The 72,089-nt window shown below is 36.0% G+C and overlaps 4 protein-coding genes across 11 annotated transcripts in view; 3 read left to right on the top strand and 1 right to left on the bottom strand.

Annotated features, from left to right (window-relative positions):
* LOC109820481 (methylesterase 17) overlaps positions 1 to 727 on the top strand; it is a 26,937-nt gene extending 26,210 nt beyond the window's left edge. For both annotated transcript variants that reach the window (XM_020386631.1, XM_020386630.1), the window contains one exon: positions 260 to 727. In XM_020386631.1, the coding sequence (XP_020242220.1) occupies positions 260 to 523 (264 nt within the window). In that variant the 3' untranslated portion in view covers positions 524 to 727. The remainder of the gene's footprint in view (positions 1 to 259) is intronic.
* Positions 1,288 to 9,142, top strand: LOC109822116 (serine/threonine-protein kinase STN8, chloroplastic). 2 transcript variants are annotated; one of them, XM_020388282.1, is made up of 5 exons: positions 1,288 to 1,857; positions 2,728 to 2,901; positions 7,834 to 8,238; positions 8,414 to 8,805; positions 8,900 to 9,142. In XM_020388282.1, exons 1-4 carry the CDS (start codon positions 1,327 to 1,329, stop codon positions 8,759 to 8,761), a joined length of 1,458 nt encoding a protein of 485 aa, XP_020243871.1. In that variant the 5' UTR covers positions 1,288 to 1,326; the 3' UTR covers positions 8,762 to 8,805; positions 8,900 to 9,142. The 2 variants fall into 2 exon arrangements, with proteins under 2 accessions (XP_020243871.1, XP_020243870.1); XM_020388281.1 differs by having other exon boundaries at positions 8,414 to 8,973.
* LOC109822667 (thioredoxin H4-1-like) lies at positions 23,971 to 27,734 on the bottom strand. 4 transcript variants are annotated; one of them, XM_020388898.1, is made up of 6 exons: positions 27,566 to 27,733; positions 27,174 to 27,231; positions 25,799 to 25,865; positions 25,309 to 25,428; positions 25,028 to 25,150; positions 23,971 to 24,352 (listed from the first exon to the last, which is right to left on the bottom strand). In XM_020388898.1, exons 3-6 carry the CDS (start codon positions 25,817 to 25,819, stop codon positions 24,218 to 24,220), a joined length of 399 nt encoding a protein of 132 aa, XP_020244487.1. In that variant the 5' UTR covers positions 25,820 to 25,865; positions 27,174 to 27,231; positions 27,566 to 27,733; the 3' UTR covers positions 23,971 to 24,217. The 4 variants fall into 4 exon arrangements, with proteins under 4 accessions (XP_020244487.1, XP_020244488.1, XP_020244489.1 ...); XM_020388899.1 differs by lacking the exon at positions 27,566 to 27,733 and adding an exon at positions 27,455 to 27,556; XM_020388900.1 differs by lacking the exon at positions 27,174 to 27,231 and having other exon boundaries at positions 27,566 to 27,734.
* On the top strand, positions 37,522 to 71,431 carry LOC109819714 (cysteine desulfurase 1, chloroplastic-like). 3 transcript variants are annotated; one of them, XM_020385548.1, is made up of 11 exons: positions 37,522 to 37,752; positions 37,840 to 37,973; positions 40,061 to 40,220; positions 40,381 to 40,567; positions 43,865 to 44,010; positions 44,092 to 44,164; positions 44,318 to 44,381; positions 64,098 to 64,197; positions 64,612 to 64,770; positions 65,735 to 65,901; positions 71,172 to 71,431. In XM_020385548.1, the coding sequence occupies exons 1-10, from the start codon at positions 37,525 to 37,527 to the stop codon at positions 65,897 to 65,899; spliced, it is 1,416 nt and encodes a 471-aa protein (XP_020241137.1). In that variant the 5' UTR covers positions 37,522 to 37,524; the 3' UTR covers positions 65,900 to 65,901; positions 71,172 to 71,431. The 3 variants fall into 3 exon arrangements, with proteins under 3 accessions (XP_020241137.1, XP_020241138.1, XP_020241136.1); XM_020385549.1 differs by lacking the exon at positions 71,172 to 71,431 and adding an exon at positions 69,075 to 69,486; XM_020385547.1 differs by lacking the exon at positions 71,172 to 71,431 and having other exon boundaries at positions 65,735 to 66,126.

Below are 72,089 nucleotides of genomic sequence, written 5' to 3'. Positions count from 1 at the left end.
CTACCATGAATGGAGAGGACTAAGTTAATCTACTTGGGCGTAATTGATTGAAAACGATTAGCTCTATTTGAGTCATGAGAGGATAATTAACAATCTAACTGTATTGTTAACGTCGTCAGGGTTTTTTTTAATCTTCCTGTTCTCAAATTTTGTGCTAGTTTTCTGTATATAACTGTTTCCTGTAAAACTCAAAATAGTTTGTGGTAATTTTATATGAGTTCACCTTAAGTTTCTTACAATAAGCTTGTTTGTGGGTCAGTACTCAACTTTAGCTTCAATGCTGCTTCGGCCATGGCCAGCCCAAGTATTCAGCAGTGTAAGCTTCAGAGAAGAAGAGGATGTAAACAAAATAAGAAGGGTGTATATAAAGACAGCTAGAGATAATATGGTGAAGCCTGAGCAGCAGGACGCAATGATTCAGAGATGGCCTCCAAGTGAAGTTTTTGTCATGGACGCTGACCACAGCCCCTTTTTCTCAGCACCTGAAGAGCTCTGCAAGCTAATATTTCAGGCTTCTATCTGAATAAAGAATGATAATTTCAGTGTGTTTGTTCTTAATTTGAAGATGGACATTTCAACAGCCTGTAATAATTTTATTTAGAGTCGAACCTGTAATATCGTTGTTTTGGACTTACTACTCCTCGATTTTATCTAGTTTTCAACAAAAAACTGGGTCAAGATCCTTATTCTTCAAAAAGAATACTAGTGTTTGGAAATTTGAGACGGAGATATGCGTAGTTTCCTTCACTCTAGTTGTTATGATGCATGAAATCTGCAGGGACTAGAAATTCAGTGGACATTTTTTTTTCCTCTTCCTTTTATCGAAATTGAGTTAACAATGAGCACAGCTCAAGCTAGAAGCTCCTGTAAATTACTTACCAAGGATCAATTGTATGGACTAGATAATGAAACTACCTTTATGCATCTTTTAAGATAAAACCTTATCCTATAGAGGAGAACTATCTAATGAATCTTGTTCACTAACTTGTTGGTAGTTTTAAGAAAGAAAGAAAAAAAATCGATACAGGTATATAAATTTCCAAATTCTACCCACGTTGATCTAAAGTTGCACAATAAGTAGATTACCAGCTATCTAGTGGAATATTAGTCTGAAAACACCAATAGGTTTTAAAATTCAGTGATATGGGACTAATCAAATCAAATATTTCATAGATCAGATGATTAAATTATCTGGTGGGAGCCTGCCCTTTTATCCAATCCTTATAACCAACCCTCAGGCTGCCACGTGGCAAAAGTGCAGCCTCTTGCTGACACTCCTATTTGAATTCAGAACAGAAACCTGCAAACCTTATACCAAAATCTTCAATGGCTTCTCTCCTTCCTCCAACCTCAACCCCACTTCAAAAATCCCACCCATTCCCACTCCTCCCCTCTCCAAAACCTACAAGCCCAATTCAAATCTACCCGCCAAGAAAAACCCAACAAAAGTGCAACGCAATCTTTGGCCAAATCCCGGAGGATTTCCTATCACCAAGCTCTCTAGTCCCCATTCTCAATAAGTTAAATACCCAATTACCCGGTACCGAGAACTGGGGAGTTCTGTTCTTCATTGGGTTGGGTTGGGTGTATTTGACTGCGAGGCCCGGGGTGCTAATGGGTGCCATTGATGCTTATTTCTTAGCTCCATTGCAGTTTGGGCTTGACGCGTTGATTGGTAGGAGGAACTTGAAGATGGAGGATTTTGTTGTGGGGGAGAGACTGGGGGAGGGGTCTTTTGGGGTTGTGTATTCGGGGGCGATCGTGCCGAAGAATATGAAGGTTGAGGAGAGGATTGGGAGGAATAAGAAGAGGTTGGAGATGGATGAGAGGTTTAAGGACAGAGTTATTCTTAAGAAGGCAAGTAGTAGTTATTCATTTTTTTTTCGATTTTTTGTTGTTAATTTCACGTTTATTGTATTAGATATAAGCTTGTTATTTAGAATTTTTTTTACTTTTTTTAAAGAGTAGGTCTGAGCCTGAAAGTTATAAGCCTAATCCTAACTAAGGTTTCAGTGTTAAAACCTTGGTCCTAACCCAATTAGTCAGTAACGCTTGCAATAACTCTAACTGTAACCTTAATCTTAGTCCTAACAGTAAACAATATCTACTAAGAACTGCAAGTCAACAAAAAACGAAAAACATTGATCTGCCATGAGACTCGAAGGTCGCCCATGTAACTATAATCAGTGATCTCATGGTTACCCGTGTAGATACACAGACGCCAAGATCAGATGTGCAATCACCATATATCAGGGTATCAGAATGTAATTAATCTCATATTTAATGCTATGCCCAAATAATAACAGAAAAATGTACACATATAGTCCATAGTGAAATAGTAAGAGGAAAGAAGATCACGAGACGACGCACTTGCTTCTATCTATGTTAAATCGATCATCTGTGTAGCTTGTAAAACACATGAAAAAAAATATGATGAAAATACAGTTGGTGCTGTCATGACTAGGGATGAGCAACATCCAAAACGTTAAATGTTATTCATCGACTCTAATAACTTTCTAAAAACTAACAAGGGTGAGTTTCATATTCTCTATGATCCAAATAGGACTATGATAACAGAGCAAAGAGATAGTGACCATAGCCCATGAAAGACCTTGACCTTGCATTTAGCAACAAATGGCTTATTCAACCCTCATATACTCTTTGAATGTAATGAACAATTTTAGCATAACAATAGGAATGACATAAGCTTCTCTTAGATCCCCTCAGGTTAAGGTTGGAACTAAAGGAGCTGAGGAATGTGGTGATTTTGAGGAGTGGTTCAATTACAGGGTCTCAAGAGCAGCTCCCGAATCATGTGCAGAGTTCCTTGGAACTTTTGTTGCTGAGAAGACGATCTCAGAGTTCACCAAAGGGGGGAAATGGCTTGTATGGAAATTTGAGGTACAATGAAATACAAATTACTTGAAGAAAATAATATGTACGAATAACATACTATATCTAATCTTAACTCATGTTGCTACTGCAGAATAGTTTTCCTTTGGATTGTAGTACAGTAATAAATGCAATAGGATGACACGTGTGTCGATTTGTTGGCCAAGATTTCTAAACCTTCTACTTTCATCTTATAAGCAATTTGTGTCCATTTTAAAGTCGTAGATTTGTATATAATTTGTTGAGATGACTTTTCATGGCTGGATATATACCTGTTCGGATATTTTCTTCTATGTTCTCGCTTCAAGTTTTGCTATTATCGATTGAAAATCAATGTCAACCTGTTTTTTTTTTTTTTGTTCTTTGCGGTGATTTGTTGCTAATTCATCTCATTGCATTCACTTCATCAAGCATTCAGATTCTCATGGCATTTCCTGCTTGTTACGTTCAAATTTTGTTTGGTTAGTAACTTTTCATTAGAGCTTGAAACCATATGTATATAAACATTATAAGCTATTTTATGTTGCAGGTTTCAAATTTTGTTAGGTTAGTAAATTATTGTTAGGTTAGTAAAATTTCAATATGTTAGGTTGGGGGTGGATACCAACCTCCGCCGGCGGAGGAGCTCCGACGAGCTCCAGGATGACGCAGGCGACAGTGGCGGAGTCGACGGCGAACTCCCCTCAGGCGAACGCGATGGTCGTTTTTGTGCTGACGCGACCCTCGGTGTTGACGCGACCCTCGGTGTTTTTGGCACCGACCTCGGCGTCCAGGCCTCCCATGCTCGCGTCCGAGCAGATCGCTGGTGACAGGCTGTCGCCAGCCTGTCATCCCCCTTTATAAATAAGCAACCCCGATCCTTTTGTTGCTTTTTTTTTCCCCTTTGTTCTTCCTTGGCGGCGGATCCCATTTAACGCAGGAGCGTTCCTTTCTCAAATCGCAGCAGCGATTTTAATCCCAGCTTTTCAACAGTGTTTTGAAAGGGGATTTAAGAAGAGAGAGAAAAGAGAAGGGGGGATTTTATTGTGGGTATTAACACTGTAGCTACAGTGTTCATCTTTGAGAAATCTCAGTTTAGAGATTTGCTCTTGACTTGTAATTTCTTGTTAGATTAAATAAGAAATTGACTGTGTGGCTCCCGAGGACGTAGGCAGTTGCCGAACCTCGTAAATCTTGGTGTACTGTTCTCTATACTGCGTTTCTGTTGTATTAGGGGTTTCAGCGTTAGATTCCCAACAACTGGTATCAGAGCGTGAAACGATCTAGAGGAAGTCAGATTCAAGTGGGAGTCATGGCCGCAGATGAAGGAAAGCTGAGACTTGAGAAATTTGATGGAACAGATTTCGGATTCTGGAAAATACAGATAGAGAATTATCTGTATCAGAAAAATCTGTATCAACCTCTCTCGGGGAAGAAGCCGGAGGGTATGAAGGAAGAAGATTGGAATCTTCTAGACAGAAAAGCCCTCGGGGTTATTCGTTTGACGTTAACCCGCAATGTTGCTTTTAACATTGCAAAGGAGAAGACCACGGCAGATCTTATGGCAGCACTCTCCAATATGTATGAGAAGCCATCAGCCTCAAATAAAGTCCATTTGATGAGGCGGTTGTTCAATCTGCGAATGGCGGAAGGTGCACCGGTAGCACATCATCTCAATGAACTCAATACAGTCACGACCCAATTGAGTTCAGTTGATATTGAGTTTGATGAGGAAGTTCGAGCGTTGATCCTTTTGTCTTCCCTACCAGAGAGTTGGAACGTTACGGTCACAGCTGTGAGTAGCTCATCGGGAAAGAAAAAGTTAAAGTTTGACGACGTTCGTGATCTGGTTCTCAGTGAGGAGATCCGACGGAGAGAGTCGGGTGAAGCTACAACCTCTTCAGTATTGCATACAGAGTCAAGAGGTAAAAGTTCAACCAGAGGAAATGGATCAGATGATAGGAGATCCAAATCCAGAAATCCCAACAGTTCGAAGGCTATCGAGTGTTGGAAGTGCGGGAAAACCGGGCACTACAAGAATCAGTGCAGGAGTGCACGGGAGGAGTGGGAGGCAAATGCAGATGTGAACGTTGCCTCCACCTCAGGAGGAGATGATGCGCTGATATGCTCTTTGGAGAGCAAGGAGGAGTCTTGGGTGTTGGACTCGGGAGCATCATTCCATGCTACTTCTCAGAAAGAATTCCTCGAGAAGTATATCCCCGGAAACCTTGGAAATGTATATCTTGGTGACGATCAAGCATGTGCCATTATTGGCAAAGGTGTAGTGAAGATTAAGCTGAATGGGTCAGTATGGGAGCTGAAGGATGTCAGGTATATTCCCGACCTGAAGAGGAACTTAATCTCAGTAAGCCAGCTGGCTAGTGAATGCTACACGATGACTTTCCATGGCGATGACTGGAGGATTTCGAAGGGCGCAATGACGATTGCCAGAGGCAGGAAGACCGGTACCCTGTATATGATAGCAGGTGCACGTTGTTCGATCTCAGTTGCAGCAGGCAATGAGACTTCAAAGCTGTAGCACCAGAGACTCGGTCATATGAGTGAGAAGGGGATGAAGATTATGCACACAAAGAGAAAACTCCCAGGTTTACAATCAGTAGAGATTGATGTGTGTGAAGAATGCATACTTGGAAAGCAGAAGAGAGTTAGCTTTCAGACAAGTGGCAGACCCCCTAGGAAGCAGAAGCTAGAGCTCGTTCACTCGGATGTTTGGGGACCAACAACCACCGCGTCGATTGGTGGGAAACACTACTTCATGACTTTTATTGATGATCACTCTCGGAAAGTATGGGTCTACTTTCTGAAGAAAAAGTCAGAAGTGCTTGAGGCTTTCAGAAGATGGAAAGTCATGGTCGAGAATGAGACCGGTTTGAGGGTAAAGAAACTCAGAACAGACAATGGTGGTGAGTATGAAGACACCAGATTCAAGAAGTTCTGCTATGAGCACGGAATCAGAATGGAGAGAACCGTGTCCGGCACGCTTCAGCACAATGGTGTGGCTGAGCGCATGAATAGAACGTTGACAGAGAGAGCCAGAAGCATTCGGATGCAGTCAGGTCTACCGAAGCAGTTCTGGGCAGAAGCAGTCAACACAGCAGCTTACTTGATCAACCGAGGTCCATCGGTTCCATTGGAGCACAGAATACCAGAAGAGGTATGGTGCGGAAAGGGGGTAACCCTCTCACATCTCAAAGTTTTCGGTTGTGTAGCTTATGTGCATATAAGTGATCAAGGCAGGAATGAGCCTGATCCCAAGTCTAAGAAATGCACATTCATCGGGTATGGTGAAGACGAGTTCGGCTACCGCATTGGGACAACGAAAACAAGAAGGTGATCAAGTGCAGAGATGTGACATTCAACGAGAAGGTGATGTATAAGGACATGCACAAGACAGATTTCAGTGACTCAGAGAGCGAGTCAACATTTGTAGATGCAGATGATGTCCCAAATAACCTCTCTGAAGAACCCAATGCAGAAGGTCCTCAGCCAGAAGAGCCTGTTGGACAGAACGGTGCGCAGGAGCCCGACGCACCAGCTCCGATATTGAGGAGAACTACTCGTCCTCCTGTGCCTAACAGCAGATACATGAATTATATGTTGCTGACAAATGGAGGAGAGTCTGAAAGCTTTGATGAAGCTTGTCAGAGTGGAGATGCGAGCAAGTGGGAGTTTGCTGCGAAAGAAGAGAAGAAATCTCTGATCTCCAACCATACATGGGGACTAGCTGAGTTGCCCATAGGGAAGAAGGCACGTCACAACAAGTGGGTGTATCGAGTGAAAAAGGAGCAGAATGGTTCCAGAAAATACAGAGCCCGACGAGTTGTCAAAGGATTTCAACAGAATATCAAAGGAAGAAAGGATCCAGCGGATATGTTGACAAAGGCAGCGACCTTTCAGAAACTGAAGTTGTGCGCAACTTCAGTTGGCCTTCATGCATAGATGATGAGGGCGGAGCCACACAGGGGAAGGATATTGATGGGATAGCCTGTTGGCGTCGGTTTGGTTTCTAAGTGGGAGATTGTTAGGTTGGGGGTGGATACCAACCTCCGCCGGCGGAGGAGCTCCGACGAGCTCCAGGATGACGCAGACGACAGTGACGGAGTCGACGGCGAACTCCCCTCAGGCGAACGCGATGGTTGTTTTTGTGCTGACGCGACCCTCGGTGTTGACGCGACCCTCGGTGTTTTTGGCACCGACCTCGGCGTCCAGGCCTCCCATGCTCGCGTCCGAGCAGATCGCTGGCGACAGGCTGTCGCCAGCCTGTCATCCCCCTCTATAAATAAGCAACCCCGATCCTAGGGTTTGTTGCTTTTTTTTCCCCTTTGTTCTTCCTTGGCGGCAGATCCCATTTAACGCAGGAGCGTTCCTTTCTCAAATCGCAGCAGCGATTTTAATCCCAGCTTTTCAACAGTGTTTTGAAAGGGGATTTAAGAAGAGAGAGAAAAGAGAAGGGGGGATTTTATTGTGGGTATTAACACTGTAGCTACAGTGTTCATCTTTGAGAAATCTCAGTTTAGAGATTTGCTCTTGACTTGTAATTTCTTGTTAGATTAAATAAGAAATTGACTGTGTGGCTCCCGAGGACGTAGGCAGTTGCCGTTAGATTAAATAAGAAATTGACTGTGTGGCTCCCGAGGACGTAGGCAGTTGCCGAACCTCGTAAATCTTGGTGTACTGTTCTCTATACTGCGTTTCTGTTGCATTAGGGGTTTCAGCGTTAGATTCCCAACACAATAGAGCTTGAAGCCAAGTATATTAGAGCTTGAAACCAAGTATATAAACATAGGAAACCTGCAATATGAAACAGCTTATCACAGAGTTACATATTGTATATTCATACCAAAAGTGTTAAAAATTCTTCTACATCTCAGTTTTCTATGTTTCTTATTCAAACATTTCCTTTTCTTTCTCACTATTACTAAACGGTACTAAACTTTACAGGGAGACAGAAATCTGTCTGATTACATGAACGAGCGAAGCTTCCCCTTAAACTTAGAATCCATCATGTTTGGCCGCGTCCTCCAAGGCCTAGACTCAATAAAACGAAACGCGCTGATTATTAAACAGATAATGCGACAGATAATAACATCTCTCAAAAAAATCCATGACACTGGAATTGTTCACCGAGATATCAAGCCAGCAAATTTAGTGGTAACAAGAAAAGGGAAGATCAAGCTCATAGATTTCGGTGCAGCTACTGATCTTCGTATTGGTAAGAATTATGTACCTGATCGTGGATTGCTTGATCCAGATTATTGCCCTCCAGAGATGTATGTGATGCCTGAGGAGACACCAGAGCCTCCACCTGAACCAATCGCAGCTATTCTTTCTCCAATTCTTTGGCAGGTTAGTTTTATGCCGTGCTACTTCGTTTTATGTGTTTCAACTTACATAACCCCAGATCTTATATCTTTTTATGAAAGGATTGAAAACTTAATATAAAAATATGCAAAAATTTCTTAAGCCATACACGCATACTTCTCATCTTTATAAAGCTTAACACAATTGTCTGTTCCTGCAGCTTAATAGTCCTGATCTGTTCGACATGTACTCAGCCGGTATCATACTAATGCAAATGGCAGTTCCAAGTTTAAGGTCAAGTGCGGGTCTTAAGAACTTCAACTCAGAGATAAAATATGCTGGTTATGATCTAAATAAATGGAGAGAGAGAACTCGGTCAAGGCCAGATTTGCGCTTACTGGATCTTGACTCTGGTAGAGGGTGGGATTTGGCTACAAAGCTTGTTTCAGAGAGAGGATCTCTCAGAAGAGGAAGATTGTCTGCTGCTTCTGCTCTCAGGCATCCTTATTTTTTGTTAGGGGGAGATCAGGCAGCAGCTGTGTTATCGAAACTGAGCTTGACTAAGTGATGTTAGTAGCTTAGTTTCCCTGAATTATCTCTCTCTTATTCTTTGTAAGTGAAAATTTAGATTATCTTGATTTTATAGGCATACTGTTCTTTTTTGTATCGCTTTTCTCTCTAATATAAGTTTGTCACATTTATGAAGTTGAAAGAAAAGTCGAAGAATCCAGGAAGACTATGAGAGATCACCTGTGCTATGGCCATTATTTTTTATCTGCATTTGGAGTTGGTCATGAATATAGAGTCATTTTCACCATTTTTCTTTCCCTTGAATATCCAAGGTATAAAGAGTCTCCTTTTATTTCATTTTGTACAATAAATCTTCTGATATATATATTTTTAAGAATACACACTGTAAGAACAGATTTTTGTGTAAGACCAAACTAACCCCAAAAAGAAATACAATGATCGGGTTATTAACGACTTTCAATTGGTTGTGATTTGGCTTGCTAAATTCATGAATATGCTAAAGGTTACTACATTACTTTTCTTTACTATTGTTTGATTTCTTATGTGACCAAGAGAATTGCCAAAATGTAATCTCATCTTTAGGTACTCTATTGTAAAGATAACACCGATAGTGCTTAGCACTAGCCCAAGACCGTAATACCCGAGAAACCCGAAAGAAACCAAGAGAATAAACCGCTAAGTATGAAGAAGAATATGAAGAACACTTAGAGAACACTTGAAAGATTTTTAGAGAAATGTAGAAGAACTTATGAAGAGGAAGACCTCTTTATTTGAGGCTTAGCTTTATTCACTTGTTCAACTTTTCTTCTTGCTTCAGCCAATGAGAGAGGTGAGGAGTGTAGGCGTCTAAAAATGCCTATAGGTATCCACACCAGCCTCGAGACAAGAGAGAAGACGACGGACATATGTTTATCCGAGTCTAAGAGGATTTATCTGACGCCGCAAGCGCTGAAGCAAAACGTGCGAATCAAGTGACCTGCGCGCTTGACAGTCACTCGCCGCTGCCGGCCCAATCAGCTCGCATGCGTCAATACAACACGAGCCGTCAATCAACTCAAAGCATTATAATCAACGAAACGAACCACAGAAACACTTGACGAAGGACAAGGAGTCTCAAAGAAAGAGAACGGAAAAGAAGAAAAAATCAAACAAACCTGCGCGAGCGCATGAAAACAACTGACTGCGCAGAGCGGCGGCGACGGAACAAACCCGACCCGCGCGGTCGAGCGCGGTCGGATGGTTCCGACCCGCGCAAGCGCGGTCGGATTGGTCCGACCGCGCAACGCATAGCCGCGGGTCGCGAAGTTTGTTCCGACCCGTCTCAAGTGGCGGGTCGGACTGGTCGCGACCGCGCGCAAAGCGCGGGTCAAGCCAGATCTGTCCCGCCATCTGTTTGACCCCCTGATGTGTTATTTCGACGGTTTTAAACGGTTTTTCTCGCAGATCTTTTCAGGTTCCAGAGGTTCTTAACTAGCTTGAAGATTCATCCCAACCGTGGTTAGGCTGTTTCACTGAAGATAGAGCCAAATCACTTGTTCTCATACAAATAAACGCTTCTTGAAGCGCCTGTATAATAGCAAGCCTAGCGGCCTCCTTTCAGCGAGGCGCGATGATTATCAGACGAGGAGGTGCTGCCCGGATGCTGGAGTCAAAGAGATCACGAATTTCAGCGAGGTTGACAGATCAATCTTGGCGAGTTCTTTCGCCATAAACGAAGGAGAGTATCCAGAGATCCGAGCCCATATCCCATCCTTCCCTTGAGTATTTTTGGCTTGGTTTAATCTCGAGAAGAGCCCTGATTTCGCGCTTGGTCGATCTCAGCGCTTCACAATCAAATACTTTGCCTCGACGCGAAGGCCGAAGGCTCTGCGCATTTTCCATTCAACCGGATCCAGATCTTAAAGCGGTCCACGGATAACACCCCGGCAACAGCAAAGATCCCACACAGCAGAGACTCGATAAACGATCTCTGCGTTTTGTTTTTTGACGAGCCAAGTTGTAACTTTTGTGTTTTCATTGTGTAAAGATCTTATAAAAAGCATTGATCTTTTTGTTTTCTCATTGTTAACGGACCGGAAGTTGTAATGCAATACGCACAATGATACATACATTTTCAGCAAACAAACCTGCGACCACAAGTGGGAGCAACAGCTTCGCTGCCGGAGCTGTCGTGTCGCAACCTCGCGATCTGCATCCCGGTTGAAGTAAGTGGTCGAGTACGAGTCGACAAGCTGAAGTTCGCAGGAATATCTGTCGTCCTCTCCCCAGATCGCTCCGCAATCTCGCAAGCGAAGGAAGATCAACGCCCCCGTTGTTGGCGGTAGCTGAGCCTCTACAACGCCGCGCCTTCCGGCCTCCAATGCGTCCCGGATCTGGCATATCTGAACTCCTCCTCAATGCAAGGAGTTGAGTTACAGAAGGGCGCGCTATTTTAATCAAGAGAACTCGTCAAAGGCAGCGGCCAACGCTGTGCGCGCCAACATCGCAAAGGCCTTGAGGTCAATTGACGGATCCGTTACGAGGCCGGATCTGAAAATTAGGCAACGCCAAGCGCACCCCAAACAGGCGGACAGATGTCTCCCCTCCCAAACATATAGCAAATGAATGGCATCCAAATCAAAAGAATCCGCCCGTTTCCCAACTCTTGGAGAGCGAATTCGAAAAGCGTCGCGCGCCTTGCCTGCGCACGGCGAATTCTTGTGCAAAAGCACAAAAGATACAGAAGAAGGACATAGCTAAGAAACAACCAAGACTGCATCCAAACTTGGGAGGCCAAATCCAAAACGCGGCCGAACAAGATCCGCGAGAATCGCGGGTTCACTTGAATCCGCACCCTGCCGGCAACGGCGCGCGTCACTTCAATCCGACCCGCCAATTCGCAGGTCCTTGAACCTGGACTTCCCAAATCGCGCAGGTCCACTTGGATCGCGACCTTACCACTTTTGCAAGTCGTTTGGACGCCGACCTTTTCAAATCGCGAGGTCACTCGCGATCGGACCCTTCCACTTTGCATGGTCGTTTGGATCCGACCTTTAAATCGGCAGGTCACTTGAATCCGACCCTCCAAACCCGGTCGCGTCACTAAATTGACCCGCGCCAGAGTCAACGGCAGAAGATGTTCTGCCACCTGTTCTGTCGATCCTATGAGTTCCGGCACACTCGATGGCAGCACCGGACAGTGCGGACTTGGTTCTCCATTTCAAGGTGAGGCATAGTCGATCGCCACTGGGTCCTTTGCACTAGGCATCGAGGCAAAGTTCTGATCGAGACATGCTTTGGGCTTCCAGTGACTGAACCCGGAGCGAATTCGTCGAGCTGGGGGTCGCACACTCCCTCATAACAATTTCAAAGCGCTTGCTCATGAAGGGAAAACTCCCAATTTCTACCCGCGCCTTGCTGGGGTGTTTATCCAAAACCAAGAGCCCTTGGTTGAGATCCTAGCCGCTCCCAAAAAGCGTAGTTGCTAACACACGGTGACTCGAGAATCTAATAAAGCCGGAGCAACTCCCTTTGAAAGAAACGTTATTCATTGACGATGACAACGTTATTACAGGGGAGTCATGTCACAGCCGATTAAAGGTGCTCCGGTCATGCTGATCATGAGCTTGTACTATCGGCTGGGGGTTATGAACGAGTCTCAGAGAGCATATGCCCAGAGAAACCAAATACTCACTGCCCGCGCACCAGACTATATCAGGGCAGTATATTATCAGCGTGCAGTTGTGCCCAAGACCGCTCCGCCAGAGGGTCTCCGTATCGAGAGGATCTCCAACGGAATGACTAAGGTCCAAACGGCAAACGTCTCCGTTTAAGAAGCGATCGATGCTTCATTTTGATACACGAACTTCCAAAAGTCAGCAATTATAATGACGATAAGGGAAAGTCGATTCGACCTTCTAGTTCTGACCCTCTCGTATCGCACCGTGCTAACCGCCGTTGCGATCAGGAACTATTAGACAAAGCGGATAATCAGAGAAATGCAGAGCAGGGTTATCCTCGGAATGATGAAGCATCGGGACGGCTTAACTCGGCAATCGCCTTCTCGATAATACGGTATCCAGTCGCGAGACTAATCCACGTGAATTGTTTCCATTGCATCAATACCGAGCGCAAGTAGCAAATGGTTGAGATGCCTTTGGCCGAAACAGAAAGCAGGCATTCAAGATCGAAATGGAAATGTGCTAATGCCTAGCGGATGAAGGGGGAAAAGCACGCGCGACAGATTCGCCGGCTTCTTTACAATCAAAATGGGCGAATCCAGCCGTTCGCATGAACGCTGCTAACCAAGTAGGCTAGCCGATTTCAGAGTGATGGATGAACGCCTTTAAATGCTGATAACCCTCTCGTTGACCAAAACGCTGGGGGTGGCCCACTAAAGACGACAACCGCTGGGGGTGGCTCCGTGTAATTCCTTTAAGAATCGTCCAAAGCCCGCGATACGAGCTGCAGGATGAGAAAATGAAAGATCTCGAGAGTAAAATCAACGCTCTAATGTCTGCTCGAGAGGTCTGAAAAGGACGCGGCATTCTCATGTCCCTATCCAAGAGAATGCGAATTCGATCCCGTATCCGGCAAAGTTCAACCTAATTAAGCTTCCCGCCGTTTGATCCAGGGAAGGGTTCCCCATCAACATCTGATCTACTTCAAGTCCCAACTTGCGTATGATCTCCGTAATGGAAGCCTGATGGCTTCGGTCATTCGTTGGCACCCCGTTCGCGGCGGGCCCGGCTTCGATCTTGGTACCGCCGTCTTGCAAAGCCCGGAAGTAAACAACTGGACGCATATGGAGAACTCATTCTTGGTAACTTCTTTGATGACGACGACGAGGCTATCACATCCAGCGACACTTTTCGATGAGAAGCAAGAAATGATGAGACGAAGTCGACGACTTCGTCAAGCCGCTTTCGCGGAATAAAGCAATTGAATTGCTAGATCCCGCATCACGCGAGACTTCATCCTTCCAGACATGTCATTAACAACCTATCTATTGAGAATATTAGAAGTTATTGGTGAGTCGCACCGTCCCAACACTTGGAAAGAGTTGAAGACGTCGGAGAGCAAGCCGAACGCTTCTTCCGAAGGAAGAAGGCGAGAGGCAGCCAACCGACGGCCAATCCTCCGAACTCGAACTTTTGCTTCCCGTGGCTAAGGGCAAGGCACCTGCATGCTGCTTGCTTGGCTGCTAATTCAATGTCACAACAACAATCCGAAGGCAGCAAAAGACTTCGGATCCGAGACTTCCAAAAAGAGTACTCTTTCAAGGAACGAAGATGTTTCCAGCTATTTTCAGAAAGAGTTCCCTCCTTGAATAATAACAAGATCAAGCTACCACCTATCCCAGATCAGCGAGGAAGCCTTGATAATACTACGGATCCGAAGATACTGCGCGTACCACCAGAGCCGATCCTTCATCCTACCAAGGCTTGCTTTCGCAATCTTGAGAATAGCATTCAAACCTTGCGTTGAAGCCAGGCGTTATATCGCCTCAATTGAGCGAATGAAAGACTCCAAGAGTATACGAGTATAAAAACTGTTTCTCAATCCTCCAAACCGGTAAAGAGGTTAAAAACTACTCCCTGATACTCAATAGGTATATGCAGTTCCTAAACTGGCTTTCCCCACTTTTGACGGGAAGTTCCTGTGAGAATATTAAGCTAATATCCTTAAGGATAACCCGGTTAGGGTAACCTGATAATAATTTCCCGCAACCAGTTCCGCAGAGGAAACTGAGAGCGTGGACGATTTAATGTAACGGGAAAGTTCCAAACCAGCAGCAATTGTATGAACTCTCGATTCAAATTCTCACCGTGTCTAATGCACTCAAACACTCCTCTGCTTTAGAGTCCGCGACGTAAAGTTCCCAATTAGCTGTTCAAACCTTGCTTACATTTTAGCGACCACACACAAAATCCCCCTCTTCGTATTCGCCCACATGACGAGGCAGGTCGCACAATCTGAGCGATCAAAACCTTTCCTACAGTTAGGATCGCTCTTAAACCCGGCCATTGCCGTCAAACTCTTCTTACAGTCTTAGGACCACGGTTCAAAATCCCTCCGATCTCCTCCAATGCAACGAGAGGTTCCATCTTTCAAATCGAGCTCGTGAATCAAACCTTCCTACACGTTTAGGGTCACCTCAAACCTCGCTGTTGCGCCAAAACCATTCCTACAGTTAGGGTCAAAACCATAAGTTTACTTCTCTGATAAACGAGAACTTCACCGTTAGTTCGTATTCAAACCTCTGACAGTTAGGATCATCGAAGTTTTCGATTTCTCGGAGTTGGAGGTTCCCACTCCTAGTCTTCATCGCTTTTCGCGGATTTTTCGGGGGGGGTTGCGAGATCCCACCCGAGTCTCCTTTTCCAGCTGAAGATAGAATATAAATTCTTCTTCTTCAGTGTCAGGGAGTAGAATATAAAATTTCTTTCTCTCCCATCTTCGGGTTCGTCTTTGCCCCAAGAGAAGACACCACCTTTCTTCAACTCCCAAAATCTGTGCCTCACAGGTACAGGAAGTCATCCTGAATCCTAAGTTAGGATGCAGTCAACGGCCTAATACGCGTTGCCGGATTGCCATATTCCCGTAAGAAAATGCGCAAGTCTTATGTTTATTCAAAGTTAGCATCAAGTCTCAAGAGAAAGCAATTCTCTTTGCACAACTGTTACATTGTGAAACGGGTTTTTAATAATTTCACATGCTAGCCCGATTTCAAACGGCAATCGGTTAAAGCGCACCGTCAAACCCGTTGATGGCTGGGCGGGTTTGCCAAAAATCCCAAAGTTCTTATGTCTAACACGCATCGCCGGTTAGTCTTTTTGACCGCCTAAAAGGACAAAAGCCCACATATTCGATATTGTGGCAGCGTTGGTTATTAATAACGCCAATAAATCCGGGCTTTCACACGCACGGGGAAGTTTATCGCGAAGGCCTTAAGCAGGGATAGTTCAACGCCTTAACACGCGTTGCACCGGTTTATTTCTTTTACCGATTGAAAAGACACCAGAATCCGACGTCTGTGGGGAATTTCTATCCCGAAAATCCTAAGCATGGATAAGTTTTCAACGTCTAACTACGCGTTGCCGCGTTAGTCTTTTGCCCGTGTGAAAAGCGGACAAAAGTCCACATATTCGACGTTGTGGCAGGTCGTTATTTCATAAACTGACCAAAATCCGTTGCCTCACACGCGCGCGGATTTTATCCGAATCCTGATAGGGATACAGTCAACACCTAAACACGCGTTGCCGGTTTAGTCTTTCACCGACTTGGAAAAACGTACACCAGAGTATAATTCTGGGCGACTGTTCATCCCGAAAATCCTAAGTAGGGATGAGTCACGCCTAATACGCGCTTGCCGGTTTAGTCTTTCACCGCATTTGAAATAATGACACCAGAGTACAATTCTGAGGACTTTCATCCTGAATTTCCTAATAGGATTGACGTCAAACGCCTAATACCGCTCGTTACCGGATGCCATATCCCGCATAAGAAATGCCGCGAAGTTCTATTGATTTCAAAAATCATAGCATTAAGTCTAAGGCGAGTTCATTCCTTTAGACAACGTCTCACGTGCGCCGAACTGACTTAAACAATCCGCATGCAAAGCCCGATTCAAACGGTAATCGGTAAAGGCCCACGCCAAATTTCCTGTTTGAAGGCTGAGGGTTTGCCAAAAAACCTTAAATCTAACGTCTTGGGATACACGTCGCTGTTCCGTGTTAGTCTTTTCACAGTCTGCGGCTCTCGAGAATAGACGAAGTCTACGTATTCAATTATCGTAGCACTAAAGAGTTACTCTTTTTAGATAACCGTTACCATGCCGGAACGGACTTAACAATTCTTGCATGCTAGTCCGCATTCAAAACGTTGTTAGTCGGCTTAAAGGCTTATCAAACCGTTGATGGCGAGAATTTGCCAAATTCTATAAATTGCGAGTCATTGACGTATCAGGTCTTCATTAGTGGCTCTTCATGAACTTATGAGCATCAACAAACTTCAGGATAAGATCCACACGTGCAGATGAATCAGCTTTAATAGTTGGTCCTGCATGCCCAAACATTCGGGACCATCACGCTCCAATGCCTTAAGAGCTTAAACTGTTGTAGACTCTAGCAAACGTACGATATAACTGTCTGTTATACGCCGCGTCAACGCGTTAACAGTAAGATCGATGCCGGCCGTCAACGCATCAGCCAATTTCGCCAAAATAAGGCAAAAGATGGACTCCAAGGGATTTTCAGCTTTACAATCAGCGCATATGACATTTCTGACGGAGAGGTATTAGTTCAAAGTCAACTCATGGCCACGAGCTAGACTCAGAAACTTACACACCAATCTCAGTTTCAAGATTTCGACAACGGTCAGACGATAAACGGCAGCGCCGGAAGAACTTTCATCTATTCGAATGGAAAACAATGAATAGATTGAAGGCCTGAATAAGTTTAAGAATTGAGGTAGCTTAAGGTCTTCTCTACGAATAGAGGCGAAGATAGGCCCTATCTTATCCAAAGCCATTTCAGCACTCCTCTATAAAGAATGGAGTTCTGGAATACTTTGCGAGGCGGGTATCTTGTAGGCGTCTAAAAATGCCTTATAGCGTATTCCACACACAGCATCGAGACAAGAGAGACGACGGACATTGTTATCCGAGTCTAAGAGGATTATCTTGACGCCGGACAAGCGCCTGAAGCAAAACGCGCGAATCAAGTGACCTGCCGCTATGACAGTCACGCTGCAGCCTCGCTGCGCGCCCAATCAGCCTCGCATGCGCTCAATCAACACGCACGCGTCAATCAACTCAAAGCCATATAAATTTCAACGAAGCCGAACCAAACACGACCGAAAGCGACCAAGGTCTCAAAGACAACGAGAACGGCAAAAGAAGCAAAAAATCAACAAACCTGCGGCGAGCCGCATGACAGAACAAAACTGACCTGCGCGACCGAGCGTGGCCGACGGAACAAACGACCCGCGCTCGAGCGCGGGTCGGGCAGTTGTCCGAGCCCCGCCCGCAAGTGCGGGTCGGACTGATCCGACCCGCGCATCAAGCCGCGGGTCGCGCACTGGTCCGCACCCGCTGCAGCGCGGGCGTCAGACCAGTCTCCCGCCGCTGTTTTGACCCCCTTGTCATTGATATTTCGACGGTTTTTAACGGTTTTCTCGAATCTTTTCAGTTCCAGAGGTTTCTTAACTCAGCTGAGATCTCATCCCCAAACGTGGCTTAGGCTTGTTTGTCAACTTGAAGATAGAGCCAAATCACTTGTTCTTCATCCAAATAACCGCTTCTGAAGCCCTATAAATACAAGCCCTAGGGCCTCCTTTCAGCGAGGGGCGAATTGATTATCAAGACGCAGGAAGGTGCGTGCCGGGATTGTGGAGTACAAAGGAGGCCTACGAATTTCAGCGAGCGCGTTGACAGATCTTGGCGAGTTCTTCTGGCCATAAACAAGGAGATGTTCGAGCAGATCTGACGCCCGTTTCCGTCCGGGCTCCCTTGAGACATTTAGGCTTGCGTCTTTAATCTCCGAGAAGCAGCCCTGGATTTCGCCTTGGTCGATCTCCAGCGCTCTCTAATATCAATATGACTTCCCTCGACGAAGGCAGAAAACGCTCTGCGAATTTTTCCATCAACGGGATCCAGAAATGCTAAGAGGCGGCGCTTCCAACGGAAAATAAACCCGCGGCCACAGGCCATGAACGATCCTTCACACAAGCAGAGACCGATAACACGATTCTCTCTGCAGTCTGATCCCTTTGAACGGAGAGTTGTAATAACTTGTTTTCATTGTGTCTGAACAGATCTTATAGAAAAAGATTATCTTTTTTTTTGCTTTTCATTGTTAACGACCGCAAGTTGTAATGAAATACCACAATGCAATACAACAATTTTTTCGAACGCAAACAAGGAGTCTATTTATAACCTCCAAAAGATAGTCTATAAGCTTCAAAATCGGACTACATATGATTTCTAATCTAATTATCAAACCTCGCATAGTTTCCTAGATATTTTTCTAATCTCTAGAAATTTCTACATAATATCTAAATATTTTTATCACAAATTATCTAGATATTTCTATACTATTATCTAGATATTTAGCTTAAAGATTTCTCTAGAACAATTTAAGGAGGTGATCAACCTTCTAGAGTGTTTCTAGAAAACCTCTAAAATTTGGACCTAATTTTGGGTTTGGTCAAACTTAGAATAATTCCATCATAAACCCAAAATTAAGCTTGATCCAAAATCAAGTTTAATTTCAATACTCCCCCTTAAACTTGATTTTGTCAACCATCCCGAGCTTCGAGCGAAGTAACTCAAATTGGCCCTTTGGTAGTGACTTGGTGAAGATATCTGCAACGTTGTCTTCGCTTCGAACCTCCAAAGCTTCAATTGTTCCATCAAGCACCTTCTCCCGTATGAAATGATGTTCTAACTCGATATGCTTCGTCCTTGCATGAAACACCGGATTATTTGCCAACTTGATAGCACTTTGATTATCTCCATAAATTGCAACCGGCTTATTTATTGGCTCCAACAAATCTTCAAAGAGTCTTTGAAGCCATATACACTCTTGAGCTGCGAGTGTTGAAGCTTTATACTCCGCTTCAGTGGTAGACAATGACACTGTTGCTTGCTTCTTGCTGCACCACGAAACACTTGTGTCTCCGCATAAGAACACATACCCTGAAGTTGATTTTCGATCATCTAGATCTCCACCAAAGTCAGCATCCGTGAAACCATGAAGAGAAACCTTGGCATTGTACTTGTACATCAGACCCATGCCAAGAGTTGTCTTTACATACTTCAAAATCTTCTTTGCCGCTTCTAGATGTGGCTTCCTTGGTTCTTGCATAAACCGACTTACGAGACCCACCGCGAAGGCAAGGTCAGGTCTTGTAATGGTTAAGTATAGAAGACTTCCTACAAGAGAGCGATAAGGTCGAGGATCAGGTAGCAAGGACCCTTCATCGCGTTTAAGCTTTATGTTCACGTCTATCGGAGTAGTACGTGTCTTCCCTTCGTGTACTCCGAACCTTTCAACAATCCTTCTTGCGTAGCTTTGTTGGCCGACAAATATTCCATCATTTACCCTTTCGACCTCCAAACCAAGAATAATTGTTCAACTCACCCAACTTCTTCATCTCAAACTTCACCGACATATCCTCTTGTAGACGAGCAATTTCAGCATCATTATTCCCGGTGATGATCATATCATCCACATAAAGAAGAACCACCACGTGGACTCCTCCATTCTTCTTGGAGAATAAACTCGGATCAGAATTTGATGGCACATACCCGCAAAACTGAAGGAATTGAGCAAGCTTTCCATACCAAGCTCGAGGAGCTTGTTTTATCCCGTACAAAGCCTTTTTAAGCTTGCAGACATAATCAGGATGCTCTCGTGACTCGAAACCAAGCGGTTGCTCCATGAAGATTTCCTTATCAAGCTCTCCGTATAGAAAAGCATTCTTCACATATAGTTGCCATAACTTCCAACCAAAGCTTGTGGCTAAAGATAAAAGTGAGTGTACCGTAGTCATCTTTGCCACTGGACTAAAAGTTTCATCATAGTCTTCTCAATATTTTTGAGAGAACCCTCGAGCAACCAACCTTGCCTTAAATCTGTCAATGCTCCCATCCGTTTTTCGCTTAATTCGGTACACCCATTTACAAGAAACGGGTTGGACATCCTTGGGTTTTGGAACCAAATCCCAAGTTTCGTTCTTCATGAGAGCATTCATCTCCTCCTTCATTGCGGCCTCCCACTCTTGAACTCCTTTTGCTTCATCATACGATGATGGCTCCTCTTCATCTAATGGAGTTGCAAAGTAGCATGAATAAGTAGTGACAAACCTTTCATCTCTGAACCGCGCAGGCTTAACAATGTTCCTTTTTGGCCGTTGATTAGCCATGGAACTACGATCTTCTTCCTCATCTTCCTCTTGATCAGTGCTCCCCCTTTCACCTTGCGTCTCTTCTTCAAGACTTCTGCTTTCACTTGGCATTTGAACAACTGATTCATCGATCTTGGAGGAACCCCCACCTTCTTGTTCGACCAAGACTTGAGGTGGCCCATAAAATGAGGAAACTTCATCAAAGACAACATCACGAGACACGGTGTACCTGTGTGTCTCTGGATCCATACACCTCCAGCCCTTCCTTTGTTCATCATAGCCGACAAAGATGCATTTCTTCGCCTTTGCCTCCAACTTGGTTCTTTGAGAGTCAAACACGTGGACGTAGCAGATTGATCCAAATATCCTGAGATGTTTCACCGTTGGCTTCTTCCCATGAACCATCTCATAAGAAGACTTCATATTGTTCGGACTAAGTGGCATCCGGTTGATGACATACGCTGCACATCTCATGCCTTTCGCCCATAAGGCCTTAGGCAAATTTTTGTCATGTAACCAGCTTCTATATGTCTCGCTTAGATGTCTTATCTTCCTTTCCGCTACTCCATTTTGCTAAGGTGTATATGGACATATAAATTCTCTCTTGATACCATGTTTTTGGCAAAAAGAGAGAAACTCCCTTGACATGAACTCCCCTCCATTATCCGTCCTTAAAGTCTTGATCTTCTGACCTAATTCTCCCTCCACGGTAGCCTTGAATTCTTGAAACTTGGAGAATACTTCTGATTTTTCCTTCACAAAGTATATCCAAGTGTACCATGGGAAGTCATCAACAAACAGTAGCATGTACCGAAACCCAGAATAGGAGGATGTTCTCGTCGGACCCATCAAATCACTATGGACCCTCTCCAACGGAGCGCTGCATCGTGAAGTGGAGTTGTCAAATGGAAGCCTATGTGACTTTCCATATTGACAGCCTTCACAAAGCTTTCCTTCATCTTGATTCTTCAACTTCGGAAGCCCGTTAACCAAATCCTTATTCACCATAACCTTTAGCTTAGTCATATTTATATGACCAAGCCTAGCATGCCATATAAAGGCATTATCATTCGTACTCATCTTCTCAACATAAGAATTTGAGGCCGATAAAACATATAAATCCTTAACCCGTGCTCCGGTGTGAACCACGTCCGTCTTTAATTCTTTAATATTCTTTAAAAATTTAACGTCTCTTGGGCCAAATAAAACGTAGTTACCTGAGTCAACCGCATTCACCACAGAGAGAAGATTCTTCCTTACTCCAGGAACATGATATACGTTCTTGAGAGTGATTGGGCTTCCATCATCTCCTTCAATAACTATTGTCCCTTCCTTCTCAACGCGGTGGATTGAATTATCCGCAGTAATGTTGGCTTTTTTTCCGTCATGACGCTGAAGACTAGAAAATAACTTCTCGTCTCCGGTAATATGATGGCTACAACCAGAATCCACAATCCAATTATTTCCAAGATTTTTAGTTGTGGATGTACCTGAAGATGCAGCCTCCATCGTGAAACATTTTCCCCATTCTTCGTCTTCAGTATGACCCTTTGATTCCGCCATATTTGTTTCCTTCAGCTTGACTCGACAATCCTTTTTGAAATGCCCAAGTTTTCCACACCGATAACACTTGAATCGCTTCTTGTCTCCCGTAGAAGATCCTTCTCGTCCATCATTATTCTTCGCTCCGCCATCTTTGGGTTTGGCTCTGAAGCTTTGTTGCCTCCGCGCTACAAAAGCGCTCCCCGAGTCATCATGGACTTTAACTCCCGCCATTTGCATGGCTAGTGATTCTTACGAAGCTAGTAGATTTTCGAACTCCTCCAAAGAAGGTTGTGTAGCCCATCCTTGAATGGAAGCAACAAACGGTGTATATTTGGGTCGTAGACCACGAATAATAGACCGTTTCAATCGTGCTTCCGAAATTGACTCTTCCGGGTTTAGAGTATTAATCTCAGAGCAAAGATTTTTTACCTTGATGAAAAACTCTGAGATTGAAGACTCCCTCTGCTTCGCATTCGCCAACTCGTTTTCTAACAATTGTAGATGAGCCTCGTTCTTCTTGTTGAACAATTGATCTAGCGCCTGCCAAATAGCACTTGCGGATGTACACCTTGAGACATGCTCAAATACTCCCGCAGATATTGACCTCTTCAAAGCAAACTCCGCCTTGGCATTCTTTCGTGTCCACTCCTTTGTCGCTTCCGTTGTTGCAGCATCTCCCCTTGGTGGTGTTGTGCTACTACCGCCGACGACATCCCATAAGTCCTCACTCACCAAGTATGACTCCATACATGACTTCCATAACCGGTAGTTAGATTGGTTTAAGATCTCCATTCTCAATCCAACGACACGACCCATTGATTCCATACTTAGAGTAAACCCGAGTTCTCTTTAAACCCCGATCTTGAAGAGCACAAGATTAGAATGGCTCTGATACCATGTAAAGAAATCACCGATAGTGCTTAGCACTAGCCCAAGACCGTAATACCCGAGAAACCCGAAAGAAACCAAGAGAATAAACCTCTAAGTATGAAGAAGAATATGAAGAACACTTAGAGAACACTTGAAAGACTTTTAGAGAAATGTAGAGAACTTATGAAGATGAAGACTCTTTATTTGAGCTTGCTTTATTCACTTGTTCAACTTTTTCTTCTTGCTTACAAATGAGAGAGGTGAGGAGGTATTTATAACCTCCCAAAGATATGTTACAAAGGATCTAGATTCTTCTAATATCACCTCCATAGTTCCTAGATATTTTTCTAATCTCTAGAAATTTCTACATAATATCTAAATATTTTTATCACAAATTATCTAGATGTTTCTATACTATTATCTAGATATTTAGCTTAAAGATTTCTCTAGAACACTTTAAGGAGGTGATCAACCTTCTAGAGTGTTTCTAGAAAACCTCTAGAATTTGGACCTAATTTTGGGTTTGGTCAAACTTAGAATAATTCCATCATAAACCCAAAATTAAGCTTGATCCAAAATCAAGTTTAATTTCAATATCTATGGCCTGCATATACTCAGGTTACTGCTCTTTATGTCAATTTTCCATGAAAATTATTGGATATAATATGAAGGGTGTCCAGTATGATTATACAAGATTCATTCCTCATATCATAAACAATTTTAACCATCATATGATACATTTCTACACTGCATCTCTGGAGATCAATATTACATTCGAAATCCTTGAATTGAAATGAAATGTTCAAATTATGACAGAAACCCTAAGATTGAACATAAGCGGATAAAATGAACGACAAATGTAAAAGGTTTGTAACATTCACTTTGTTATTTCGTGCGAGGATAATCTATTGATTAGTGAAACAAAGGAAGACTCTACATATGCATTCAAAAGAGCTTTCATTTTTCAAATACACTTAGCCAACACAAAATAAAGTACTTCCATCACCAAGGAATAAATCTTATGTAACTAAATACTTGTGTTAATTATGCGAGATACATGACCAATGGCACAACCCTGCACCAATGCTTAGAACATGAACAATGAGTAGAATCGAGACTGCAGAATACTAGCAAAACTTTTGAATCTTTAATGTCATCACAAGCCATCATCACAACGTCATTTGAAAAACTAAGTTCTTGAAAAAATCGCAAGCTTCTTTTCAAGCTCAGATTTGTTGGCTCCGAAAACTTTATCAAGTTGATTGCCACCTTTCAAGAAAAAGAAGGTTGGAACTGCACGAATATCCATTGATGTACTAAGCTCCTGCAGTGAAAAGTAGCATGACTATAATCGTGCATAAAAAGGCATAACTTTAGTGAAGCAAAGTGACTCAAGTAAATCCCAAAAATTTTCAATAATCAAAACTTCTGTGATCTTCAGATGATTTATTATTATTATTATTATTACAGTTTTATTGTTTTGATTCATTTCTTGGTGAATCCAGTTGTGTTCTTGGATTGACCGATGGTCTTTAACGTGCTTAACTGTTAACTTTCTGCTAACCATTGAGAAAATAATGCCTATATCATTCTCTTAATTATATTAAGACAACTCTTGCATCCCAAATGAAATACGCAGTTAGAAAAATAAGTGCACCAGTTTATGGAAACTAAATTGCGTAAATTGCAGTTTGTTATGCTAAGCCAAACAGAAAATAATCACCAGAAACACATCCAATATTTCTTTTTCAAAGCGGTACTGTGTATTTTGACTCTTATTTCTATATTTTCGAAAGTCATCTCTGACTCTAGATATCTGCTTATGTTCTGTTTTAATAAATTTTATTTCCTCGTATATTTTTACTTTCTCCATTTCAGCATACTTTTATTTTTGTTTCCTTAAACTCTGAGTAATAAAACAACGGGGAATATATGTACACAGACTGTATTTTCTCCACACAAAAATGGAGCAGAACAAGAAAGAATAGGTGGTACTTACTGACAATTCATCAACATCTACTGTAAGAAAAGTGAGTGATGGGTACTTGATAGATTGATCAGCATACCAAGAAGATATAATTTTGCAAGGAGCACACCAATCTGCACTAAAGTTTGCCAGAACCTGAAGTAGCCAAGAAATTTGTAAATAAAAAAACAGAGAATAGCAATATAGGAAAAATTAAGTAAAAGGAAGCATCAGGCTCACACATTATACAAAAAATGAATAAGGATAAAACTCTGCTTCTTGAGATAAAATAAGCAAACATAAGTGATACTTACTACATTTCCATCCTTGTTTGCTTCTGATATCTTCTCAGCCCAGCTTTCCATATCAGATATATACCATACATTTCCACCACAGAGATGTAATTTTTCGTCGAAATCTGAAGGACCAGTATCCTAATGAAAGAATTCATACGCTTGTCACTCGTAATAATGAAAGTAGAAAAGAAGGATAAATTCAATTTTCATCAAGCAAATGCTTGCAAAAACATGCACTTTCCTTTTTTCTTGAATAATAGATATACCTTTATGCTAAATTGGATAATGTGAGAAGAAAGATTGTCACTTTTAGATGATTAACACAGTGAATGTGGAATTGTCAAATGCAAAAGGAAGAAAGAAACAATTAAGTAGATAAATAGAAGTTGCGTTATGAGAGATGAGAACTTATAATACAGTACGTTCAGAGCAAAGTACTAAACCAAAGCATGTCATGATATAAATACAAAAGTTGCATATTATGAAAATTTTGTTTAACGAAACAAACCTTTCCAGTGCAGTTTCCCATAAATGATTAAAATCTGCACTCTAGATTAAAGGATCCTTGGTTTACCCTGAGAAAATAAGAAGCTCAATTAATCATTAAGAAGAAATTTTTTATCACAATTTACAGGTGACACGCCAAACATGGAAGTAAGAGTAGAAGGTAAAAGGTTTTAATATCAGAACCCAACACCCCACCCCCAACCAAAAAAAATAAAAAAATAAAAAATAAAAAAAAACACCAACTTTGGATAACCTCACAAGACTTTCAAAATAACAGAAAATCCTTCTTAACTTTAGGGGTTATCAGATACAACCCTGCCCCCTTCTAATTTTAAGATTTTATCAGAAAACCCCCCTTAAAATTTTAAAACGCAATTTTCATTGGAAAAAACACCCCATGTGTAACCACCCTCGTGAAATTTCGGTTAATGTTGTCAGGCGGGTTTTTTGGTAAAACCTTAAAGGAAATTTTTTTATAACTCCAAAACTAAAGGGGCTTTTCTGATATTAAGTTATGGGAGGTTATCTGATAATTGTCCAAAGTTAAGGGGGACCTTTTGATGTTTAGCCAAGAAAAAACACTATCATGCGCACCAACGCAAGAAAGTCGCTGCTGAGGAGGAGTGTTAAAGTCAGCAGCTCCTCCCCCACCTAACTTGCAACAGTAATCAACAACCCATGTTATAAATAACCCGCCAAGTGTTTGTGTTAGATCCATCACAGTAGCAAAGAGAGAAAGAAAGAGTGAGAGAGAGTGTGTGTATTTGTATTTGAGAGTGTAGTGTGTTTGTACCACTAAAGAAATAATAACAAAATATTTCTTGATGTTCACCACTCCTCTCAACTCAACAAGTAATAATAATAATAATAATAATAATAATAATAAACCCTATTTTCTTGCATAATTAAAAAAATGGGGAACTACATGATAAAAAGATTTGCCTCCCAGTTCCATCACTATAGGTTACTTATTCTTGCATAAAAATGCAATCTGAATGTGTGCATAATGGACCAAAATACATCGCTTGAATTCAAAATTAACTTTTCTCAAAAAATTCAATGCTATAACCAAATTCGAAAATGATAGAAATATCTATAATTTGCACACATATGATTTGAAAAGTTGGAAAGCAAAATTTCCCCCTTAGGAGCAACATGCACCATCATTGTTTTATACTTTTCTATCGAAATGGTGTAAGCTATCGATCACAACATAAAACCAATAAATCTAATGAAGTTTTGAAGATTACAATATCAACTTCTTTCTTTTAATCCCGCATTTCCACCAAATTCTTTCTTATTCCATGTTCATCAAACTCAACCACTTTAGAAAAAATAAATAAAGTTTGCCTTCAGAATTGTTCAAATAAACCTACCAAAAATCTAGTCTTTGACATTTGATCGAAAACCTCGTGTGCATGTGTTTGATGCCTCCTGTAGAATTCAAGAGAACATTTCAAGATACAGCATCAACAAGAACAATGCGCATCAACCTATTTAATGTTTTAACAAAATTGATTCATTTGAATGTTTCAAGATACAGCATCAGCAAGAACAATGCGCATCAAACTATTTATCAATGTTTAATATTTCATATTAATTTCAACAAAATAGTAGAATTGCAAAATCCTACAGCAAATCATAGGTGAAGAGTTACCTAGAACAAACCTAGCTTCTCCCTTTGGTAAAAAAAAAAGTGGGCGAAAATTTCCGACGAAGAAGGTAGAGAAATTAACATAAAAGCCGAATAAAGAAATAGAAAATTTACCTTACAGACCACCGGATAATTTCCTATTTCTAGTATCATCATATATTCAATGGCTGAGTTTAGGGTAGGAATTGACGATAATAGCCTTTCATGCTCATTTTACACCGGTGTGCCTCCAAATTAGTGGGGTTTTTTTTTTGCATCTATTGTTTTTCAACGAGCTGGAATATCATGATGTTGCCAGTTGTTCCGGTCTGTTTCCAACCGAACATAGAATAAAATTATTTCTTTATCCAATTTTTTAAAATCCCTCTAATCATTAGTGAGATTTTGAATCTCGGTTGCACTGATATATATCATCTTAAATTAAGTTTTTCTTATCATTACATCAAAACTCTAAAGTTTTATAACAAAAATTAAGGATTATAATTTTATATTAGTTCTAACAAAATTTATAACAATTTATTTTTATATTAAGTTTCAAGAGTATGTTACCGACTTCTTTTTGATTTAAAGGATGTGCGACAGGGATGTCAAATGGGTGGTTTTGATTGGGTCTTGGTTGGGTCATAAATGGGTGGGCACATTTATGACCACTTGACCATTTATGATCCATTTAGCATATGCTAAATGAGTCACTTCTCAACCACCCATTTATTAAATGGATGGTTCATGGGTGACCCAATAACTCATTCAGTTATAATTATGATGCTTCTATATATATGTAAGTTTCAAGGATCTACTTGCAAACTTCAGGGGGTTTTGGCAAACTTTCAGGGGGTTTTCTGTAAAGTTTTAGGGGGTTTTTTGCAAACTTTCAGGGAGGTTTTGCAAACTTTCATGGGGTTTTCTGTGAACTTTCTGGGGGTTTTCTGTAAACTTTCAGGGGGTTTTCTGTAAACTTTCAGGGGATTTTCTGTAAAATTTCAGGGGTCTTTCTGCAAACTTTCAGGGGGTTTTCTAAAAACTTTCAGGGGTTTTATGTAAACTTTTAAGGGGTTTTCTGTAAACTTTCAGAGGGTTTTCTGTAAACTTTCAGGGGGTTTTTTTCAAACTTTTTGGGGATTTTTTATAAACTTTAAGAGGGTTTTCTCTAAACATTTCTTTCTCAATTGAATCGACTACTTGGGAAAATTAGGACAGAATTGTGAGCAAAAGAAGCAAATGATGACGGGGCTGAGCAAAAGAAGAGATGGACTCGTAACAAGTCTAGTCTACTGTCTGCTCGGTTATTTAAAAAAAGCCCATACTTTGGTCATGTGTTAAAATTTTCAGAATACCGGAGTACCCTCAACATTTAATTCAGTTCTTCTTCATCTTAGGGTCAAATTAGGACAGAGCAAAGAAATGACAAAATATCTTCAGAAAACCCCACCCTGCACGGTTTATAGGGGTGCATTCGGCCCGGATACGGCTCGGATATGATGCTTATCATATCCATATCCGCTTACCCATCTCGGATACGGATACATATACGAAAATAGCTCGGTAAGAAAAATTTATAACCATATCCGCTAAAATCGGATACGGTTACGGATATACATGCGGATATATAAGCGGATACGCATGCAGATACAAAACAGATATGAGAAAACTAGATAGTATTGAGAAAAACATAGTTCATGTGATACAAAAGAGTTTATTAATATGTCCATTATAATTGAAAAGTTAAGATTAGACATCTTGATTATCAAAATTAACCACAAATTAATAATCTAAGAATCAAAACTATCGTAAGAGTATGACTAATATGTATTCGGATATTTCGGATACGGATACGGATATTTCACTACAAAACCATATCCGTAACCATATCCTATCGGTTATACATTTGAGTAACCATATTCGTATCCTAACGGATACGGTTACAGATATTTTCTCGGATACGGATACAACTCTATTTGATAAAAACATCCTAACTAAATTTGGCTCTAAAAACCCACGCACCACACATTCCATAAAAAATCCTAACTAAATCTTTTTGTTGTCTAAATTTGTCAACAAAATATGGTAAAAATATCACGTCCCACTCCGAGGATCTTAAAAATCCTACACCTCCTTTGCCTTGCGTGAACTGCTTTGAGAGAGATGGTGTTTTTCTTTCCTTTGTTCAAAATCCATGAGCTATGAGCGTAATTGTTCATTTCTTCATATTTGTTGTTGGTTAAAGTCTATTATTTTTTCCATGTTTGTTCTTAATTACAGAGTGTCCCCAAGTAATTCTCCTTGAAATTTTTTTATCACGCCGGATAACAATACACGCTCTCTTTCTCTCCTGTTTCTCGCGCAATAGACGTAAGTTTTGCAAATTACACTTGGCCGCACACGCATATATCTCCTGCCGACGAAGAATTGTGAGCGCCTATTTTTTATATTTATATATTCTTGAGGGTGTTTTTTGCAATTTTGCACATCATGTGCCCTTGCAATATCTAAACCTCTTGGATATTTTTTGTCAATAGTTTAATTAGCCAACTTCTCCTTCCGAACCTAACTTATACATATCTATTTTATCATGCCTAATATCTATACTATTATACGAAAAAATTTCTTCATTGCTATAGTTATTTGTCCTTCATGTATTTTTGTCTTCTTTCTTTATTATTTTTCCTCTTCCACGTCTCTCGGGACACTTCAAACAATAAAAAGTACTTTATACCAAGAGTCCTCCAACATAATTTTTTCCTTTTTTTATTCCTCAAAATAAATTCCTTTTTATTTTTATTTTTATTTTTATGAAGGTCTAAAGCGTTGAGTTTTTTGAGAAGAAGAATTTTATATGCTTTTGAAAGTGTAACTTTCGGATGACCATTGGATCGATACAAACTTCTTAATTTTTATATTATTTATTATTATAAAAAATTGTGTTTGCAGTACTTTGACGGAGATATTTAGTATAATTCAATGCTCAATATCATGTTCTAACACTTTTATTTTTGAATCTTAAAATTATAAGAATATTATTTTTGTACGTATTTAATCTTTAAAAATCAAAGTGAAAATTAAGTAAAACTTTAGGATATTAAAATAAAAATTTTATTAAAAAAGAATAACTTAGGGTATTAAATTAATGTATTAATGTCCGTTGCAAGCGCACTTGAGCAAATACTAAGAAATGATGTCGATACATCCTTTTTTTTTGTTATTTTTTGAGTACTCTAATTTTTTATTAAAGCATGTGTTTGCTTTTCGATGATATTCATTCACACACACATATCATACTCCCTTTTAAAAATACAAGTTCAGAAAAAAAAATTCATAGTCAATATTACCCTTAACTTTTTTTAAAATTTTACCTTGTTATTCTAACCTATTCTAATTATCATGTCTTCTTTGAATTTGTAATTAAATGATTTATCCTATTCATAATGAGACTTAATATGTTATTGGATAAAGGAGATACGTTTGATATAATTCAAATGAGAAAATCTTTCCATGTATTACCCTTAACTTTTTTTTGAATATCACATTGTTATCCTAATCTATTCTAATTATCTTATCTTCTTTGAATTGGTAATTAAATGATTTATTCTATTCATAACGAGACTTAACATGTTATTGGATAAAGGAGATATGTTTGATATAATTTAAATTCTTTACTTATTTTAATTTGTAGAGAAATCTAAAAAACAATGCTAGCAAGCGCCTAAAATTTTTTAAACTTTATGAAAAAATATCCTCCAAGTTTTTTAAATTACAAAAACACCCCTACAAATTCAATTTTTTATTAAAATATCTCAAAAATTATAAATTTTACTTATTTCAATTTAGTGAGAAATCTAAAAAATATATGCTAGCTAGAAACTTAAAGTTTTTTTTTACTTTGGAGAAAATATCTTGTAGGCTCTAAAAATTACAAAAACACCCCTAAAAATTCAAAATTTGTAAAAAACACCTTGAAAATTTTAATCCTATAAACACACTAAAAACCTACAAATAACACAATCAACCACCAAAAAATTATAAAATTTACAATAAACACTCTGAACTTTTTACAAGTTACAAAATAAAATCTTCAAAATTATAAAATTTATAAAAATCATGATAATTCTCAACCTAACTGTACATTAAAAATAGAGAAATTGCTAATATCCTCATACATAATTTATAATATATAGAAAAAACCCTTATAGTTTTAAAAATTACAAATGAAAACTCAAAATTCAAATTTTACAGAAAACACCCTAAGAATTTCAAACTCATTAGTAAATTGAAAACATAGGAATTATAAATAGTCTATAAACAATTTATAATCTATAGAAAGTGCCTATAAGTTTAAAAAATTATAAAAAGACCCCTAAAATTCATAATTTTCAAAAAACAATACTATGGGAATTTGTAACATGTAGACACTAAAATGAGTATACAAAATTACTAACAACCCTTACAAAATAAAAAATTTACAAAAAATATTATACTCTCTTTAAAAGTATATGTTTAGAAAAAAAATTTCATGGTCAATATTATCCATAACTTTTTTGAAAAGAACATAACTAATTAAAAATCTATTAAATTTAAAAATTTATAAAAAAACACCCTTAAAATCCAGTACATTGCAAATTACCCCTCCAAAGTTTAAAAATTTTTAATGAATTTTTGCAATTCTTTGATTTCAATGTAATGTTTAATAGTTTTGTGTATTTACAAATTACAAAAAACTAGAGAGCTTTTTTATAATTTTTAAAACTTTTGAGGGTGTTTCTTTTATAGTTTTCTAAATTTTTATTGTGTTTTTAGTGTAATGCATAGATACGTCAATTAATGATGATAATAAAGAGTAAGTTATTTTTAAGATGTATTAGACAATGGTTAAGTGCAAATCACTATTCCTAAGTAGTATAGTTTATATATGCAAATATTTTCATACAATCTATATAGTGGTTAAAAGGATTTTGACTTTAATGTACTATTTTTTATAAAATATATTTAATATGAACCCACCGTATAATTTTGACTGTGGTCATCATAATTTTAATATATTTGACTAATTGACTATATAGGTATATATGCCATAGATTACTTTACTTTCTCACATGAACTAATATTTGGTGCTTAATAATTTAAATTATTACATTTAAATTTAATATAAAGAGAAGCTCTAATAGCATTTATTTATTTACCTACAAGATAAAACAATCTCAATTCTTATTTTTTGCTTGAGATTTATTCCATAGTTACGCGTATCAAATTAGTAACTATAATGTAAAGTTAACCAATTTTGTGGAGCCCAACTACTGGCTATAAGCATTTCATAAACCAATATGTTCTTTATAATATATAAGCTATCCACTCTAAATTCTTGTGTCTTGTATAAACCTAAAAAGTTTGAATACAAGCCTCTAACAATTTTCTCTCACAACAGCAAAATTCACTTAGCATATGCGGATATTCCAAATGAGTTATATATCCTATATATAATACAATTGGCCTAGGCAAGTGAGTTATAATAACATTTGCCATTCACATCATTTGGAGTAAGATATGATAGGGACCTTGTAACAAAGGAAATTTTTTTTATATTTAGAGCACATGGCGAAATATATCGTAATCTCCTTGCTCTAATTTCATAAGAAAATATTTCTTTATAGTTTTAGTTTTACTTCTATGATATGAAGAATGTTGAACCATACCTTGATGGTATTATTCTTTGTAATATTTTTTAAAGAATAAATGTCAATCAATTCTTCAAGTACATGTTTTGCTCCTTAACTACTTCTTTGTAATATTTTAAAGGTGTTTGTAATTTGTCGTTTTACTTCAATTCGGTAAAAGTTTATTTAAAGTTTTATCACAAAAAACTTTGTTTCCTTTTTTATTTTTATTCTATTTTATAAATTTAAATAATCATATTATTCAACCACGTGCATTGCACGTGCATCTTAACTAGTATATCTAATCTAGTTTAATACTATTTATAAAAGTGTGTTGGCATGTTAAAATATTTCTTCCAAAAATGCCCTTTAAAACACATACATGCTTACATAAAACACATGCATCTATGCATAAACCATACCTCATACATACATAACCCTCAATTAAATGAATTATTATTCATTATAACCCTAAATAATTTCTTCATGACTAAGCTGTTTATATTTTTATAACCTCTCATTAACATATTAGTCTCTTATAATTCTCACTAATTATCACTATCATAATTTTGAAAAAAACGTTACAATCATTCATCTTCTTACTAAACCACTATATATAAATCTAATCTAATCATATTATTTATGATTTATCTATGGTAGAAAAATTACAGTATCAGCTATGGTGACATGAAAAATTATTATCATCATTTTACTATAATATTATTAATAGTGTGATATTGTACTATCTTAAATTTTTTATAATATATCATAGTAGCAAAATATAATTTCAAATTTTAGAATGGCATAATATATTAATTATAGTATTAATAATATAATATTTTAATATAATATTAAGAAGAGGAAAGGATGTTAATGGGCATACAAGCTTGGCTAGCTTGTTAAATTAACATAAACGAAGAAGAGAAAGAATGTTATAGCTCTGTATTTATAACCTCTCAGTTAAATACTTATGAATTTCCAATTCAGTCCACTCCATTAATCCTATTATTACTCACTAATTAATCAATGCATATTAGCTCTTCATTATCTATTCTAAATTTTCCATATAATTTCCATCATCCCACTAACTCCTTGTCCATAACTGAATATTAATTTCCCATTGATCCAAACCATGAATTGACTCTTAATTCATAAATTTTTAGTTACTAAGTTGCTTGAGAACAATAATCACATAACATGATCGAGTCGGTTACAAAACACATGGAAGTAAGAGGGTCTCGATCTCTATTTATATCTAATCTCACTATTTATATATTAAAATCCTATTCACCACCTAACTAATCCCTATTTATTGTTCTTTGTTCCTTACAGCAATATTGAGCAGATGAACTCAAGTCATCAAGAGAAAAGGGTTAGTTTTGTATGTATGTTCTAAGATGTTGATGAATAATTGATTAAGGTTCAAAAGTTTTAAATTAGGGGAGTCAATTTTAGTTCTTGTGATTAAAAAAAGTTAGTCTTAATTTTTTTTCCTTCTCATTTTAGCATTTTAAGATATCTCAAAAGTCGAAGATCCTGGATTCGAGCCCTTCAACTTCTCGAAGGAATCTCAGTCCTTTTTCATTAGGTTTTTTTTTCTTTTTCCTTAATTTCACATACTTTGTTCACATCCTTCAATCTCCTTTTAAATTTCAATTTTCTTTTCTTCAATCACTCTAGGAAATTTTCACAAATATAGCATGCTTAAATTTTTAATGGACTCTGCTAAGTATTTTTACCAAGTATGTAGCATGTGTATTCTTACTGATCGTATAGCATGCTTATTTCTTACTACATGGTGAACAAGTTGTTCATGTTGTGGGGTAACCAAAATAAGTGGAGAAGCATAGAAGATCTATAATGGTGTTTGTCCAAAATACGCTTAAAGCAGTGACTCGGGTTGGCGTGATTATTATTGCCTTTGTTGATACTATTTCTTAAATAACTTTCCCCCATGAAAACAGGGCTTAGACAACAATGATATAAATGTCCTGTCTTTTAGGTTCTACAATTTACTACTAATGCAACTATATGCACTAGAAAACATATAACCTTTGATACTGGTAATTGGTGGTACTTTATAGTATGGAGACTAATATTAATAGCTAATTTAATTATCAGTCTAAATGGTCACATTCGTTATTTTCTAAATATAAATTTGTAAAAACATTTGTACCTAAACTACAATTCGTCTAAATGGTCACATTCGTTATTTTCTAAATATAAATTTGTAAAAACATTTGTACCTAAACTACAATTCGTAGACATAGAACATTTAAATACCAAACTTTGTAAAAACATTTGTACCTAAACTACAATTCGTAGACATAGAACATTTAAATACCAAACTTTATACAGTCTGATCTTATAACAAATACTCTAAATATGATAGGTCAATTAAACATGAAATTAATACACGTGCAACACACGTGCTCCATACTAGTATTAAGAAAAGATGTTACAAGAGATGAAAGGACGCTCCGAATGGACTTATAGTAAATAAAATACTAGTATTTCTTGTGCACACTATGGGTGCATATATAATTTAAACTTTAGGTTAAAATACAATAAGAATTGGAGGGATGGATGAGTAAGTGGCGTATTAAAGATAGATGGTGGTGGTTGGAAGGGGAAATCATGGAGAACATGGAATGAATAAAGTTATAATGATTTATCTTTTGAGCTTTCCAAGTATATCCCTTTTATGATTTTTTTTGATAATTCATTTTCATGATTCTTAAAACTATGTACAAACTATAAGAATATTTTATGGAGTCATTTAAATTTGTGACTCACATAAGGGTATGACACACACAAAAAAAATCTCTTCTTAAATAATAGTAATAGATAAAAGGCAACAATTTTTTTTACAAAGAAAAATTTAGCTTAACAAAAATGTAGATGCAATGTATTGATTGCTCTACCATTGAGCTACATCCCCAACTAGTATTTGTTTAAATTATAATTATTATTTAAAATTCTATAATTATATAAATAAATTATGATTAAAATATAAATAAAATATAAAAGCCAACAAATTTTTAAAAAACAAGAATTAGCTTAGGGCATGTTTGGATAGCTCAAAAATATAGAAAACGCGTGGAAGAATTGGAAAGGTATCTGACACCACAATGTGCCACTTTCTTTTTCTAAAAAAGATAATTTTCTTTTGTTTGGACAAGACCAAATTATTGGAAAACTACTCTTTAGTTTTCCTTAAAGCGGGTTGATTTCCTTGAAACCATTTCTGAAACGGGGATGGAAATATGACAGTTTTATCAAACCCATTTTCAAACAATAAAAATATTTTCTACTTCATGGATTCCTTTTCCTATTTTGTAGAAAAATAACCAAATTGGCCCTTAACAAAAACGGAGATCCAGGGTATTGATCCTCGTACCGTTAATCTAACGAAGTTAATACTCTACCATTGAGCTACACCCCTGCTAGTAATTATTTAGAAGTTGTAATTTTATGAATAAATTATATAATTGTCCAAATCACAATAAAAATTCATACAATTCTTTATGCATATTTCATTTATTAGTACAAAATTTTAATTGTTTAATTTAAAAATTTATATTATTTTAAATTTTGCATCACCATTTTCCCATTAATGACAAAATTTCAAAACATGAAATGAGTACATCCACATGTAAAGCCTGTGTACTATATTTATAATCGGTTCTTGTAGATAGGAATGGGCAGCAAGCCGAGCTAGCCCATGCGAGATCAATGGAAAGACGAGCCAGCTCATGGCTCCATTCGCGAGCCTAGGAAAAAAGGGAACGAGACATGATATAAGCCGGCCCACCCATAACCTGTAATTTTTTGCTTTTTATTTTATTTTAAAATTGTTCTTTATATTGTCTTTTAGGTATTGTTAACACTTAAAAATTATGTTTAAATACAAAACTAACTATGTGACAATTATAAAAAATAGAAAAAATATTATTTAGTAGTTTATGAACATGAAGATCAATAATTTTGTTAATACTTTTATAGAATTACCTAAGTTATTTTAATATTTACAAACTATGCAACTTTTTTGTTGCCTATGATCAAATTTCAGTTCAACTAGTTTACAAATTATATAGATTCATGTTGATAAAAGTATTATCACTTTTGTGGGGAATAATAATGTAAACATTGCGGGCCCAACAAGCCGGGACGAGTGGCCTGGCCTGCCTAAAAGCGGACCGGCTCGCGATACCGACGCCTAAACGGGTAATTCTCCCACGGCGGGTACTTGGCTCGCGAGTGCCAAGCGCCCACCTCCGACTGGATCCCGTGCGATCCGAACCGCATCCGACCCGTTACGACCAAGGGAACAGCAAACAGACACAATGTCAATGCCACGTGTCATAAAATCCCAATAAAAGCCTCCTCTCGAGTTTCAACCAACGTGATTCTCATCCCCTGCGAACGATGGCTGCTCTCTCGCACTTCCCTTCGCCTTCTCCTCCTCCCTCTCTATCTAACCATCTCCTCTCTCGATCGAAGCCCCGAATACGAAACCCTAACCCTAATTTTATGACGATCGGCTCTAACCTCCGGGGATTCTCGTCCGCCGGCTATTCATACGGGAGGTCGGCCGCCACGCCTTCGCTCTCCCTCGGTGACATCACGAGGCGCGATTTCTCAACCCTCCATCAGGTCTTTTTCTTGATTTTCCCATGAATTTAGTTTGACTTCAGTTGATTTTCGGTGGAATCGTTTGCTGAGGTTTTTGAGTGGTTGTAGGCTGATAATGGATTCAATCGGGTGTACTTTGATAACGCGACGGCGTCTAAGAAGCCTGATTCGGTTCTCAAGGCTTTGAATGAGTACTACGAGCTGTATAACTCGAATGTTCATCGCGGCGTCCACTACTTGAGGTAGTAATTGATGTCGTGTTGTTAGTTGTCTCAATTCTAACGAGGAAATTTTTTGAATCGGAGTAGAATTAGATAATTTTATAACGTTTGATTGCTTTAAGGATTTATGTGGTAGAATATGGTTTTCGACCATCCAAACTACATCATGAAAGACATTTTAGTACTATGGTTTGTATTTGGACAATAGTGGATTTGCAGACGTGGATGCGCAAATGGATCTTGTTTACAAAATATTTAATCGTCCAAATTGATTGTTTTGTGAATTTTGGAGTTTTAGACCGGAGGTCAAGCTCCTATTAGCTAGATGAGAATTTAGAGTTCATTTGGTCTTCCCATTTAAGGATACTTCGTTTGAATACCATCATCAAAACTCGTCCTCTTGACGCGGCTTTGTTGGTGCATATACGTGATACTCTTGAACTTTCTGCTTATGGAATTCTGGTCATGCCCACTTAATATGTTTTTATCATCACTTTAGTTAGATGCACTGTGTTAGGCTACGCTTGCAATTTGCAGTTTCTATATTAGTGTGGATTCATTTTTGGTACCATAGAAAACAATGGAAGGATAAAGGTTATGGTGATTACTGTTGACCAGTGAGCAAGATTAGTTGTATAATGGTTTTTTTTGAGTTTCAGATTTCCTAATCCTTCTTTGATGCCTTTATAACAGTTGCAGCATCAATTTTATCAGAAAGATACTATGATGATTGAGTAGAGCTCTCTGGGTTTATTTGTAACTGTGTACTCTCTTTCCTTTCATCTTTTTAAACTACTTATGATCGTCATACAGACTGTAAAGTGTACTGAGCTCATTTATCACTATCCCTTGATTCTCTTTGTATGTCCTTCCAGCAAATGATTTTCATTTGAACAATTTTTCAAAACAGCCCCATTTCATTTTTTTTATTTTTAAAATCGACCCATTTTTTTTATTTACCAAAACCGACCCGTTTTTTGCACGTCAGCCTAATCACCCTCCTAAACAGTCGGGGTTGCCAACCCCGACTATTTAGGACATAAATTTTTAGGGTTTAAGGCTTCTAATTGGGGTTTAACACCCTCCTAAATAGTCGGGGTTGGAAACCCCGACTGTTTAGGAGGGTGATTAGGCTGACGTGGCAAAAAACGGGTCGGTTTTGGTAAATAAAAAAATGAGTCGATTTAAAAAAAAAATGAAATGGGGCTGTTTTGAAAAATTGTTCTTTTCATTTTTATTCAACACTTTTCCAGGTTACTCTTGTGCATTTAATTATAGAAGTCCAAAGAATTCTCATAAAGGAGAGACTTGGTTAAAGCTTTTAAGTTTTTCAAGGAAAATTACTAGTTAATACATCACAAGTAGTTATCTTCGAAGTTCGAAGAACATCTGCAAGAAACAAAAGTAGCCTGAATGCCATTACATAAGAAGTCCAAGTTAATCTGGAATTCCTAAAATTTTATGAAAAGTGAGCAAAGTGATGAGCAGCAGACTTTACTGCTTGTTTTCCCCTTCTTCTTTGCTTAGCCAATGATGAAGCATTAATTTGATTTAGTCTTTTCTTTTTCTGATATCCCCTCAGGGGTTGATCTTGTCACCACAAAATTGAGCTAAGACCTGTTTGATGTAACAAGGTAGGTTCATTATATCCTTTTCATTTGTGTTTGAACAGCTTTCCTTTGGTTTGAGAAGCTGCCCTCAATAAGAAGAGCACACATATCGGTTTCCATAATGATGATGAATGGTGCTTATTTTTTACATCTATACTTCTTTCCAGCTCCCTCCTGTGTCATCTGTTTAGAATTATGTCAAACAACTTCCTGTCAACTCAAAAACATTCTTTTATATTACAGCATGATATGGTTCTTAATCAATATTCTTCACACAGACTACTTGTTATGATTTTTTGTATGACCGGCTTGTTTTTTTTAACCTGCATAACATTGTGATTTTTAGTGTAATCATTTTTTTTTTGCTGAATCTGTATGACAATATCTAGAGTACATTGTAGATTTGAAATTTTAACTTCCATTTTGCCAGGTGTTAGTAAAGTTTTAGGTGCAATACTATATCACACATGCTTAATGTCTTTTTTCTGTTGAGATCAGTGCAAAGGCTACTGATGCATATGAGCTAGCAAGATCAAAAGTTGCAAAATTCATCAATGCTAAAGAATACAGAGAGATCGTGTTTACTCGAAATGCTACTGAAGCTATCAATTTGGTTGCTTATTCATGGGGTCTCTCAAACTTGAAATCTGGGGATGAGGTGATCTTTGTACAGCTAGTTATTTTAGCACTTCAACATTTTTTGTCCAAACCTTTTCAGTCTGCATATTATTTGGAAGTTGTTCTATTAAATTCCGGTTCCCATGCTTCTAGATATATAATTATAATTTTTTGTTATCTTATATGTTATTTTTTCTCAGATACTGCTTACAATTGCAGAACACCACAGTGCTATAGCCCCATGGAGGCTAGTTGCTCAAAGAACCGGCGCAACTTTAAAATATGTTGGTCTGAATGAAGAAGAATTTCCTGATATTGAGCAGTTAAAGAAACTTCTATCGTCACACACAAAGCTAGTTGTTACCCATCATGTCTCAAATACACTAGGTAGGTTTCTTGTTTAATCCGTTCATTAATTTTTTACAAGTTCTAGTTTTAAAGATTATTGTGCTTCTATTTCTTTCTTGTTAAAGTTCATAGATACCTACATCTTTGATTGTGAAATTTATACTTAAATTCACACTAAAAAGTGTCTATTTTTGGCAGTTGGTTCTGCATTATCAGTTATCATCTTTGCTTGGATAGGTGCATGTTGAGTGTTTCAGTGAAGTCTCTTTCAGTTATAATTATGGGTTGAAGTACACTAAAAATATTCTCTCTGTAGGTCTTATAGAAAAATCTGGAGTTACTGCAGTTCATTATAGATAATATATTATCTGCTCTTAGGGACTTCTGATTGCCTAAGTTTTTGGGGTAAGTTTTGTGAAAAAATTGATTTATTATAGTGTACTCTTAACATGATTAGTTCTAACTAGTAACTGTTTTTTTTTAAATTTTTGATAGGATCAGGACTCCTAATTAGTCTGAAATCCAACTAAAGAAAATGTAGTTCCACTAGGAATATTCTGAATGTAAAGATTTAGGAGTAATTGTATTGTGTCTATAAGAAGAGCAAGCACTTGAAAATTAGATTCTAATTGGCAAGAGTTGTAGTCCCTAAGGAGAGGTTCACAATATGTTTTAGAGATCTGCTCATGAAAACATTTAGCATCGACAAAATTAAACTGAGGCTAAATTACCAGATTGGAATCTTTTGTACACCTGCTTACCGATTTGGTATTATTTCTAGTTTCGACGATGTTTTGTTATCTTTTTCTAAGCTTGTGCAATTAGACTCAAAACTTTGCCGCTGACGAAAAAGAAGCCGTGAAACTTAATGTGATAGCTATTACTACTATCTTATTCATGAGGAAAGTGCTGGAAGACTATGTGGCACGTTGGTATAAGAATAATATCTTATGCCCAAGTTTATCCAAGAATGTTGATTCTATTTTAAGGATGTAAATTTTGGGACAAAGGGTAGAGTATGGTTATTACCTCCAAAAATAGTGAAGAGAGAGCTTGAGAGGCCAAAAATTGCTAAGAGGAAAGAGGTATCGTGGTTTTTTCACTGGCGACAAAGTTTTGGGTCTAATTGCACATTTTGCTCTGCAAAAAAAAAAAAAAAAATCAAAATGTCACCGGAGGTAGAAAAAAATATCAAATTGTTTAGATGGGTGTACAAAAAATACCAAACAAGTAATTTGGCCAGTAAACTAGTCTAGAAAAATTGAAAGCCAAAAATTTTGACGGAATAGGATGGGAGACATGGTTTTGCATTTCGAGATCAACCACTCCTGAGAACCTGGAAAGACAAAAAATGAGAGAGAGGGACTCATGTTAGAAGTGTATCAAGAGGGAAGCAAAAAACTTCTCTTATGTCTTGTCTTATAATCATCTAACTCGAAGGAAGCCTAAAAAGCAGCAAGAGCAAGGAGATATCCCACCCTCCAAAAGCTTTAGTTACATACTTCTTATATAGTGATATGATTATATCCAACTTCAAGGAAAAGTGGGAGGAAACTCTCCTGTCTATTGTGCGCACATTCTGGGTGGAGATGCAAGTTCTCCATTGTACACCATTTATCTCTATGTTTATGTTAAATGCTTTTTCTTATTTCAAATATGTGAAAAGTAGGTTAATTCAATGTGAGGACTAAGAACGATGAACAACATATACCAAACAAGTGAAGTGAGGGATTGCTCTATTGATGAAGGTGAGATAGTGATGTCAACTGAAGACGCACATATCTTCCTAACCCAAAGATGTGGAATTTGTGCTATGGGAGGAGATGGAGTTTTTCAAGGTTTGTCCAACTTTGCGGAGGCATGAAAGTAAAATAAAAGAACTCATCCTAAAAATTATTTATCTATACTACATATGAAAGAGGATTGCTATGTCAAAACTTTTGATTGCCTCTTTTGCCCTTTCAGTTTTGATAATTCTCAATTATGCCCATTATCAATTATATTTTTTATCAAATGATAAACTGCTAAGCCATGTTAAATAACTCTTTTGCCCTTTCAATTTTGATAATTCCTAGTTAATGCTATTATCACTATATAATGTTTAAATGCTAACCCATGTTATAATCAAAACTTATTAGCAAATGATTAAAGTAAAAAATAAAAATAAAACTAAACTATAGTTGATATATTAAAATTAAAATTATGTCAAAAACTATCATTCCTACTGCAATTGATTCTAAACTTTTATACTATAATCTTTATTTTTACTCATAAAATTGATTAAAAAAATATGGGAAAACTATCTCCACATGCGACTGACGTTCACTACACTAGTTAATAGAATTTTAAATTTAAGGAGTTTGTTGAAATTATTGTTGTATCTTAGAAAGGCGATGCAGGCGGAATTATATGCGATGGGGTTAGCAAGTACTCGATTAAACCTCTTCTCCATCTGTATAATTCATGCAATTGAGTGAATATAATGACACTCGAGGTATTACCTGTGTATTAGTTCTTTTTTAGTTACTATTATTTACTACGTTTGATATGCATTCATATCTAAATTTGAAGTGTGATGAAATTTTACTAAGTTTTGCCTTATGGAACTAGAAGGTGGAAGACAATAGTTGAGTTGTTGCTTTTTAGTTTTATCCTTAGTATAGTTACAGTTTTACAAATTCTTAAAGGTTTCAAGATTCAAGTTATAACAAAAGCTTAGCAGGGTCTGGATATTATGAATTAGCTTTTGGGACTGAATTCATCTTCTCGTAGTGAATATTTTTCCTGGACAATTTTATTTTTCTAATGGATATTATGAGTACTCAGTATGGACCCTTGCCACCCATGTTTGTCGACAATTAAAAGCTCCATCCTAATAACATCTTTGTATTTTCTGATCTGCTCACTATTTACACATTTGATGAACCATATCATTTCATATAAATGTCTGAATTGGTGGGTCTCTTATGCCATTGTATTCAAACTTTTAGGAAGTGGTAGTTTTGTCTAATCATGGGAGCATGGGCGCGTACACACACAGATACATGCATGCATGCATGCATGCATGCATGGTGGTCATAACCCTATTTCTAGTCTTCCGTTTAGTTAGCAGAAAATCTGAAAAGTCTCTCTCCATGTACCTCTTTCGCTTACATATCTCCAAGTTTTTAAACTTGAGAATGGGGTTCTTATTACTGCTTGATTATGCATTTATTTATTTAAATTTTTTCATTGTTATATATCTCACATATTAAGCAATTCTTCTTGGTGGTAACAATGGAATGCCTATGGTTTAATGTCAAGTTTACCAATTACATCGAATGTCCTTTCCTCTAGGTTCTGTTCTGCCTCTTAATGAAATTGTGGCTTGGTCTCATGATGTTGGTGCAAAAGTTCTTGTTGATGCTTGTCAGAGTATTCCACACATGGTCATTGATGTGCAGAAACTCGATGCTGATTTTCTTGTTGCCTCTTCTCACAAGGTTTGTCTAACCTTTAACAAAGAATAAATTCTAGTTTTATCCTTAGGAAGTTATTGTTTGAAAGTCATAGTTGCATAACAGATGTGTGGACCTACCGGCATTGGTATCTTGTATGGAAAATGCAAAATTCTTGAAGAGATGCCTCCTTATTTAGGTAAGAAAATAATTCTGTGTCGCATAGGAAAAGTTTGCCCGTACCACTTGTTGGTTACCTACATATATTTGTGATGGAATTATTTTTAGGTGCTTGGATTATTCTAGAAGTTCTTATTGTTTACTGCCTTAACACTGTTGACTTTACGGATAGGTGGTGGTGAAATGATTGCTGATGTGTTTCAAGATTATTCTACTTTCGCTGATCCTCCTTCCAGGTCAGGGAAATACTTCCCTTGTACGTAACTGTACCAAAAATTGGTACTTTTTTTTTCCTTTTTTGGGTTAATTTGGGGCAAGTTTTGATGACTTTAACTTCAGGGTATTCGTCTAAAAAATGGGTGATCTTTAGGGTACTTATTCACTAGTAACTCTTCTTTCTTTAATATGCATATCTTTTATAGCTGAAAAGGATTATAGACCATCTGAAGTTCACAATTTAGAATCCCCAAGTTTATTGTCAATAATGACAACTGATTTGTATAGTTATTCGTACAAGTCGTGATCGGAAGACTACAATATAAAATATTTTCTTATGCAAGTATAGCTTAACCTGATAAAAGTGTTTGATCTGAATCTGGTACAGACCTCTTCGGGAGCTTAGGAGATCTTAACCATAAGGCCTAAGGTTACCCTAACTAAATATTAGCTACAACTACTAGGCCTGAAGGGGGAAGAGGAACAAAATACTCTAAGAGAGTCATTGATTCAATTCCTCTTATTTGGATTCAGGATCATTAAAATATGATCAAGTAATTTTAAATGAACATAGACAAGTTACCGTGTAAAATCACTCGTTTTGTAAATATGTATGGCAATATTTGATGTGTACATAATAAATTTATTTTTGCACGAAATAAACCAAAATTGTCAAAAATTATGAGTTATAACCCATGAAAATCGCAAAGATGAGGTACACATAATAAATCTGCATTCGTTTGAAATGATTGAAAATTGACAAATCGTGGATTGTACCTCATGAAAATTAGGAATTTTAATGTATACTTAATTTATTTATATTAGTTCAAAATGAGTCAAAATGTCAAAAATTGTGAGTCATAGCCTATAAAACCGCAAATTTTAATGTACACATAACAAATTTACTTTTGTTAGAAATAAACCAAAATAGACGAAATTCATGGGCTATATAGTTCATGAAAATCTCAAATTTTGATGTATGCATTTAGATGTATACTTAGTTTCTTTATATTAGTTCAAAATGAGTCAAAATTGTCAAAAATCGTGAGTCATAGCTCCTAAAACCACAAATTTTAATGTACACAACAAATTTACTTTTGTTTGAAATAAACCAAAAAAGACAAAATTCGTGGGCTATATAGTTCATGAAAATCACAAATTTTGATGTACTAGTTTTTATGGACGTGCAATGCACGTGATTAAATATCATAATTATTTTTTTGTTTATTTTTTACTATTACTCAGTTAGATTCATTTTGAGTTGAAATTAACCTTGATTATTGCATTTGCTATAATTTTTATTTAGACATTTTGAAAATTTTGATGGAACGGATCAATATAGTATTATATACTTAGATACATAACATCATTTTTTCAATTTGTACACATCAAACTTCATGTAAATGATCTCCAATTCGTTTATCTTAGTCATTAAATATAGTGTTAAATTTGAAGAAAAAATACAACAATTAAGCTGTTCTTGATGTGTTAAAAAAAAGATATAAATAAATTTCTACAATAAGAGCTTGATCCGAGGAAGAATATTGTACGTAAAAGTGAAATCCTAAATAGTAAGATGGTTTGTATGATTGTATAAGCTCGGCACAGAACACAAACTTTGCACCAGATCACAAGAGATATAAATAAAAAAAATTCTACAATGTATAATAAGATGATCCATTACATTTTGTTCCTAATTATTGATAGAATTAAAAAACATGAACTAAAGATTAATGGTAACTCTAGTATAATTTTATATGATAAAAGTATTAACTTAAGCATATAAAGATACTAAAATTTTACATGAAAATCCCTTCTAAAGATTCCTTCTTTACTCAAAAAATGAAGCTACTTTATAAAATATTCAAAGAATATCACAATTTGTAAAACTTTTAGGGTACTTTATGCAAATTACAAACTACTATAGGTCTATTTCTAATTCCCTTATTTTCAATGTATTGTTATTGAGGGTTTGGAATTGTGGTTTTTTTGGATTTTTTTTTTTGAATTTTGATAGTGATTTTGCAATTTTTGAAATTTTCAGTGAGCAGTGTAAATGTGTCTTTTGCAATTTTTGAAACTTTTAGTGTACTTTATACAAATTGTAAATTATTTATTGATCTCTATCTAATTCTCATATTTTTAGTGCACTATTAGGTTTAAATATCTTAGGGTTTTTTTAAAATATGAATTTTGATATTGTCTTTAAATTCTAAGGTTTTTTTTTGAATTTTTTTTGAAAATTTTGAAATTTTAGGGTGTCTTATGCAAATTACAAACTACTCATAGGTCTATTTTTAGTCCCCATACTTTCATTATACTATTATTGAGGGTTTGAAGTTCTAATGGTTTTTCGCGAACTTTTTTGAATTTTGGTGGTATTTTTGCAATTTCTCAAACTTTCAAGTATTTTCTCTTAATTATAAATATAGGAACTGTTTAAAATTCTTATTATAAGATAATTGTTAAGTTTTAAATTTCAAGGTGCCCTCATAAATCTATAATCTGTGAAGGAATTTTTGTTAGGATTTTCCAATTTCGAGGGTTTGTTTGACATCTCTGAAAATTTTAGAGTATTCTTTGCAAATTAAAAATTATTTAGTTTGTTATTTATAATGCTTATATTTCCAATATATTTTAGGTTTGCTATAGTCAAGGTCCTTTTATAAATTTCAACTTTAAGGGTTTTTTTTGCATTTTTGTAAACTTTTAGGGGTTTTTCTACCAATTAAAAATTATTTATGAGGCTATTTGTAATTCCTATATCTTCAATATAATGTTAGGTTTGAAATTCTTAAGGTTTTTTTAAAACTTATGAATTTTCAATGTTTAAAATTCTCGGGTTTTTTTGTAAATCTTCAATTTGAGTTTTTTTGCAATTTTTAAAAATTTTAGGATGCTTTATGTAAATTACAAACTATTCATGATTCTATTTTCAATTCTTATATTTTTAGTCTAATGCTATTAAGGGTTTGAATTGAAATTCTCATGATTTTTTGTGAATTTTTTATTTTCAAAATGTTATTCATAATTTTCGGGGTGTTTCTAAGAATTATAAATTTAGGAGCTATTTGAAATTCTTATGTAAAGATATCCTAGGAAGAATTTCCAACAAAGCAACTTGTTATTATATCATTGATTGTGCTTGATCTTTGTTGGATATTGTAGTAAATTTTCTAATTTCTATATCTTCAATGTAGGTTTGTAATTTAGGGTTTTTATAAAAAAAAATTATGAATTTTGAGTGTTTGAAACTTTAAGGGTTTTGTGAATCTTGAAATTTTGAGGTTTTCTTTTGTATTTTTAGAAATATTTAGGGTGCTTTATGCGAATTACAAACTATTTATGGGTCTATTTTTAATTTCATATTTTCAGTCTATTGTTACTGATGGTTTGAAATTCTCATATTTTTTTGTGATTTTTTAATTTTGGGGTGTCTTTTGTGATTTTTTTGAAAATTTTATGGTGTTTTCTACAAATTATAAATTTAAGAGCTATTTGTTATTCTTATATAAATATGGATTTCTTAGGAAGATATTTCCTCAAAGCAGCATCATTGATTATGCTCCGTCTTTGCTGAATACCGTAGTAGATTTTCTAGGAAGCTGGTGTCTTAAGATTTAGGATGAAGTAGTGTATTACGAGCTAATATCCATATCGTAAACTATTTGTGAATTGGTCGCGTGCAACTTGATCAGCAGTTTCCCCCTACACGTGTTCTTTTTTATGCGCATCACACGACCCAATCCCTTGGTGAAGCTAAAATTAGTGGATGTCAACTATCACACGCGTGTTGTTGCAGTTGTTTTAGTGTTACTTTAATTCAACTCTTTTTATCACACTCTATTCAAGGCTATGACAAAAGATGGACTTGTATACATATAAAGGTCACAATTTAATTTATTGCAACCAAATAAGGATAGACTTGTTTCTCTTAAATGCGGTAAAGATAATATCTTACTTGGACATTTTAGTTTATAATCGGTAAAAAATGAAATTGCAATTGAAATAATTAAGAAAATTATATTATTGATGAATATTGTCGTGACCCAACAATGTTTGATAACTAAAAAAGAAAAATAGATTTTAAGCAATGAGAGGAGCATGCATTTTGAAGGAGACGAAAGTGCTATCGAAATTGTGTAATTCTTGAGCTATATATATAGGCATGAGATGTTGCATGTGAGAGGAACAATTATAAATGGAGTTCTATTTGGATAAAAATTGCGTAATTTCTTAAAGTTTAAAATTGTTAATACCTAAGATTAGGAGAGGAGAAAGGAGGATGACCATTTATTTTTGAGATAATATAGGAGGATAACAATTATAAATAGAGTTTTATTTAGATAACAATTATAATTCAAATTTTAATTAAATAATTTAGATTTAGAGGGGTTTTGAGAGGATTAAAATTTTTAGGGTTTGTTTATTTAGGAATTAATATCCTTAAGTTGGTCTTATCTCTTACCAATCTCCAATCCACACGTTTTTAGTTTGTATTTCGAGTTTCATTTCCCATGGAAATTAATACTATCTATCTATTAACTAAAACCTATGTGTGCATGCATTTTTCCACAAGAAACCAAATACAATCTCTATCAAACAAAGAACAAATAAAGATTCAATACAAATATTGGCAGCGGAATAGTTTCATGTACCTTAAGGTTCTCAACATAGAGAGGATTTTGACCTTTGTTTCAAATTGTTGTTGATATCTTAATTTCCTTTCCCAACAAATCATGTAGCTAATTTTTTTTGGTAGAGGACATTGCATGAAGTAGGATAGAATTCAACATCAAATTTATAAATAGTATGGTTTAATTTCCTTATAGAAAAGCTGCATGTTTCAATCATACCAAATTACTTGAAGCATCTACTGCAATTTTCTTTTTTTTAATTGCAACTTTATTTATCCTTCCTAACTACAATGTCACTATCAAACATGAGAACTATAAATCTCACTGTAATATTACTTCTGCAACTCTTATCTTTATCCTAAATCAAACAAATCCTTAGAGTTCTTAAAAAATTATCATAAAATATTTTCATTATAGAAAAGTATTGAAAGTTTTCATATTATCAAAATCACCTATTTTAATATTATGGGTTTTCTAATATTAGCCACTTAAGTCTTAATATTTTGTTATTAGTGTGAAATTTCTATTTGGCTCCTCAATACTTATATTGCTACAATTATTATTCATTGGAGGGATTAACTTGAAATAGCTTATAAAAATTGAAGGACATAATATCAGTTTTCATGATTCAAAGGACTAATTTCATAATAACTTATAAGAATTGGGTCTAAGTAGCAAATTATTAATCTCAGTATAGATTTGAAGGCACTAATATCAAAATAAATTCTATGTGGATAACAATTGTATTATTTCTTGAAGTTTGAAATTATTAATACGTAAGATTAGCATAGGATTAGGATTGAAGTTAATAATTAGTATTTGCTATATTATGTAGGATAGGACATATGTAGCATTACTATAGTGGTTTTAAATTTAAATTGTTCAGCTATGGGATAGGACAAATATAGTATTATTATAGTGATAATAATTTTAAATTGTTGATTCCTGTGAGATTAGTGTAGGATAATTAGGATTAGGATAGATTAAGATTAAAATATAATATTTAAAATAATGAAGGGTAATATTGACTGTGGAAACCTTTCCCCAAACTCGTGCTTTTAAAGGGAGTATGATATGATATGATATGATATATAATTTATTTATATTTGTTCAAAATAAAAAAATTGTTAAAAATTGTGAGTTATAGCCAATAAAAATTGCAAAGATTGATGTACACAATAAATTTACTTTCGTTCAAAATAAACAAAAATTGACAAAATTCGTGGATTATAGCTAATGAAAATTGTAAATTTTGATGTACACATTTATTTATATTTGTTCAAAACAAACCAAAATTGTAAAAAATCGTGGGTTAGAGGCTATGAAAATTGTAAATTTTGATTACACATAATATAGTTACTGTTGTTCGAGATGAACTAAAATTGAAAAATCCATGGGTTATAGCTAATAAAATTCACGAAATTTGATGTGCTCATAATGAATATACTTTTATTTTAATTAACCAAAATTGGCATTAATCGCTCATGAAATTCGTGGGTGTTGATGTTATAATTTATTTATATTCATTCAAGACAAATCAAAATTATTAGACATCGTGGGTTATAGCTCATGAAATTCATAAATTTTGATGTACACATAAATTATTTATATTTATTCAAACTTGATAAAAAGCGTGAGTTATAGCTTATGAAACCATGAATCTTGATGTACACATAATTATTATATTCATTCAAAATGAATCAAAATTGTCAAACATTATGAGTTATAGCTCATGAAAATCTTGAATTGCTCATGAAAATCTTGAATTTGATGTACATATAATTTGTTTTTATTAATTTAAAACAAATCACAATTGACAAAAATCATGAGTTAGCTCATGAAAATCATGAATTTTTATGTACATAATTTGTCTATATACATCCAAAATATATCAAAATTGTAAAAAAAATCATAGACTATAGTTAATAAAAATTACAAAATTTTATGGACATAATAAGTTTACTTTTGTTCGAAATTAATCGACATTGAAAAAAAGTGTGCATTGTAGCTCATGAAAATCGCAAATTATGATGTATACATAATTTATTAATATTTGTTTAAAATGAACTAAAATTGTCAAAAATTATGGGCTATAGTCTATAAAAATCGTAAGATGTACGCATAATAAATTTATATTCATTATATATATTATTTATATTTTTTCCAAATAAACTAAAGTATATGAGACTCATGGATTTTAGCTCATGAAAACCTTAAATTTTGATGTATGCATAATATATATATATGTTTAAAATAAACAAAAAATTATCAAAAATCACGGCTTATAAACCATAAAAATCGCAAATTTTGATGTAAACATAATAAAGTTACTTTCATTCAAAATGAACCAAAATTGTAAAAAATCATGAGTTCTAGCCTGTAAAAATTCTAAATTTTAATGTACACTTAAACAAATTTATTTTATTTCGAAATGAACTAACATTGACAAAATTCATGGGTTATAGCTTATGAAAAGCGAAAAATTATTAAAAATCGTGGGATATAGGCCATGAAAATCGCAAATTTTGATAAATGCATATATAATTTGCTTTTGTTTGTTGCAAACCGAACTAGAAAAAGTTATCGGTTATAGCTTATGAAAATCACAAATTTTGATACATAATAAATTCACTTCCATTTGAAACGAAACAAAATTGACAAAAGTCGTGGGTTATAGGCTTATAGTTCTTAAAAATCGCGAATTTTTAGTACACAATTTATTTAAATTCATTAAAAACAAAACAAATTGTCAAAAACTGTGAGTTATGACTCACAAAAATTGCGAAGATGCATACATAATAAATTTAAATTCGTTCAAAATAAATGAAAGTTGACAAATTTCATGGATTCTAGCTCATGAAAATTTTCATGTATACTTAATTTATTTATATTTGTTCAAAATGAACTAAAATTGTCAGAAATGATGAGTTGTAGCCTATAAAAATAAAAAATTGTAATGTACACTTAATAAATTAACTTTCACTCAAAATGAACCAAAATTGCATTCTTGGGTTAAAATTGCAAATTATCATTTTTACATAATTTATTTATAGCTTTATGAAATTAAGTAAAATTGTTAAAAATCATGCATTATCTAGCCTATGAAAATGACATTTTGATGTATACATAAAAAATTTATGTTCATCTTAAACAAACCAAATTTGTTTAAAATTCTTGGATTATAGATCATGAAAATTTCATGTACACATAATTTGTTTACGTTAGTTTTAACAAACCAAAATTGTCAAGAATCATGTCTAAGTGATGCAAATCGCAAATTTTGTTTAACACAATAAATTTACTTTTGTTCGGAACAATCGAATTTAAAAAATTTGTGGCTTATTAGTTATTGCTCATGAAAATCGTATATTTTGATCTACACATAATAATTTTTATTTAAAATAAAATAATATTGGCAAAAATCTGGGATTATAACTCTTGTAAATCGTAAATTTTTATGTACACATAACTTATTTCAATTTATTCAAACGAACTAAACTTGTAAAAAATTGTGGGTTATTGCCTTTGAAAATCGTAAAATTGTGCACATACTAAAGTTGCATTCATTTGAAATGAATGAAAATTCACAAAAATTGTGGATTGCAGCTAATAAATCGGATTATAGCTCATGAAAATGTAATGTAAATGTAATTTGATAAAAATATGGATTATAGCTCATGAAATTAATGTAGTTTGATAAAAATATGGATTATAGCTCGTGAAAATCATGAATTTTGATGTATACTTTTTTATTTATATACGTTCAAAATGACCAAGGCTATCAAAACTCATGAGTCATAACCCATAAGAATCGCAAATTTTTCTATACACATAATAATTTTTTTTTTGAAATGAACCAAAGTTGATAAAGTTCGTCGTTTATAGCTCATGAAAACCGCAAATTTTGATGTATGCATAATTTATTTATATTGATAAAAATGAACAAAATTATCAGGAATCGTGAGTTATTGCCCATGAAACGGGCAAATTTTGACGTATGTATTAATAAATTTACTTTCGTTTAGACTAACCAAACCTAACTAATTTTGTGGATTATAGCTTATAAAAATTGTAAATTTTGGTGTACAATTTTGGTTATAGGCCATGAAAATCAGGAAATTTGATTTACACGTAATAGATTTGCTTTTTCAAAATGAACCAAAATTAAAAAATCCATACTTTATATCTCATGACATGAATTTTGATGTACACATAATAAATTAACTTTCATTCAAAATGTATCAAAATTGACAAAAACTGTGTTATAGCTCATAAAAATCATGATTTGTTGTATACACATAATTTATTTGTCAAAATTGTGGATAGGCCATGAAAATCGGGTTTTTGATTTACACATAATAGGTTTACTTTTTTCAAAACGAACAGAAATTGAAAAATCCATGGTTTATATCTCGTGACGTGAATTTTGATGTACACATATTAAATTAACTTTCATTCAAAATGAATAAAAATTGACAAAAATCGTCATGAAAATCATAATTTTTTTTATGTACACAATTTATTTATTATCATACAAAATGAATCAGAATTGTCAAAAATCGTGGGTTATAGCTTATAAAATTTGGAATATTGATGTGCACATAATTCATTTCTTTTCATTCAAAATAAATTAAAATTTGATGTACACATAATAAATTTACTTTTGTATGAAACAAACCAACATTGAAAAATGTGTAGGTTATAGCTTATGAATATGTACACAAAATCTATTTATATTCATTCAAATGGAACTGAAGTTGTCAAAGAATTGCAAGTTATAACTCATGGAAATCTCAAAGATGTACACAATAAATTTACATTTGTTCGAAATGTATAAAAATTAAAAAAAATCGTGGATTGTAGTTAATGAAAATCATGATTTTGATGTGTACTTGATTTATTTATATTCTCATTCAAAATGAATCAAAATTGTAAAAAATCATGAGTTGTTGCCATAAAAATCACAATTTCATTGCACACATAATAAATTTACTTATATTAGTTCAAAATGAACTAAAATTGTCAAAAATCCATAAGTTGTTGACCATAAAAATCATGAACATTATTGTACACATAATAAATTTATTTTGTTTGAAATGAGCCAAAACTTACAAAATCCTTGGGCTATAGTTTCATGAAAATCATGAACTTTGATATGCATAAGATTGTAAAAAATCACGGGTCATAACCCACGAAAATCGCACACTGTCATATAAAGGTAGCCCAATACACGAGACTTCCACCATTGTGGGTTCTAGGAAGGGTCAGATTTACGTGGCCTTACCATCGCATGGGAAGAGTCTGTTTCCAGGTTGATGTACACATAATAAAATTATTTTTATTTAAAAAAAACCAAAATTCATTAGATTATAGCTCATGAAAATTGTAAATTTTATGCACACAGTTTGTTTACATTTGTTCGACATAAACCAAAAATTGTCTTGAATCATGTGTTAAAGGCCACGCAAACCACTAATTTTGATGAACACAAAAAATTTAGTTTTGTTTGAAACATACCGAAGTTGAAAAATCTTGTGGGTTATGGCTAAAAAAAATCATGAACTTTGATGTACGCATAATACATGTACTTTCATTTGAAACAAAACAAAATTGACTAAAATATTGGGATATAGCTCTTGTGAATTGCTAATTTTATATACACACAACTTATTTAAATTCATTCAAAACAAACGATTTTTTTTAAAAATTATGAGTTATAGCCCATGAAAATCACAAAGATGTACACATAATAAATTTATATTCGTATAAAAGAACTAAAAATTGGCAAAAATCATGGATTGTATGTCTTGAAAAATCATGAATTTTGACGTGTAGTTAATAGGTCATGAAAATCATGAATTTTAATGTACACATTATTTATATACATTTTAAAACGAATTGAAATTGTCAAAAGTCATAAGTTGTAACCCATGAAATTACAAATTTTAATGTCCACATAATAAATTTACTTTTATTTTAAACAAACTGAACTTGAAAAACCTGTAGGCTATAGCTCATGAAAAGCGCGATTTTTTATGTACACATAATAAATCTACTTTCATTCAAAATGAGATAAAATTGACAAAAATAGTGGGTTACAGCTTATCAAATCATGAATTTATAATACACATAATTTATTTAAATTCATTCAAATCGAACGAAAATTTTCAAAAATCATGGATAGCCCATGAAAATCGGAAAGATGTACACATCATAAATTTACATTCGTTAAAAATGAACAAAAATTGATAAAAATTGTGAATTATAGCTTATGATAATCATGAATTTTTTATGTACACTTTATTTATATTTTTCAAAATGAATCAAAATGGTCAAAAATCATGAGTTGACCATTAAAATTGTAGATTTTGATGTATACATAATAAATTTATTCGTTTGAAATGAACGATTTGATACTAACATTGACGAAATTTGTGGGTTATAGGTTATGAAAATCACAAATTTTGTTGTATACATAATTTATTTATGTTTCTTCAAAATGAAGCAAAGTAAAAAAATTGTAGGTTATATCCCAACAAAATTACAAATTTTGATATACATGTAATTAATTTACTTTCGTTTGAAATTAACTAAAATTGACAAAATTCTTAGATTATAGATCATGAAAAGTGCAAATTTTGATGTACACATAATTTATTTTCATTCGTTCAAAACAAACCAAAATTGCCAAAAATCATATGATGTAGGCTATGAAATTCGCAAATTTTCATGAATAAATAATAAATTTATTATTCGAAACAAATTGAAGTTGAAAAAACATGTTGGTTATAGCTCATAAAAATTGTAAATTTTGATATACTCATAATAACTTTACTTTCATTTGAAACAAAAATTTTGACAAGAATCTTAGGCTATAAATCTTGTAAATCACAAATTTTTATGCATAAATAATTTATTTAATTTCATTAAAATCAAACTAAATTGTTAAAAATCTTAGGTAATTATTGCCTTTGAAAATCGCAGAGATGTGCATGTAATAAGTTTATATTTGTTAAAAATAAACTAAAATGGACAAAAATCAAGGATTGTAGCTCATGAAAATCATGAATTTTATGTGTACTTAATTTATTTATATTCGTTTAAAATGAACTAAAGTTGTCAAAAATTGTGAGTCATACCTACATTTTCAAATTTTAATGTACACAACAATTTTTTTTTTGAAATAAACCAAAATTGATAAATTTCATGGATTATAGCTCATAAAACTTGGAAATTGTCATCGCGGGTGGTAAGCCCACATAAATCACAAAGTTTTATTTACACAATAATTTTACTTTCATCCGAACAAAAATTGGCAAAAAAATATAGATTATAATTCATGAAAATTGTAAAATTTAATGTGAATATAATTTATTTACATTCGATAAAAACAATAGAAAAATCTCTGAAATCATGAGTTGTAGGAAGTGAAAATCGCAAATTTTGATTTGCACATAGTAGTTTGCTTTTAGTTTTGAAACAAATCTAAGTAGAAAATTTTGTGGGTCATAGGCTTATTGGTCATGAAAATCACAAATTTTGAAGTTCACATAATAAATTCAATTTCATTTAAAATGAAATAAAATTGATAAAAATCGTGGGTTATGACTCATGAAAATCGTGGGTTATGACTCATGAAAATCACAAATTTTTATGTATATGATTCATGAAAATCAAAAAATTTTATGTACACATAATTTATTTACATTCATTCAAAATAAACCAAAGTTATCAAAAATCATGAGCTATAACTCATGAAAATCGTAAAGCTATACACAATAAATTTACATTCGTTCGAAATGAAAGAAAATTGATAAAATTCATGGATGGTGGCTCATGAAAATCATGAATTTTGATTTATACTTTTTTACTTGTATTTGTTCAAAATGAGCAATGTTGTCAAAACCCGTTAGCCCATAAAAATCACAAATTTTGATGCACATAATTAATTTACATTAATTGAAATGAACCATAGTTGACAAAATTCGTGGTTATAGCTCATAAAAATCTCAAATTTTGGTCTATACATAATTTATTTATATTTTTTCAAAATGAACCAAAATTGTCAGGAAATAATTTATTTGTATTTGTTCTAAATGAACCAAAATTGTTAAGAATTGTGAGTTGTAGCCCACAAAAATAGAAAAACTTGATTATACAATAATAAATTTATTTTCATTTAAGGTTCCAAAATTGACGAATTCGTCGATTATAGCTCTTGAAAATTGTAAAATTTTGATGTATACAAAATAAATTAACTTCGTTCAAAATAAATCAAAATTGACAAAATCGTGTGTTATAGCTCATGAAAATCATGAATTTTGATGCACACATAATTTATTTATAGTCATTTAAAATGAATGAGAATTGTAAAAAAATCGTAGATTATAGCTTATTAAAATCATGAATTTTGATGCATGCATAATTCATTTGTTTTTATTTAGAATGAATTCAAAATTGTTAAAAATCATAGGTTAATAGCCCATGAAAATTGCAAATTTTAATTTTGATATAATTTATTTATATACATTCAAAACGACTCAAAATTGACAAAAAATTATGGGGAAGCCCATGAAAATTGTAAATTTTGATGTACTCATAATAATTTTACTTTTGTTCGAAAGGAATCATATTGAAAAATCTATAGGTTATACCTCATGAAAATTGCGAACCAAATTATCAAAATTTGAGGGTTATAGGCCATGAAAATTGCAAAGATACTCACATAATTAATTTACATTCATCTAAAGTAAACAAAAATTGACAAAAATCATGGTTTGTGGCTCATGAAAAACATTAAACAAATCTCATATAAACATTTACATATTCGATATGTTTGCTTATCGATATGTACTAGTTTTGAGAGAATCAAAAGCTCTAAATTGATTTTTCAGCCAATTATTTAAAATTCAGATTTGTAAATCATAAATAATTTAAATTCTACTTAAAAATGAAATTCTTTAGGGGGAAAAAGCCTTCTTAACCAGGAAAGGCCACCATTTATCATCCATACATGTTTATGCCTGGCCAATATGTGTTGTTATGTTCAGCTTAGTGTCAAGTAAGTGTGGGTGGGGACTAGATTGAACCCTTAGTCAGGACTGAAGTCAATTGTATGTTTTCTTTTTAATGCATGGATGTATCAGTGTGTTTGTCATGTTCATGTTCATGATTTTAATGTAGGTGTTATTTCTTATATAAATACATTAATAGATGTTATTTTAGTTTTCAAATATAAAATACATATAACTTTTAAAATCAGCCTTTACCGGCTTTATGTTGGTTTGGTTCAATATGCTTATTGTAGATCAGCTTTTAACTTTCTTTACCTGATGTTTGAGATTGATTGCAACCATACCATACGGGATGGTTTAGCAAAGATTAGGCCCGACCTGAGGCGAGGTTTAGAGTTTATGATGTTGGGTTGCATTATGGTTGACCATCTATCTAACACACACCCCATGAAGTTCAGACGTAGGTGATTGCTGATAGTATTTGTTAAGATGAATCATGTTTATATCTGAGGCAATGCATTTGCCAAAGTTCTAACCCACAAGTCAAAGTAGTTATCCTCCTTCAACAGTTAAAGATCAATCACCGCTTGTAATTTTTCTAGTACTACCTGGAGGCTACCTCTTTGCATCATTAATAGTTATTTTTTCAGATACAAGTTTTCTTGTGGAGGCAGAGGCATAAGCAGTTGCTCAGTTTTCTTTTTGTTAGTCAACAATTGAGGCCAACAAACTTTCGGTGGCCTCCGTTGTTGACATCAAGAGAAAGGAGGAGCTAGAGCCGCAACAACAGCCTCCGTTGTTGACATCAAGAGAGAGGGGGAGCTAGAGCCGCAATTACGGTGGCCTGTCGTTGTTTGTCAAATAAAGAGGCCGGTTTTGTTTTTCCTTTTGTTCGTCAACAAACATGAGGCGTGATTGGTGGTCTTATGAATCCTATAAATCCCTTAATCCGCTCTGATACCAGTTTGTTGGGGAAATTACCCACGAAACCAGAGAATAGAACAATCACAAACACAATATTTACGTGGTTCGATCAAATTGATCTACGTCCACGGCAAGAGGATTCTCCTAAATTCATTATTAGTAGAGATGTTACTTTTAATGAAAGATATATGCTTGATCATGGGAAGGTTTCTGTTGAGTCTACAGGAAATGTAGAGAAGACCATGGATAAGGTGGAGCTTCAGGTGGAGCTCGAGGGAGAGACGTCTCAAAAGTCGTCTATAAAATTTTCTCCTACAGCTGTAGAAGAGCAACTTGATTCAGGCTCAGATGCTGATGATGCTGAGACTGAAGAACCTTATTCCATAGCCACTGGCAGAGAGAGGAGACAGATCAAACCTCCTCAAAGATATGCACATGCTGAATTAGTGACGTATGCTCTCACGACAGCTGAAGAGATGAGTATTACCTCCTCAAAGATATGCACATGCTGAATTAGTGACGTATGCTCTCACGACAGCTGAAGAGATGAGTATTCAAGAGCCATCAAACTTTACTGAAGCTATCTCATGCGGAGAATCTGGACGTTGGGCCACAGCTATGACAGAAGAACTCGAGTCACTCTACAAGAATCAGACTTGGGATTTGGTGCAATTACCTAAGGGTAAAAGGGCAATTGGATGCAAGTGGATTTTTAAGAAGAAAGAAGGGATCCCAGGGGTTGAAGATGCTAGATTCAAAGCACGGTTGGTGGCTAAGGGTTATAGACAAAAGGAGGGAATTGACTATGATGAAGTGTTCTCTCCGGTTGTAAAACATACCTACATCCGTGTATTGCTTGTCATGGTTGCTCTATTTGATCTGGAGCTTGAGCAGCTTGATGTGAAGACTGCATTCTTGCATGGCGAACTTGAGGAGACTATCTACATGTCTCAGCCAGAGGGATACTTCGTAGAAGGTAAAGAAGATCAAGTTTGCAGATTGAAGAAATCTTTGTACGGCCTGAAGCAATCTCCCAGACAGTGGTACAAGAGGTTTGATAATTTTATGCTTAGTCATGGGTACTCAAGAAGTACTTATGATAGTTGTGTGTACTACATGCATCTAGGAGATGATTCTTTTATTTATCTTCTATTATATGTCGATGACATGCTTATTGCTGCTAAGAACATGTCGCAGATTCTTATTTTGAAGAAACAACTCAGTGATGAGTTTGAGATGAAAGATCTTGGTGCAGCAAAGAAGATCTTAGGTATGGAGATCAGGAGGGACAGGAAAGCTGGAACATTATATCTCTCACAGAAGAGCTATATTGAAAAGGTACTTGAACGCTTTGGGATGAAGAAGGCCAAGCCCGTTACGACTCCTTTGGCTCCTCACTTTAGGCTCTCGGCTTCAGATTCACCTACAAGTGAGAACGAGAAGAAGGAGATGTCCCGAGTCCCATACTCTAATGCAGTGGGTAGCATTATGTATGCTATGATTTGTACTCGTCCAGACATTGCCCAGGCAGTCAGTGTAGTGAGCAGATACATGGCTCAACCAGGGAAGGCACACTGGGAAGCAGTGAAGTGGATCCTACGGTATCTCAGGGGTACCTCAGATTTGGGTTTAGTTTTTAATAGCAGTACTTTGGGAACCTCAGTTGTAGGTTTTGTGGATTCTGACTATGCAGGTGATCTCGATAAAAGGAGATCTTTGACTGGTTATCTTTTTACTCTTTCTGGCTCAGCTATTAGTTGGAGATCAACTCTACAGTCGACAGTTGCTTTGTCTACTACAGAGGCAGAATACATGGCAGCAGCAGAAGCGGTAAAAGAGGCCATTTGGTTGAGAAATCTCGTGAGGGAGCTTGGACTTCAGTTGTATTTTGCGACAATCAGAGCGCAATACATCTAAGCAAAAACTCAGCACATCATGAGAGGACAAAGCATATTGATGTCAGATATCATTTTATTCGTGAGGCAACTGCTGAAAGAAACATCACGATGAAGAAGATTGGTACTGCAGACAACCCAGCTGACATGTTGACCAAACCGATCCCGGCCTTCAAGTTCAAGCACTGCTTGAATTTGGGAGGCATTCGCACTTGTTAAGTGGCTCTTTTTGGGGCATTGTTTGCAAGATGGGTGAAGACTCACTAGTTATTGGTGTCGGCTCAGTTTTTTGGAAAACTTCACCAAGGTGGAGATTGTTAGTCAACAATTGAGGCCAACAAACTTTCGGTGGCCTCCGTTGTTGACATCAAGAGAAAGGAGGAGCTAGAGCCGCAACAACAGCCTCCGTTGTTGACATCAAGAGAGAGGGGGAGCTAGAGCCGCAATTACGGTGGCCTGTCGTTGTTTGTCAAATAAAGAGGCCGGTTTTGTTTTTCCTTTTGTTCGTCAACAAACATGAGGCGTGATTGGTGGTCTTATGAATCCTATAAATCCCTTAATCCTCTCTGATATCAAAACCATCATCGAACAGAGCTTGAGAGACAGAGTGAAAGCCACACAAGAAATCTGTGAGCTCTCAATATTTTGTATGAGTGTTGTATGTTGAGAAAGAAATATAGTGATACACCCCTTCCTTTTGTTCGTCAACAAACATGAGGCGTGATTGGTGGTCTTATGAATCCTATAAATCCCTTAATCCGCTCTGATACCAGTTTGTTGGGGAAATTACCCACGAAACCAGAGAATAGAACAATCACAAACACAATATTTACGTGGTTCGGTCAAATTGATCTACGTCCACGGCAAGAGGGTGATTCACCTAAATTCATTATTAGTAGAGATGTTACTTTTAATGAAAGATATATGCTTGATCATGGGAAGGTTTCTGTTGAGTCTACAGGAAATGTAGAGAAGACCATGGATAAGGTGGAGCTTCAGGTGGAGCTCGAGGGAAAGACGTCTCAAAAATCGTCTATAAAATTTGCTCCTACAGCTGTAGAAGAGCAACATGATTCAGGCTCAGATGCTGATGATGCTGAGACTGAAGAACCTTATTCCATAGCCACTGGCAGAGAGAGGAGACAGATCAAACCTCCTCAAAGATATGCACATGCTGAATTAGTGACGTATGCTCTCACGACAGCTGAAGAGATGAGTATTCAAGAGCCATCAAACTTTACTGAAGCTATCTCATGCGGAGAATCTGGACGTTGGGCCACAGCTATGACAGAAGAACTCGAGTCACTCTACAAGAATCAGACTTGGGATTTGGTGCAATTACCTAAGGGTAAAAGGGCAATTGGATGCAAGTGGATTTTCAAGAAGAAAGAAGGGATCCCAGGGGTTGAAGATGCTAGATTCAAAGCACGGTTGGTGGCTAAGGGTTATAGACAAAAGGAGGGAATTGACTATGATGAAGTGTTCTCTCCGGTTGTAAAGCATACCTCCATCCGTGTATTGCTTGCCATGGTTGCTCTATTTGATCTGGAGCTTGAGCAGCTTGATGTGAAGACTGCATTTTTACATGGCGAACTTGAGGAGACTATCTACATGTCTCAGCCAGAGGGATACTTCGTAGAAGGTAAAGAAGATCAAGTTTGCAGATTGAAGAAATCTTTGTACGGCCTGAAGCAATCTCCCAGACAGTGGTACAAGAGGTTTGATAATTTTATGCTTAGTCATGGGTACTCAAGAAGTACTTATGATAGTTGTGTGTACTACATGCATCTAGGAGATGATTCTTTTATTTATCTTCTATTATATGTCGATGACATGCTTATTGCTGCTAAGAACATGTCGCAGATTCTTATTTTGAAGAAACAACTCAGTGATGAGTTTGAGATGAAAGATCTTGGTGCAGCAAAGAAGATCTTAGGTATGGAGATCAGGAGGGACAGGAAAGCTGGAACATTATATCTCTCACAGAAGAGCTATATTGAAAAGGTACTTGAACGCTTTGGGATGAAGAAGGCCAAGCCCGTTACGACTCCTTTGGCTCCTCACTTTAGGCTCTCGGCTTCAGATTCACCTACAAGTGAGAACGAGAAGAAGGAGATGTCCCGAGTTCCATACTCCAATGCAGTGGGTAGCATAATGTATGCTATGATTTGCACTCGTCCAGACATTGCCCAGGCAGTCAGTGTAGTGAGCAGATACATGGCTCAACCAGGGAAGGCACACTGGGAAGCAGTAAAGTGGATCCTTCGGTATCTCAGGGGTACCTCAGATTTGGGTTTAGTTTTTGATAGCAGTACTTTGGGAACCTCAGTTGTAGGTTTTGTGGATTCTGACTATGCAGGTGATCTCGATAAAAGGAGATCTTTGACTGGTTATCTTTTTACTCTTTCTGGCTCAGCTATTAGTTGGAGATCAACTCTACAGTCGACAGTTGCTTTGTCTACTACAGAGGCAGAATACATGGCAGCAGCAGAAGCGGTAAAAGAGGCGAGATTGTTAGTCAACAATTGAGGCCAACAAACTTTCGGTGGCCTCCGTTGTTGACATCAAGAGAAAGGAGGAGCTAGAGCCGCAACAACAGCCTCCGTTGTTGACATCAAGAGAGAGGGGGAGCTAGAGCCGCAATTACGGTGGCCTGTCGTTGTTTGTCAAATAAAGAGGCCGGTTTTGTTTTTCCTTTTGTTCGTCAACAAACATGAGGCGTGATTGGTGGTCTTATGAATCCTATAAATCCCTTAATCCTCTCTGATATCAAAACCATCATCGAACAGAGCTTGAGAGACAGAGTGAAAGCCACACAAGAAATCTGTGAGCTCTCAATATTTTGTATGAGTGTTGTATGTTGAGAAAGAAATATAGTGATACACCCTCTTGCCGTGGACGTAGATCAATTTGATCGAACCACGTAAATATTGTGTTTGTGATTGTTCTATTCTCTGGTTTCGTGGGTAATTTCCCCAACACTTTTAAATTTTTTTTACTTGTAAGGCAACCTGCAGTGTCCATTAGGTTTCTTTGATGCTTGCTATATGGGAATAAGATAAATAGATAATAAACATCACTATTAGATCTCAAGTACATACGAACCTAGTTGCATTTTCTGCTTGCCTTGGGTTTTTCATGAAAATATCTCAACAAGTTGTGCCTTTACATATTCCTAATGTTTTCCGGACTCAATTACACGTTGCCATTTTGATAAAATTCTGATATTGATCTGGAATCACTTTTTTCTTTTTTGCTCTCAACAGATTTGAGGCAGGAACTCCTGCAATTGCAGAAGCTATAGGGTTGGGCGCAGCAATTGATTATCTGTCGACCATTGGTATGCAGAAGATCCATGATTATGAGGTGTGTTGGCTTGTTTATCTTATCCTTTTTGTTTAAGTTGTAGCTTGTGGTTTTCTCAGCCAAGAAACAAGCGTTGGAGAATATTAATCCATAATTTTGATGAAGCATAGTAGCGCAGTAATCTTCAATTACTAAGCATTTCCTCTTTGCCTGTATGCAGTTATACTTTTTAAAGTGGTTCGCTGCTAAATAATTTGTTTCCTTGTATTTCACTATTGGATAGCTAAGTTGCATACTGCTGCCAGATTTTTTGCTTTCTGTTGCTTTAGTAGGGAAAATCTTGCATCATATTGTGTGTTACATGTTCTTGAATGAAAGAATTTGTTGCTGGTAGCTATTGTTTTGATTAAATAATTCTTTTTGCAAATATATGAGTTCCTTATTGTTGCTTTTATTTTCTCCTCTTTTTTCCAGAAAGCAATGGCAGCCTATCTCTACCATAGCCTCCTTGATATTCCGAATGTGCACATATATGGCCCCACTCCCTCACAAGCTGTTCATCGCACTGCACTGTGCTCATTTAATGTTGAGAATATACCTTCTAAAGCTATTGCAGCTTACCTTAATGAACAGGTAATATCAAATTTAAATGCACTGATTTCTTTTTTTTTTTTACATTTCTGTGCCACTCATTGACAGTATCAGCTAGGTTGATTCTTCAATTTTGTGTATCTCACTTATACATCCAATATGTTGGCCGATATGTTCTTTTATATGGCTTGTCACAAAACAATATACCGCTTTTGGCAACTTTTGGGCGATATATCATCATATTCCCAATATATCAGGTGACATTTTGGCATCAAACAAACTGGCTAAAATGTTGCAATGTTGATTTGAAATTTATTTGTTTTAAAAGAATGGTTTAGGTTTATGGTTCAATTGAGTATGCTTTGATTTCATTAAGTATGTTTATATTATATTTTAGGACATTATATCATATATGCACATCATCCAATATGGAACTATGATGTTTACTACATATCCCTAGTATATGCAATCCAATATGGATTTTAGCCTTCTGATATTTCCCTGATATCCAATATTTAAAGCCATGAGGATATGATGTAAGGGGTTCAGGCTTTGTGTAGGAACTTATCTGCTGCTCCTTAAGGATGTTTGCACTGGATGTCCTGATGAGATTGTGAAGTCTTTTGAATACATCTGCATGCTCTCAGCAACTAATTTATGTGTTCTTAATCTTAGAACTTGTGATCACAAACATGTGGTACATAAGTGTACAGTTAGCTTGTTTGATGAATGAACCATGAACATATGTTTGATAGATACATGACCTGAAGAGATTAAGATGATAAAAAAAACATTATGGTAGGTGACGTAGATCCAGTCATTAGCATGGGTATGTAATAAGGCTTTAATGTTGCTTAGGATTTATTTCTCTTGTTGCATGTGAAGGACAATGATATTTTTTTGTTATTTTGGATTAAATAATCGAATATGTATGTTCAGCTGTTTTCCTTATGCTTTATATATAACATATCTGATGCTTTTCTTATTGCGGTTGATCTTTCTTTAGCATCACGTGGCAGTTGGCTCTGGTCATCACTGTGCTCAGCCCCTACATCGTTACTTAGGTATTGATGTGAGTGTTCGAGCAAGCCTTCGCTTCTACAACACCAAAGAAGAGGTGGATTGCTTTATTCAAGCACTTAAAGATACAATCAGATTTTGTACTTCCTAAAAGTAAGTGGAACTAAATGTTATCTTTTCTCGGTACATGCTTTTAGGCTATGTCAGATTTTGATGCGTAAATTCTAGTTTACTTTTATTTCTTTAAGAGAAATGCCGTGATCAGTAAAATATGAAAATCTTGGTTATAGATTATGGCAAAGAAGCTTTTGTAATTACTCGGAAACATGAAAGTAGTTTTCATTCAATTTCTAATACTAACCTTCTGATTCTTTGATAGTTTCTTTTTTTTAATAATTAATTGGGATAGCTGATGCCTCAAAACCAGTATCCTGGATGCTACTGGTCATGGTCTATGACTTGCCTATTAGACTAAAAACAAATTTTGGCAGTATCAATTAATGATACGAAGATTGACAGGTCATAGTTGTAGACCATGTTTCCTCCATTAAACTTTGTTACTGGTTCCTTCATAAATCATCTTAACCATGCTTTAATGAAGATAGATTGAATGAATTGCTAAATCGTCTCGTCTTAGAAAATCTCGATGGCTGGTACTGAAAAACAGTACAACATACTAGAGTTATATGGGTATGACTGATCATAGGATATCTAACTTATCATTTGATTCCCACTAGCGTACTAAAAATGATCAGGTCACTGTAGTTTATTTTGAATTTAAGGTTATTCTACTGGTGATTTATAATTTTTTGGACCTTAACATCCTTTTGTGTTAGGGTTCTTTCTGGATATCCTTTTATGTTAGGTGGTCTTCAAGGGTTTGGTAACTTGCAATTATTTGGAACCTGTAACAACTAACACTTGGGTGATGCACGTGTGTATTGATCAATAGACATGTAAATTGTTGTCTTCTTGGAGATGCATGTGGATTTTCTAGTGTAGGTGTGAGCTCATATGGCTGTTGTGATGTAGAGTAATCCCCTGACTGTTGTATGCTATTTCATGGTTCCAAAACATCTGTATTTTAGAATTGTCATCAGGGTAGGCCTTATATTTTCTTAGGATTTTAGTTTATCTGGTTTTTTGTGGCCATATCTGTAAACAGCAATACCCTTTTAGAGTACTTACAAGTTTCTTTTATCTGGAAATTATAGTAGCATTACCCCTTAAATGAAAGTCGTTTTTACAATTATAGTTATAGTAGAAAACTTTATTCTTCTTGAAAGGAACTTCCTTCATCTCTTGTAAGGAAATGCCCCCCCCCCACCCCCACCCACCCAAGAAGAATTGTTTCTTCTTTGCTCACTTTTTGATGGTCTATGATCTGGTATAATATTCACAAATTCATGGTGTGAATCCCTTTAGAATTCTCTCATCTTTAATATTCTATCCTAAAGCCAATTGAAATTGTAGCTTCCAGCTCTTCCCTTCACACCATAATTTGATATTGTCTGCATTATAGCGTCTCTGGAGTGTCAGATATGTGGCTTGTGTTATTTGGATTATGTTATATAATAAGGCAAGAAATGCAAGGAGCAAGGCTATTGATGCAGAAGGGCAAATAATTTCAGGATCAAGGCTATGAGGGTGGTTGGGAGGGTTTATTTTAAGGATCTTATATGTCATGCTAGCTTTTGATGGCTTTTGGCTTTTATGATAAAAACTTATAAAAGGTGTATGGATAGAATGGTCATTTACTCAGTCAAACTAAGCTTATTTTGAGCTTTATAATCTATTTTATCAAAAGTTGGAAGTCCCGACTTTTTTTAATGGGACTTATAAACCAGCTTATTGTTGACCTACAGAAGAGATGGGTATAAAAAAGCTAGTTTGACTTAGAAAATAAGCTCCCCCAAACACCTTCTATGCATAGGAGCCACTTAACACAGAAATTCTCATTCATAAATTTCTTCCATCATCCGCATCTTAGAACGGGGGCATGTGGTCAGTGAGTTTCTTCTATGGACAAATTTTATAAGTGATCCAATTTTAGTATTTAATTTTTAAAATAGACCTGGTCTATATTTATTTATCATTTTTAACCTATTTCCGCTACATCAGCAAGAAACTGGTTGGTTTTGAAATCTTTTAATTATCCGGGATTGGCAATCATGGGTAATTAGCAAGTTAATTAAAAGGATTTAATTAGTTGTTTGAGGCATAAATGGAAAGGCTATAGAACATTTGTTACGAACAAAATCAAGGGTTGTTTCTACATGTAGAAGCGCAAGGATGGCAACCTTGTTCTTTACTTTAATTAAACTACTAATTACCTGGGATTCCCAAATCTCGGTTAATTAACAAAAAATGAGATTTCATAATTGACCGGTTTCATGCTGATGTGGCGGAAATAGGTCGAAAATGATAAATAAATATAAATTAGGTCTATTTTGATAATTAAATACTTAAATTGGATTGTTTAAAAATAGTCTCCTTCTGCATTCAATGGAAATGGTACCGTAAAACAAATTACTCCTATGGTTTGTTCAAGAAATTTAAATATCCTTGTCTGATTTCTTGATTTTCAAGGGGAGTGGGTCTGATATTGGTCTAAAGTAATACATAATGTATTTTATGCTCTCTAAAAATTTGCATCACCTCACACATGCCCAACACACTCACGCAGGCACAAAGCGCATGTGCACATGCACAGACGCGCACACATAGATATACATACACATACATATTATGTAGATTTATATATGTATGTGCATGCATGCATACATACATATACATAATTGATATATGTGTGCGCGCGAGGGCGTGAGTGAGCGAGCACGTGTAGGCGTGCGTGATACGAGTCTGTGTGCACGTGCATTCATGTGTACTTGAAAGGATAGGATCTTTATTTCCTTCAAAATTTTAACTTTTTGGGTAAACTATTATTTGATGTTTTTCCAAGTAAACTCCTGTTTTAAATTCGTCGCTAGGCGTTGTTGACATTTACCGCTTAGAAAAAGCATTTGCTGCTCCCGCTTCTTTAACTCCGTATCACTTATTATTGCCATTCTGATACCAAAAGATCACTGACTGCATTTATGTAAAATAATAATTCCTTGCCCTTTTAACTCAATTCTTTCATATTCAACTTTTTTTCTTCTTAATTTGTTGGTGGTTCGGGACTAAATAGCCTGTATGTTTTAGCGAGTACCATATCTGAAATGCTATGACATATTCTTTGTCAAAGTAATATTCTTAAGGAAAATTAGGGTGTCATTTCTAAACCCATCAAGATCAACATCTTGTCTTTCTATCGCTAACGGCAGATGTTTCCACTGAAAGTGATATTGTCTCTGTGTGTGCGCGAGCGTGTGTGTGCGCGCTTGTGTGTCCATTGTGTGTCATGTGCATGCATGTGTGCTGAGGGAGGGAAAAAGGATGGAAGCAAAGACCGGGGCAAACAGGGGGAAGCAGGAAAGGATAGAATCTTCAGTTCCATTCATATCACTTCTTACTTTTTTTGGGTGAACTTCTACATTATGTTTTTCCGAGTGATCTGTGTTCCATTTGTCACTAAGTGTGTTAACATGTACTGCTTAGTGAAAATATTAGCTTCTACTGCTTTAATTCTACGTCACTTGCTTTTACTATTTTGATATCAAAAGATCACTATATGTCAGTGCCCTTTAATTCAACTCATTTCTTTTATATTCAACTTTTCTGCTTCTTAGATTGTTGGTGGTTATCATGTGCGTGTGTGGTCACATCTATATGTGCATATATGTGGAATATCAATAAAATTTCTGTGCCATTAGTGATCTGGCTGAGCACAGGTCGTACACGGTTTTAGGTGGAAAAAAGGTGCCACTGGAAACATGCAGTGGGTATGAGTTCCAGCTTAATTTCTGTGACCATTTTCTTCTCATTGCTCATGTTCATTCTTGCGGCGTTTGGATCAAATTCTAATTTGTGTGCCTTTTGGGGACTAAGTACTTCAATGACATCAGCCTGTATGTTTTAGAGTATCATATCTTGAATTACTATGATTTATTCTTTGTTACAGTCATTAAGGTGTCATTACTAATCCCTAGATGTCAACATCTTGTCTTTTTTTCCCCTAACATCAGCTGTTTCCACATGATTACCTCAAATCTGAAAGCGATCGAACACTCGTGCAGTTAGCAGCTCCTAAATGCAGATACCTTTCATGAGGCTAGCCCTACATGTCTCTAATCTTACTACTGTCCTTGCCATGATTTATTGTAATCCTACCTTCAACTCCTATCTGGCGTCCACCTACTCCCACCATCTCTCGCTCTTTCTTTCTCCATCTGAATGCAGTCTTTTGATTTCAAATGTCTCCTCTTTCATTGCGATCCATTTCTTTTCATCCATTTATTTGTTTGCATCCCACATGGGAGAAGATCATACCCTCTGGAAAGCAGTCTTTAAGGCATGCCATTGGGTAGTTAGATGGTCACTGAAAGGGACAACATGTCCTTAGAATCACGGAGTAGTGTTGGAACTTTGCCTCTAGCACGCAAACCCCCCCCCCCCCCGCCCAGCGCAGGCGCCAACCGCTTCCCACGAGCCCAAAACAGCCCACTCACGGCAAAAAAAAAAAAGAAACCGGCTGGCCTTAATCAAGAACACTAACTAGACTAAATTCAACTTTATTAGGACTTTTTTTGTGGTCCAAATCCTTTATATATTTTGGTCTAGTCAAATCTCATCCCAAACCTCATTTACTTCCATGACTTCTTTTTTAGCATACGCCTTTCCGAATTCTGTATTTGATAACAAGTTTCTTCAGTAGTGTGTTTGTTTCAGTATCAAAGAGCAATTGTTGGACCAATGTGTGGTACCGTTTTGAACCTTCATGAAAAACTAGTGAGACTAAATTATGAGAAGTTTTTCTTTTTTTTGGTGGGTGTTGGCCAAATCCCTTTTATATCGTTGTCGAGTCCAATCTAATTCCTAACTTCATTTACTTCTGTCAGTTTATTTGCATTTCTTGCCTGTACAGTATCTTGTAACAAGTTTTAGTATCTTGTGTAATTTATCGCTGTACAGCAATCCTGTGACTGTAACTGTTATCAATGGCCAATTTAGTTTGGACTGAAACAGGAAGTCTTACTCATGGTATCCAATGGAATACATTTCTATTTTCATACGAGCCGTACACTTGGCCATCCAAAAACTAGGCCTGGGTCCCATTGATTTTACATTGACCGGCTACCGCAGGCTTCCTTTATTGGTTAGAGCCAATGAATGAAAGTGAAAGCTCCCTGTATGAATTCAGCCAGTGCTTGCGATGCTATAATAATATTCAGAATTCAACACAGGCAGGAGGACTTTTTGGACTTTTATTCTGTTTTAGCTTCCATATCTTCTGCTACCCATTTTCCCCATTGCCTTCTCAGCAAAGACAAGATCACATTCTCCTCGGAGCTTCAGTAAAAAAACTCTCAAATGTTATCGGACCCTACCCACGTGACTCTCTGGTTTTATGTTTTTCCTCCCTCGAGCAGCTGCGTATCCGTTGTCTCAAATTAAGTGTGCCCGCGAGTCCCGACAGCGACGGGGCCACGGACTTGCTGGAGTTTTGTTGGCCGATGAGCTATTTGATCAGGTACTCAAAAGTCTTTACCTATTTACATTTCTGACCCTTTGAAAATCGATAATTATCGGTTATTTTAGTTCGCCACGACTGTAATTGCAATGCGAGTGTCAGTTGCAGCATATTGTTATACTTTTGAACTGAGTGAAGGTGAGACTATGCTGGCGCAATTGCGGCTTCAAAAGTCTCAAAATCTTTTCTTAAGTTGAGGCAGTTGCTTACGTACCTTGTTTAGTGTGTAAGCTGTTCTTACTAGCTTCTTTATTTGATCTTTAGGGGGAGCCTGGGGTCCCAGGAGATCTTTTGTCGGCGTGAGACGGGGATTCTATTAGGAACGTGTTTGAACCCCTCACTTATTGTTCTGCCCACTTTTCTTTGTTGAAGTTCTAATTTTTTGTGACCACGTCTTTTTCCAACCACCTAACTCCCCCAGACTCTTATTAGCTTCATTGGACAGGTAAGAATAACTACTTGTACCGCAATTATGTTGGAAAAGTAGGATTGAGACTTGGTTAAGTCTCTCGAGATCGTAGTTATCTTTGTTATACGATCTGAAGGGGACGGATCAAAACCATCGTTTAGGGTCTATTTGTTTTTATGTGGTTGCCGGGGATTTTTTTTCAACTTGGAAAAATGGGCTCAGCACGTTTTAAAACTCGTAGATCTTCATCGAATAAATTGGTTTTTTGGCTTGTCAATTTTCGCCCCGATGATCCGCCTT

This window comes from Asparagus officinalis, chromosome 8, assembly GCF_001876935.1.
Source record: "Asparagus officinalis chromosome 8, Aspof.V1, whole genome shotgun sequence".
In the NCBI taxonomy this organism is placed as follows: Eukaryota; Viridiplantae; Streptophyta; class Magnoliopsida; order Asparagales; family Asparagaceae; genus Asparagus; species Asparagus officinalis.
This window is presented reverse-complemented; position numbering and strand designations above follow the sequence as displayed.

Bases quoted from the DNA above. Each gene is read 5' to 3' on its own strand.
- LOC109822116 (XM_020388282.1), top strand. From the start codon at position 1,327: ATGGCTTCTCTCCTTCCTCCAACCTCAACCCCACTTCAAAAATCCCAC. The intron at 1,858-2,727 runs GCAAGTAGTAGT...AGATCCCCTCAG, and splicing joins ACAGAGTTATTCTTAAGAAG to GTTAAGGTTGGAACTAAAGG. The intron at 2,902-7,833 runs GTACAATGAAAT...TAAACTTTACAG, and splicing joins GGCTTGTATGGAAATTTGAG to GGAGACAGAAATCTGTCTGA.
- LOC109822667 (XM_020388900.1), bottom strand. From the start codon at position 25,819: ATGGGAAACTGCACTGGAAAG. The intron at 25,429-25,798 runs GTTTGTTTCGTT...TTCTTTCATTAG, and splicing joins TGGGAAACTGCACTGGAAAG to GATACTGGTCCTTCAGATTT. The intron at 25,151-25,308 runs GTAAGTATCACT...TGGCTACTTCAG, and splicing joins CAAACAAGGATGGAAATGTA to GTTCTGGCAAACTTTAGTGC.
- LOC109819714 (XM_020385548.1), top strand. From the start codon at position 37,525: ATGGCTGCTCTCTCGCACTTCCCTTCGCCTTCTCCTCCTCCCTCTCTA. The intron at 40,568-43,864 runs GTAGGTTTCTTG...CCTTTCCTCTAG, and splicing joins TCATGTCTCAAATACACTAG to GTTCTGTTCTGCCTCTTAAT. The intron at 64,771-65,734 runs GTAATATCAAAT...ATCTTTCTTTAG, and splicing joins CAGCTTACCTTAATGAACAG to CATCACGTGGCAGTTGGCTC.